At 42.8% G+C, this 72,089-nt stretch overlaps 1 protein-coding gene across 1 annotated transcript; it reads left to right on the forward strand.

Annotated features, from left to right (window-relative positions):
• The first annotated feature begins 16,055 nt into the window (after nucleotides 1-16,055).
• Nucleotides 16,056-17,894, forward strand: LOC127296211 (serine/threonine-protein kinase WAG2). Its single transcript, XM_051326247.2, has one exon. It carries the CDS (start codon nucleotides 16,099-16,101, stop codon nucleotides 17,662-17,664), a length of 1,566 nt encoding a protein of 521 aa, XP_051182207.1. The 5' UTR covers nucleotides 16,056-16,098; the 3' UTR covers nucleotides 17,665-17,894.
• The last annotated feature ends 54,195 nt before the right edge of the window (nucleotides 17,895-72,089 follow it).

Consider the following 72,089-nt stretch of genomic DNA (forward strand, 5'->3'; position numbering starts at 1 on the left):
CACTCCGGCAACCCCGCAATTGGCAAACGAGTACAAGATGCATTCCCCTAGGCCCATAAAGGTGAAGTGTCATGTAGTCGACGTTCACATGACACCACTAGAAGAATAACACCACAACTTAAATATCATAACATTGAATATTACTCAACCATGTTTCACTACTAACATTTAGACTTCACCCATGTCCTCAAGAACTAAACGAACTACTCACGAGACATCATATGGAACATGATCAGAGGTGATATGATGATGAATAACAATCTGAACATAAACCTTGGTCCAATGGTTTCACTCAATAGCATCAACAACAAGTAGAAATCAATACCGGGAGAGTTTCCCCTATCAAACAATCAAGATCAAACCCAAATTGCTACGGCGGTGACGATGTCCAGCGGTGGAGACGGCGGTGATGATGGTGGAGATGATGATGATGGTGATGGAGATGATGTCCAGCTCGATGACGGTGACGATGGCGTCGATTTCCCCCTCCCGGAGGGAATTTCCCCGGCGGATCTCAGCCCGCCGGAGAGCTCTTTTCTCTCTGGTGTTCTCCGCCCCGCAGAGGCGGCTGTAACTCTTCGTGAGGTACCCTCTGGAGCTTAGGTTTTCGGGACGAAGGGTTTCGCGAAGAAAAGGAGGCGAAAGGGGCTGTGGGGCCCCCACACCACATGGTGGCGCGGCCAGGCCATGGGCCGCGCCGGCCTGTGGTCTGGCCCCACCTTGGGCCTTCTCAGCTCCTCCTTCTGGCTTCCTTTGTCATCTTGAAAAATAGGATTTTTGGTATAATTTCCTTCCATAGTTGATCTTCCGAAATATTGCGTTCTGACGGTGCTTTTTCCAGCAGAATCCTAGCTCCGGTGCTTGATCCTCCAATAATGATGAAACATGCAAAATAGATGAAATAACATAAGTATTGTGTCCCAATATGAAATATATCAATGAATAACAGCAAATTATGATATAAAATAGTGATGCAAATTGGACGTATCAACTCCCCCCAAGCTTAGACTTCGCTTGTCCCCAAGCGAAACTGAACTCAGTAAACAGGACCACATGTTTATGTAGTGAAGAGTCGATAAATAGAATACGGACAAGAAGCATCATATTCATTCACACAAGGCATTCTAGTAAACAACTTCCTCATATAACTCAACTTGAAACAAGTATAAAGTAATCACAAATAAAGGTGCATAAGAAATCATAGTTGGTGATGGCAAACTCCGTCCTTGGTCAGAGAACAATTAACAGATTATACTTATCTCATTGAGCAGCGCTCTCATGTTAAAGTTTATAAGGCACAACTTGCATACTCAATCACAATGGTCTCCTCATGATCATTGATAACTTGCAAAGCTATATTCATTCAGATAAAACTTGTACTAAACAAGGAAGAATAAAAGACATGATAAAGCAAATCACAATATAATGGTTTGATCACAACTACTCAAATGCTTGCTTGAGATGGAGGGAAATAGGTTTACTGACTCAATATAAAGTAAAAGACAGGCCCTTCGCAGAGGGAAGCAGTGATTAAATCATGTGCTAGAGCTTTTTCAGTTTTGAAATCATATAGAGATAATAAAAGTAACATTTTGAGAGGTGTTTGTTGTTGTCAACGACTGGTAGCGGGTACTCTAACCCCCTTGCCAGACAACCTTCAAAGAGCGGCTCCCATTTTATTTTTATTTTGTGTGGCACTCCTTCCAACCTTTCTTTCACAAACCATGGCTAACCGAATCCTTCGGGTGCCTGCCAACAATCTCATACCATGAAGGAATGCCTTTTTATTTTAGTTTTATTATGATGATGACACTCCCCCCAACCTTTGCTTACACAAGCCATGGCTAACCGAATCCTTCGGGTGCCGTCCATCAATCACATAACATGGAGGAGTGTCTAATTAGTTTAATTAGTTTGGGACTGGGAATCCCATTGCCAGCTCTTTTTGCAAAATTATTGGATAAGCGGATGAAGCCACTAGTCCATTGGTGAAAGTTGCCCAACAAGATTGAAAGATAAAACACCACATACTTCCTCATGAGCTATAAAACATTGACACAAATAAGAGATACTAAGTTTTGAATTGTTTAAAGGTAGCACATGAAGTATTTACTTGGAATGGCAGAGAATACCATGTAGTAGGTAGGTATGGTGGACACAAATGACATAGGTTTGGGCTAAGGTTTGGACGCACGAGAAGTATTCCCTCTCAATACAAGTCTTTGGCTAGCAAGGCTAATTAGCAAGCATAAGAGTTGAAGGAAACAAACAAATATACATGTGATAGAAACAATCATGCATCTTCCTTGTAAGCACAAACAATTTTAACTTCAGAATAATAAGCTATGAGCTAACAAGAAAGAAAGACAATGAAATAACTACATGTATTTCTCTTTTCTACTTAAACCTCAAAGTGTTGTTGCTATTGACCAATGCTAAGTTTGCCAAAACCAAATAGATTTATTCAATGCTCCCAAAGTGATACCAATACTAACAACAAGGTAAATCATATAATAGAGATTGCAAACTAAAATAAGATGTGCAATATGTAAATGATAAGACTTCTCATTAATATTCCATAACGATAACTCACACCAAGGGATACATAGATAACCAACTAAAGGAGAGATACTTCCAAACTGCAACCCATCTTATATGATAACTTCCCTACTCATGATATGACACTACTTGACAATAAAAAGTAAAAGGTAGTGATAATGTGATACCGCGGCACTCCCCCAAGCTTGGAACAAACCAAGGGGATGCCAATACCGATGATGAATTACTCCTTTGGCGATGATGGTGATGAACTCCTCCCGCGCTTCTTACAGATCTCCTTCAGCTTCAGTTTCTCAGCTTGGCAATTCTGCACTAAGACTCGAAGAGATTCATTGTTATCTGAAGTTGGCGATGATGACCTTGTGATGTGAATCGAGTGGTATTCCAGCATTCTTCGGAGACGGCAATTCTCCTCCTGGAGTATCTCCACTTCTCTTCTTAGAGCCCGATATTGATCACAAAACTCATCGGTAGTCCGTAGAGCTTCTTCCAACACAGGGAAGGAGTCGAGGCTAAGAACGGGTGGTAAAGGTCCCTGCAAGTTATGAGAAAAAGAACGTCGAGTGTCAACAGATCCCACCAAGATTTGCTTGCTCCCAACGGCTTGCTGCTCTTGTCTTGATGGCACCCTCTCCACTTCTTCCTCCGAAAGCCCCTTGCCCTTGTTGTTGGAGACCATGGTGCTTCTAAACTGACAACAGATCCTGGCAGAAACAGCTCGAAACAAAACACGTCGAGAAAACGATATACAGACCTCCAGGGGTCCGGGGGATTATATAGCAAAAATTTTCACGACAAAAGGAAAGTACCAGATCGAACCAGAGTCGGAAAGGGGCGACGAGGCGGCCAGACCATAGGTCAGCGCGGGCCTGTGCCAGCCGCGCCGGCCTATGGTGGCACGCCCGTGCGTCTTTTTTCCACTCCGTTTCGGTCTCGTAATTTTTCATATTTTCCAAAAACAGCAAAAATATTGTTCGAAAAGTAAATTGCGAACTTTTCATTACCAAGCATCGTTACCTATTCAAAGTCGAGTTCTGGCGGACTGTCAATTTGTCCTTTGATGAAAGCCTCCGGTGTTTCCACTTGAATAATATCAACATCAACATTATAGGAATCACCCGAGATATAATGCTTGAGTCTTTGTCCATTCACCACTTGCGTAGCATTGCCTTGGAGAGAGCTAATTTTAATTGCTCCTGAACGATACACCTCCTCAACAACATATGGTCCTTCCCATTTCGAGAGTAATTTCCCTGCAAAGAATCTGAGACGAGACCGATACAATAGGACTTTATCCCCAATATTAAATTCTCTTTTGATAATCCTCCTGTCATGCCATTTTTTAACTTTCTCTTTAAAGAGTTTAGCATTTTCATAAGCTTCACTTCTCCATTCATCTAGAGAACTTAATTGCAACAACCTCTTATCACCGGCAAGTTTGGGATCTTTATTTAATTCTCTAACAGCCCAATAAGCTTTGTGCTCTAGTTCTAAAGGTAAATGACAAGCTTTCCCATAAACCATTTTATAAGGTGACATTCCCATGGGATTTTTATAAGCAGTTCTATAAGCCCATAGTGCATCCTTCAATTTACTAGCCCAATTCTTTCTAGTTTTATTAACAGTCTTTTTGCAAGATAGATTTAATCTCTCTATTTGATAATTCTACTTGCCCACTAGTTTGAGGATGATAAGCGGAAGCAATTCTATGATTAATACCATACCTGGCAAGAGTTTTTCTAAAACCTCCATGAATAAAATGAGAACCTCCATCAGTCATAATATATCTAGGCACTCCAAATCTAGGAAAAATAATGTCTAAAAGCATTCTTAAAGAGGTCTCACCATCAGCACTTTTTGTAGGTATGGCTTCCACCCATTTAGTAACATAATCAACAAGAACAAGTATATGAGTGTTACCTTCTGAAGACGGAAAAGGTCCCATGAAGTCAAATCCCCAACAATCAAATGGTTCAATAACAAGAGTATAATTCATAGGCATTTCATTACGTCTGGAGATATTACCAACCCTTTGGCATTCATCACAAGATAAAATAAACTTTCTCGCATCTTTGAAGAGAGTTGGCCAATAAAAATCTGATTGTAGAACCTTTTGCGCGGTTCTTTCTCCGGCGTGATGTCCTCTATAAGCACTACCATGACATTTACTCAATATCTCCTGTTGTTCATATTCGGGAACACATCTTCGCATAATACCATCCACTCCTTCTTTATATAAGTGTGGGTCATCCCAGAAATAATGCCTCAAGTCATAAAAGAATTTCCTCCTTTGCTGAGCTGAAAAGGTTGGAGGCAAGTACTTGGAAACAATAAAGTTAGCATAATCAAGATACCAAGGACCTGCCTCGCGAGCTCACCTTTATTACAGCAAATTGTTCATTTGGAAAACTATCATTAACAGAACAGATCATAAGCAATATTTTCCAATCTAGACAAATTATCAAAGAACAGGATTATCAAAGACCTTTCCTATCTACAATATGTAAATCAAATTCTTGCAAAAGAAGTACCCATCTAATAAGCCTCGGCTTAGCATCTTTCTTTGTCATAAGGTATCTAATTGCAGCATGATCAGTATGAATCGTAACTTTTGAATCAACAATATAAGATCTAAATTTATCACAAGCAAAGACTACAGCTAATAATTCTTTTTCAGTTGTAGCATAATTTCTTTGAGCAGCATCAAGAGTTTTACTAGCATAATGAATAACATTCAGTTTTTTATCTACTCGCTGTCCAAGAACAGCGCCTACAGCAAAATCACTAGCATCACACATAATTTCAAATGGTAAGTTCCAATCAGGAGGTTCAACTACAGGAGTAGTTGTTAAGGCTTTCTTTAGAGTTTCAAAAGCTTCCTTACAATCATCATCAAAAACAAAAGGTACGTCTTTTTGAAGAAGATTAGTAAGAGGCTTTGAAATCTTGGAGAAATCTTTAATAAATCTCCTATAAAACCCAGCATGACCAAGAACACTACGAATACCTTTAACATCCCTCGGATAGGGCATCTTCTCAATTGCTTCAACTTTAGCTCTATCAACTTCAATACCTCTCTCAGAAATTTTATGTCCCAATACAATTCCTTCATTAACCATAAAGTGGCATTTCTCCCAATTAAGAACAAGGTTAGTTTCTTCACATCTCTGCAAAACTTTATCAAGGTTTCGCAAGCAACTATCAAAAGAATTCCCATAGACGGAAAAATCATCCATGAATACTTCCACAATACTCTCACAAAAGCCATGGAAAATAGCAGACATGCATCTTTGAAAAGTAGCAGGAGCATTACATAAACCAAAAGGCATACGCCTATAAGCATAAGTTCCATAGGGACAAGTAAAAGTGATTTTCTCTTGATCTTTAGTTTTAACAGCAATTTGTGAAAACCCAGAATAACCATCAAGAAAGCAAAAATGAGTATTTTTAGACAATCTTTCTAGCATTTGATCAATAAATTGTAAAGGGTAATGATCTTTCTTAGTAACTTTATTAACTTTTCGAAAATCAATGCACATTCTATACCCTACAACTACTCTTTGAGGGATGAGCTCATCATTATCATTAGGCACAACAGTCATTCCTCCTTTCTTGGGAACGCATTGCACAGGACTAACCCATCTACTATCAGCAGTAGGATATATAATACCAGCTTCAAGAAGTTTTAATACCTCATTCCTTACCACCTCCTTCATCTTCGGAATTAGACGACGCTGATGTTCAACAACAGGCTTTGCATCATCTTCCATATTAATAGCATGTTGGCAAATAGAAGGAGAAATCCCCTTCAAATCATCAAGAGTGTAGCCAATAGCTCCTCGGTGTTTCTTCAATATTTCCAATAACCTTTCTTCCTCAATCTCTGAAAGCTTAGAACTAATAATAACAGGATATATTTTATTATCATCAATATGAGCATATTTAAGATTATCAGGCAAAGGCTTTAATTCAAAAACAGGATCTTCCTTTGGTGGCGGTGTTGTACCCAAATCTTCCACCGGTAAATCATGCTTGAGAATAGGTTGGCGGAGAAAAATTTCCTCAAGCTCATCTCTTTCTTTCCTAAAAACTTCACTCTCGCTATTCTCCAAATGTTGCTGCAAAGGATTATTAGGAACAAGAACAATAGATGCACACTGCTCCATTTTAAAATCATCACTAGGCAAATCAGCTTTATAAGGAGTTTTGGTAAATTTAGAGAAGTTAAACTCATAAGATTCACCAGCAAATTTAGTCAAAATTTTCTCTTTCTTGCAATCTATAATAGCTCCACAAGTATTTAGAAAAGGTCTACCAAAAATAATAGGACAATAATCACTAGCAGCAGAACCAAGTACCAAAAAGTCAGCAGGATATTTAATCTTACCGCATAAAACTTCTACATCTCGAACAATTCCAATTGGAGAGATAGTTTCTCTATTAGCCAGCTGAATAACCACATCAATATCTTCAAGTTCACAAGAACCAATTTCGTGCATAATCTCCGTGTAAAGCTCATAAGGAATAGCACTAACACTTGCACCAATATCACATAAACCATAATAGCAATGATCACCAATTCTAACAGATAGCATAGGAACACTAACTTGTTTGGGTTTATTAGGATGTGAAACAATATTAGAAGCATCTTCACAGAAAATAATATGACCATCCTCCACATTTTCAGTCACAAGATCTTTAACTATTGCAACAGCAGGTTCAACTTTTATTTGTTCTTCAGGTTCTACAGGTTTCTTTTCACTTTTATGAACCGCACTATTTATAACAGAGTACTCCTTCATTTTAGCAGGGAAAGGAGTTTTTTCAATATAAGCTTCAGGAATAACATGATCAGCAGTTTCAACTACAACGCATTTATTAATAGATGAATCAATTTTAAATTTATACGGTTCATGATACTTATCAAAATTCTTCTTAGGCAATTCATAATGAGAGGCAAAAGATTTATAAAGATTTGCAGCAACTTGCGAATCAAGACCATATGTAGCACTCATATTACGAAATTTATCAGTATCCATAAAAGCTTCAATGCATTTATAATCATAAATTATACCTGATTCTCTATCCTAGTCGTTCTCCCAACCTTCAGTATTTTCTTGGATCCGATCAAGAAGGTCCCTTTTAAACTCTTCTTTGTTGCGTGTAAATGATCCAGAACAAGAAGTATCCAGCAAGGTCTTGTCTTGAAAAGAAAGTCTTGCATAGAAATTATCAATAATAACATTACCAGGAAGCTCATGAATGGGGCATTTGAGCATTAAAGACTTCAATCTCCCCCAAGCTTGGGCAATACTCTCTCCATCATGAGGCCAAAAATTATATATGCGATTCCGATCCTTGTGAATTTCACTTGGAGGATAGAACTTAGAATAAAACCGGGGCACAATATCATTCCATTCAAGAGAATCCCCATTATCCAGTAATTTATACCAATGCGCCGCCTTACGAGACAGCGATATAGAGAATAGTTTCTTCCTCACTTCATCCATAGCAATACCTGCACATTTGAATAAACCGCATAATTCATGCAAGAACAATAAATGATCTCCAGGGTGGACAGTTCCATCCCCTTCATAGCGGTTATCCATAACACGTTCAATAATTTTCATAGGTATTTTATATGGTATCACTTCCTCACCTGGCGCCTCATCCACTACCGTTGCAGTAGTAGTAGATTTCCCAAATAGAAATTGAAGAGAAGATCTCTCCATAATGACTTATAGCAGCAGGCAGAAATAAAATCAGCACAAACAGTAAAGGTTTTCCTTACTAATTCCACTTACCAATAGCGCTTCACTCCCCGGCAACGGCGCTTTAAAAATAGTCTTGATGACCCACAAGTATAGGGGGTGTATCGTAGTATTTTCGATAAGTAAGAATGTCGATCCCAACGAGGAGCAGAAGGTGTTGACAAGCAGTTTCGATGAAGGATTCCCTGTAAATGCTCACAGACAAGTATTCAGGGGGTTTTGATGTAACAGTTGAATAAAGTACGAGTAAGTAAAGTGCGAGAGTAACAATTGCAGCTAGTGGCCCAATCCTTTTTTGCGCAAAGGACAAGCCGGTTTGTTTACTTATAATGACCAAACGTTCCTGAGGACACACGGGATTTTAGTCTAGTGCTTTCGCTACATACGGCTAAATAATCTTCATTGTTATGATAAGTGTTGTGTGGGTGAACCTATGCTAATGTACCGCCCTTCCTAGGACTAATACATACTTGTGATTATACCCCTTGCAAGCATCCGCAACTACAAGAAAGTATTTAAGAATAAATCTAACCACAGCCTTAAACTCTGAGATCCTGCTATCCCTCCTGCATCGATATACCAACGGGGGTTTAGGTTTCTGTCACTCCGGCAACCCCGCAACTGGCAAACGAGTACAAGATGCATTCCCCTAGGCCCATAAAGGTGAAGTGTCATGTAGTCGACGTTCACATGACACCACTAGAAGAATAACACCACAACTTAAATATCATAGCATTGAATATTACTCAACCATAGTTCACTACTAACATTTAGACTTCACCCATGTCCTCAAGAACTAAACGAACTACTCACGAGACATCATATGGAACATGATCAGAGGTGATATGATGATGAATAACAATCTGAACATAAACTTGGTTCAATGGTTTCACTCAATAGCATCAACAACAAGTAGAGATCGATACCGGGAGAGTTTCCCCTATCAAACAATCAAGATCAAACCCAAATTGCTACGGTGGTGACGGTGTCCAGCAGTGGAGACGGCGGTGACGATGGTGGAGATGATGATGATGGTGATGGAGATGATGTCCAGCTCGATGACGGTGACGATGGCGTCGATTTCCCCCTCCGGGAGGGAATTTCCTCGGCGGATTCCTGCCCGCCGGAGAGCTCTTTTCTCTCTGGTGTTCTCCGCCCCGCAGAGGCGGCTGTAACTCTTCGCGAGGTACCCTCTGTGGCTTAGGTTTTTGGGACGAAGAGTTTCGCGAAGAAAAGGAGGCGAAAGGGGCTGTGGGGCCCCCACACCACAAGGTGGCGCGGCCAGGCCATGGGCTGCGCCGGCCTGTGGTCTGGCCCCACCTTGGGCCTTCTCAGCTCCTCCTTCTGGCTTCCTTCGTCATCTTGAAAAATAGGATTTTTGGTATAATTTCCTTCCACAGTTGATCTTCCGAAATATTGCGTTCTGACGGTGCTTTTTCCAGCAGAATCCTGGCTCCGGTGCTTGATCCTCCAATAATGATGAAACATGCAAAATAGATGAAATAACATAAGTATTGTGTCCAAATATGAAATATATCAATGAATAACAGCAAATTATGATACAAAATAGTGATGCAAATTGGACGTATCAAAGATCTAACATGTTAGCACAATGAGGAGAAGACAACCATCTAGCTATTGCTATGGACCCATAGTCCAAGGATGAACTACTCACACATCAGTCTGGAGGCGATCATGGTGATGTAGAGTCCTCCAGGTGATGATTCCCCTCTCCGGCAGGGTGCCGGAGGCGATCTCCTGAATCCTCCGAGATGGGATTGGCGGCGGCGGCATCTCAGTATGTTTTCTCGTATCGTGGCTCTCGGTAATAGGGTTTTCGCGACGGAGAGTATAAGTAGGCGGAAGGGCAGAGTCGGGAGAGGCACGGGGGCCCCACACCATAGGGCGGCGCGGGCCCCCCTTGGCCGCGCCGCCTTGTGGTGTCGGCGCCTCGTGGCCCCACTTCGTATCCCCTTCGGTCTTCTGGAAGCTCCATGGAAAAATAAGACCCTAGGCTTTCGTTTCGTCCAATTCCGAGAATATTTCCTGTGTAGGATTTCTGAAACCAAAAACAGCAGGATACAGGAACTGGCGCTTCGGCATCTCGTTAATAGGTTAGTGCCGGAAAATGCATATAAATGATATAAAGTGTATATAAAACATGTGAGTATTGTCATAAAACTAACATGGAACATAAGAAATTATAGATACGTTTGAGACGTATCACAACCTACTGGTCTTGATGGGCTGGAGGATGTGGTAAACGACATTGCCTTCCATTTATGGGAATGCTCTCGTTGCCTCAGTATGGGTCATAAATCCACGGATTGTGTTCAATATATTCGCTGCAAGGAGTGCTTTAATTATGGTCATATTGCTAAAAATTGTTTGGCTTTCCGAAATAAAAAATCAATGAGATGGATCCCTAAAAGGCAGTGGTCAGGTGGGCAAGGAAAGGATCATGTACCGGTCAGTGCGAATATTGGCCCTACCGTTCCATCTCCCCAGCTACAGTCCAAAGCCACCGCGCCACCCTCCCCTGCAAAGCAATCTCCTCTGCCTCCGCTACCATTAGCGCAAGCTCCTCCCGCGTCGCCTTCTACATCGTACCACTGCAACCGATGGCCAGCTATGAGCTTGATCCCATGGCTTGGCTGCCGTGGGGTCATCACATTATTGATGGAGGAACGACAAGGTTGCCGCGTACCGTTTTCTTCCCGGCGCAAGATCCATCACCTCAGCATCAAGCTCACTGCATCGCCATCATCGAGCCCTTGCAGCCACCTGAGGATGAAGACTTTTGGAGGGAACAGGTTCGTGCCTTTCTGGAAGGTCCACTGAATCGCCATGTGGTCGAGTACCAACCAAGCCTTTTCGGAGTTGGTTTGTTTCAGCTTAATGGACCTAGTTCTAAGCATGCATTGGTGCAGCATGGACACTTTCAGCTACAACACAATGTTTTTGTGCATTTCATTGATCCTGCAGATGCAGATAACCATAGATCTGTTCAGGGTTTTCGTCATGGTTGGTTAATGTTTCTAGGAGTGCCACCAGATTATCGTAATGATGTAGATATCACCAATGCTGTGTCAACTTTTGGGAAGTTTCACTATTGGAATTCTCTTGATCCAATTAAATCCAGGATATTAGTATATGTGTCTTTCCCTTCAGTTTCTTTGGTTCCTAGGGATGTAGTCTCTGGCAAGTTTGGGACAGTTGGAGGGATTAGAGAATCTTGGACATCTGCAGTTTATATCCTGTTAGTTGAATTTGCAGAACAGTTGCCAGCTGATGAAGATCAGATGCCCCAGGATGGTAACCCTCATCCAATGCCTGGTCATATGCAGCCTAATCTTAATAACTTCGTGTTGCCTCCCTTTCCTGAACTTGGCTGGAATGGTGCATAGCAAAATAATAATGCAGAAGCAGGACAACAGAATGCAGCTGAGCATGACATGGCACGGGACAAGGAGCAGCTTCATGAGCAGGAATGTATGGTACTGCATCCTTCAGCCAGTTCAGTTTCTTCGGTTAACTTCATGAATGAAGTGGTGCAACCTGGGAATGTGGATTTAAATCTTGCTCTGGGGCCTGTTGGTGGATCAGCACTGCAACAGCAAGTACATAATAATGTCATCCAAGTGGGCTTCATGCTGAATGGGCCTGTGCTGCCCCCTGTGATGCAGTGGGACAAGTTATCTGGATTTATTCTGCCTGACTTGCTTGCTACCTATCTGCCATCATCACCAAAGTGTGATCCTTTGGCTTTCTTGAATAGATTTGATATGCAAAAGAGGTCTTGGGATGTAGCTTTTGATGGAGCTGCTAGCTTCCTTTTTGTTGTACCGACTGCCCCAAAGGAGAGAGTTTCTGTTTTGGTCAGGAAAAAGCCAGTGGCAACAGCTCTTAACTTTGATCTGGCTGATGTGGAAGAACATAGTTTTTCTTTTGCTGCTATGACTGATAGTGTGCAGAAAAGAAAGCCAAGGGGAAGGAAACCTAAGGGTGCAGTTCCAGTGGTTCAACCTGAGAACAAAAGGTTTACTAGAAGCTCTTTGAAGTTGGATGGTTATAAGGCACAACATGTGTCTGGGGAGTCCTATACACCAAAGAAAAAGAGGCCACGTGCTAGATGTTGTTGGTGCACCAGGAAGTCCAGGAACACAGGGAGACAAAGAAGCAGCAAGCTCCTATGAATGAAGGGCAAGGAGATCCAGACATTGCTCAAGAGGAAGCTATTCCTGCAACTCCTATTCAGGTGTTGCAGAGGGTGAGGTTGCAACTGGGAATAGATCCTACTCTGTTGTCCAAGGAAAAGCTTGAAGCTGATCCTTCTGTCCAGTCACCAAAGGATGCCAATGATAAGTGATAGCATGTGCATTTGGGGGGTGGGGACTGGTGCTCTTATCTTTTTGTGGCACAACCTCTTGTGCCTTGATCAACTCAGGCTCATAAATCTATGTCTGGTTGTTACTTTTATATTCAGTGTGCGTTGGTGCTTGCTATCTGAACTTGTCAGTGGACTCATTTTTTTGTGCTTGTTGCGTGGTCTTTTGTTACACATTTGGCCATGTTCTGAACCTATCCATATTATTATTTAATGTGTATTATATCAAGAAGAACATGGAGGGTGCTGTGTTGGAATGTGCGTGGGTTGAATGGTGAAAATAGGCAAATGCAGGTCAGGTCAAAAATAGAAGAAAGTGACTGTGATATTGTATGTCTTGAGGAGACTAAGTGTGATGAATTTGACTGGCGATTCATTAAAAAATTCTCTCCCAGGAGCTTTGATAGATTTGCATGTGTACCATCAGTTGGTGCATGAGGTGGGATAATTGTAATATGGAAATCATCTATGTTCCATGGTAATTTAATTGAGTCTCGGAGATATGGTTTAGTGATTAATTTCACTTCAACACATAATAATGCAACATGGACATTGGTGTCAGTATATGGTCCTTGTAGGGGAGTGGAGAGGGATATTTTTGTGTCTTGGTTGTTTAATTTACAAATACCACTGAATGATAATTGGTTGCTTCTGGGAGACTTTAACTTCATCAGATCAAGTGATAATCGTAATAAGCCAGGTGGTGATACTAATGACATGTTTTTATTTAATGAAATTATTGGACATCTTGGTTTATTAGAATTACCACTGAAAGGAAGGAAATATACATGGTCTAATATGGAGGATTCCCCCCTTCTTGAGCAACTTGACTGGTTCTTTACTAGCACTAATTGGATTTCTGATTATCCAAATTCCATGGTCATAGCACTTGCAAAAACAGGGTCAGATCATGTCCCTTGTGTGGTAACAATAGACACATTAATTCCCAAGACCAAGCTATTTCGTTTTGAGAATTATTGGGTGGATATGCCTGGATTTGATGAATGTGTTACCCAATCTTGGGCCAAAGAGTCAAGGAAATTATCCAGTGCTAATATTCTCACTGACAAATTAAAAGCTCTTAGATTTAATCTAAAAAGGTGGTAGACCAGTTTGTCAAGGCTCAAATTTCTGATACAAAACTGCAATAAAGTGATTTTGCAGCTAGACACTCTGGAGGAATATAGGCCTTTGTTTACTGCTGAGTATAACTTTAGAAAAATTGTTAAGCTGCACCCTTGAGGAGTTGTTATTAGCTGAATGTAATTACTGGAAAAAATGATGCACCATTCGATGGATAAAGCAGGGGGAGGATAATACAAAGTTTTTCCATGCAATGGCCACTGAAAGATTTAGAAGCAATAATATTGTTATGTTGAGGAATTCAGAGGGAATAGAAATCACTGATCATCATGAAATGGCAAGAATGTTGTCGGCCAATTATAAAGACATAATGGGGCAGTCAAATGGAATAAATATGCAGTTTGATCTTGCTAATTTGCTTACTAGAGTGCAGGGTTTGGTTGAATTAACTCTGCCTTTTAGTACAAAGGAGATGGATGAGGTTATTAAGGAGATGCCATCAGAAAAAGCTCCAGGACAAGATGGATTTAATGGTTTATATGTCAAGAAGTGTTGGCCTATCATAAAGTCTGAATTTTATAACTTGGCTAGGGATTTCCATCGAGGCAATTTGGATTTACAAAGTATAAATGGGTCCTATATAACATTGGTCCCAAAAAAGGCAGTACCAGAGGAAGTAAATGATTTTAGGCCTATCTCCCTTACTAATGTCTGGTTGTAATTTTTGACTAAACTGGCTGCTAATAGATTGCAAGGAAGAATCTTGGATTGCATACACAAAAACCAATATGGATCCTTGAGAAACAGATCCATCCAAGACTGCTTGGCCTGGTCTTTTGAATATCTTTACTTGTGTCAAATTTTCAAGAAACCAATTTTTATATTAAAATTGGATTTTGCTAAACCTTTTGATACAATAGAGCATGAAGCTTTGATCCAGGTAATGAGACATAAAGGTTTTAATGGGAAATGGCTGCAATGGGCTAAGGATATTTTATCCTATGGTACTTTCTCCATTTTGTTGAATGGTATACCTGGAAAACAATTTGTGTGCAAAAGAGGGGTTAGCCAAGGTGACCCTCTATCACCTCTATATTATTTGTTTGGGTCAGATCTACTTCAGTCAGCAGTAAATTCACTGAATAGGCAAGGGATTATACATAAGTCAATAGAAACATATGATCCTGACTTTCCAATAAAACAGTATGCAGATGATACACTACTGATTATGCCAGCTGATGTGGAGCAAATAATGGCCATGAAAAATCTACTGCATAAATTTTCTATGTCCACATGATTAAAGATAAATTTTGGGAAATCACAGATGGTGCCTATCAATGTTCCTGCTGATTTGACTACTGAATTGGCAAATGTGTTTGGATGTCAGATAGGATCTATGCCCTTTACTTATCTAGGTTTGCCTCTTGGAACTACAAAACCAAGAACTATTGATCGCATGCCTCTAGCTTGTAGACTTGAGAGAAGATTGGCATCAAGTTCTAATTTCCTTTCACAAGGAGCAAGATTGCAACTAATCAATTCTGCTCTAGCCTCAATGACATTGCATTTCCTTACAACACTACAACCGCCAGTAGGATTTACAAATCAACTTGATAGAATTCTGAGGCAATGTCTATGGAGACACAGAGATACACCCAAGCCATCCTTGGCTGCCTGGGAAATGGTATGCAAACCAAAGAAATATGGGGCCCTAGGTATTGTGGACTTCCAGAAGAAAAATGCAGCAGCCGAGGGGCGCGGCACGCGTGACATCGCCATAACTTCGTTGGTAGAGGTAGGCAACGGCCGCTCGGTAGGCGAGACATCGCCATTAACGTGGCGCAGACTGCCGAAGCGACGCCGCTAGTAGTGGCGCGGCTGAAAAGACGCATCGAGTCAGGGTTACTGCTAGGTGGACCCGACGAAACGTCCGCCTAGACGCAAGCGGTCACTTGACGCGTCCGTGCAGTATCTGCGGAGACGTATCCAAGACGCATATTTACATTGCGTTGATGTCTCCGCGGACAGCTCGGTCACTATGCGTCGGACCTAGTCTCAGGCGCCGCATTTTTTGACGGCCGGAGGCAAACGGTCATCCCGTTCGAGATGTCCTAATCAACGAAGTACTTAATTTGAAAAAAGAAAGAAAATCGTACTGTAGTTATTAGCCCATCTACTAGGCACCTTTGATCTCCCGCATCATTCTGCGCTCAACGCCTTTATAAACCCAACCGCGCGTCACACAAACCATTCCCTCCCGTCTTCCGTTCCTCCTCCCACTCTCGTGGTCTCGCCGCCATGCACATGGAAGCACCACACCCTCCTCCGTCAATGGACATCCATGAACCCGCGCCGCCGTCCCCTCTCTCCTCCGACATTTCGCCGCACTTCCCGCCGTCCATCGCAGACGCCGGCGCCGTTGCGCTGGACCTCTCCTTCACCTCCACCGCCTCCGCGTCCACCTCCTCCTTCACCACCGCCACCACCTTCAGCGCGCGGAGCTCGCTCTCCCTGCCGTCCTTCTCCTCCTCCACATCTCTCTCTCCGCGGCCGCACTCGTCATCCGCTTCCCCGCACTGGACGCACCTCGCCGCCGCCCGCGCCACCACCCCTGACGGCGTCCTCCGCCTCGCCCACCTCCACCTCATCCGCGAGCTCGGCCACGGACACCTCGCGCGGGTCTTCCTCTGCCGCCTCAAGTCCTCGCCACCGGCCTCCCCACTCTTCGCGCTCAAGGTGGTCGACCTCCGCGACGACGACCCGTCCCGCGTCTGCCACGTCCTCGCCGAGTCCCGCGTGCTCTCCTCCCTCGACCACCCCTTCGTGCCCACCCTCTACGCGCGCCTCGACGCCGGTCGCTACGCGTGCTTCCTCATGGACTACTGCGCCGGGGGCGACCTGCACTCGGTGCTCCGCCGCCGCCCCGGAGGCCGCCTGCCCGTCGCCGCCGCGAGGTTCTACGCCGCCGAGGTGCTGCTCGCTCTCGAGTACCTGCACGTGCTCGGGTTCGTGTACCGCGACCTCAAGCCGGAGAACGTCCTGCTCCGAGGCGACGGGCACGTCGTGCTCTCTGACTTCGACCTCGCGCTCCCAGCGTCCGTGGAGCCTGCCGTCCGCCGCCGGCAGGTGCGGCAGCCGAGCCGACGCCGCAAGAGGAGCTTCCTACCGTCGTGCTTCGGATCCGCCAAGGGCGGCAGCGACGAGGAGGATGCCAGCGTTGACGCCAAGGAGCGGTTCGAGTTCGTGGCCGAGCCGACGGCCGCGAGCTCCAGGGACTGCGTGGGCACGCACGAGTACCTGGCGCCGGAGCTGGTCAGCGGGAGCGGGCACGGCAACGGCGTCGACTGGTGGGCGTTCGGGGTGTTCCTGTACGAGCTGGTGTACGGGCGCACGCCGTTCAAGGGCGCCGCCAAGGACGTGACGCTGAAGAACATCCTGTCGAAGCAGGTGACGTACCCGAAGCTGGACGGCGACGCGGAGGCCGCGGCGCAGCTGAGGGACCTCGTCGGCAGGCTGCTCGAGAGGGACCCGCGGCGGCGCATGGGCGCCGCTCGCGGTGCCGCCGAGATCAAGAGGCACCCGTTCTTCGCCGGCGTGGACTGGGCGCTCATACGGTGCGTGACGCCGCCGCTGGTGCCGGAGGCCGACGCCGCGTCACCCACCGCCGCCGTCGCAGGCGCGAAGCTCGGGAGCTGGAACAGCTTGGGCGGCAGCAGCTTCAAGAAAGCCAGTAGCTTCAAGAAGAGCAGCAGCTTCGGCAGGAGGTCGAGTGTCGAGGAGCGGCAGGGGGTCTTCTGCAAGCTCATGAGCTGGAATCAGGAGAGCCGATGCAAGAGGACGAGGACGAGCAAGCTGAAACCATGAAATCTGTTCGTGTCTGTCGTTGGTGTGAGTTCGTTTTAGTTTTGTTCGTTTAGGTTTCGTGACATGTGCATAGAAGACTATAGAGTGGTGTGGGTTCTGATCGAGTTGGAGGCTGTGAGGAGGAAGAGGAGCTTTGTAGTTTGTACAAAGATCGAGGCGATGTATATGTCACTGCGTTGACATGTGGTTTCATCCGTGCCCGTATATGGAGAAACTTCATCCCTTGTTCACCCAGATTTGTTTTCTCATAATTATCAGATCATCTGTGCCTATTACAGTACTGTATGTGGATTCAGCTCTGACAGATTGACTAGTTGCCGTCACAAGTTAAATCCAGGTCCGAGCATCAGGTTCCAGTTTGACTGCATGTCCCCTTCTCTGAACATTTTGGTTGCATTGGTTCAGCTGGACCTTCTCCCTCCGCGGATCGATGCGATCACGACTTTGTTGCACACATGCACCATGCGTGTTGATCACTAGTAATACTTAATCTGTCTATTTTTTTTTCTAAAAAAATGAAAGTAGACCCCGATCTTTTCATCAAATTCAAAATGACGCACACAATAGTATTTATTTACATTATTCAAAAGAGCCTTGCAAAGAAAATACAAAAAAATGCCCACATGAGGGATAGCAACGCCGATAGCGCATCTATCATCTGATCTAGCATACCCGGATCTAGGGTTTCCTCTGAAGTAGCACGAGTGAGTGGATGTTAACCGCAACGACGATGCCTTCAACAAGATACCGACGTGTATATGCCGCCATCACCTGCCATGACCAGAGTCGGAGCAAGGGTAACTTACTAGGGACACCCGCTGCAACACCTACAACCTTGATGAAGACGCCGCGGTCGCCTATAATGAATGGAATCAAAGCTCGATTTTCACCGACAACCGCACCTCCCTAACTTGCCGCCAGGGCTAGATGACATGAGATCCGCCACGACTAGTTGGATGACCACCCATAGCAGAGTTAGGCGAGTTAGGCCACCACCGCGATGCTCGGGCCAATACCCCCGGCTTCCTCATGCTGCAGGCCTAGCCCAGGACCACGTCCGGGTGGTCTTGGTGGAGTCTAGGAGGTGCATCACACTATATAAGCCGCGACTTGTCCCAACCCATGTAGACTTAGACTGGGCATGTATGCACCATGCCATCACTACTCACGCCGCATGCCACAAGCTTGTCGGGCCACCCTGGCTATCGTGCCCCGCAACACATCTTTAGACATGCTGGAGCGGCTATGGCCGCTGCGACCCGAACACCGTCTGAGGAGATCCACCGCTGCTGCGACGCCACACCGACTTTGCCAGGTGACGCATCTGGGGTGGCGGCAGCGGTAGGAGGGAAGTGCTCAGAATCCTGATCGTGCTAGCTAGCTAATCTAGTTCTTCACCTACGAAGGTAAGAGACCTTAGAAATTGACGTGGCTAATTCAAGATCGATTGAGATTATCCTTGCCCCTCATTCTTTGAGAATCAGAAGGATCCTTTTTCGAGTTTCCATTTCTTCATTTGAAATCTGGGCTCTTCTATCTTCGACTTATTTCTTATTTCTTTATTCTTTATATTTTGATATTATAAACTAACAAAATGCAATTTGTTTTATTTTGATATCCCTATGATAGGAAATGAAAGAGAAGGTCGAGCTTAAGCAGATTCCATTGCGGAAATGATAACCTCCACTGCAGGGCGTATCCTTATTGGTCTTTGGTGTCATACCATATACCTACTCCCGCATAAAACCCGTTTATTTGGATCCCATCAACAAGAAATATCCTGCTACTAGTTGGCCTTTATCGATGGTCCAATCTTCCAGATGGGAATTTTAATGGCTTTTGTTAGCTTTTACCCTATTGAGATTGGTTAAATTTTAATTCTCGGTCATATGGCATAAGCCAATTTTAGTTTTTTCGATAAAGAGTATATATTAATATCAAGAAGAGACCAATTAGACATAGCCTCTACAACAACGCAATGTCCTAATGGCAGCACAGATGCACACAACCAAAAAAAAATTACATAAAAAAAGTCCTGCTACATAGATCTATTCTTTGTGGCAGCGAATCAAACACCACCAATGCAGCACCAGAAATCCCATCTTCTCCAAAAGCGACACCTCCAATAAAAAAACAAAGCATAAGCATCATAGCTAGATCATAGGTTTTTACCCTATGCAGTTCATATGCAACTAGGAAAATTTGATTGCAATTGCAACACCATGTATAATTGGAAGCACATGTGCAGCTCTTCGATGCATAGAAGCACGGCTCGAACTGGTACGGAAACAACAAGGCGTTTTGAGGCGGCTCTAAAACCCATCTAGGGTTTAGTCCCTCTCGCCGACGACGCTGCCGGTCCGCTCCGCCTCCGGTGCCTTTGAGGCTTTGGAGGTGTGGCGTACCGCGGCCTCTTGCCGGCGGGAAGGTTTCAGTTTTCAGTTCTTCGTTTAGTTTGTTTTCGGTGTCTTCTTCTGGATGGTGAGGCGGCGGCTACTTTCTGAAGTCAGAATAAGCTCCTCCCCGTCCTATCCTCTCTTCGGTGGTGCATCTAGCGCCGGTGGAGGACGCGTGGAGTTGTGTGTCCGGCGAATCTCCCGTGATCCGATCGTCTTTCGTGTTCGATTGTGTAGTTTCAGATCAGTCTCTTCCGATCTACGGTTGTCATCATTGGCGATGGTTGATACTCTGGTGCGCTGGTCCTTTGGGGCCTTAGCACGACGATTTTTCGTCTGTCTACTACAACAAGCTCTACTACGACAAGCTTTGTCTGCCTCCGGTGATGGAGGGGCGAGGATGGCGGCGCGCCTTTGGCTCGTGCTAGTGTATGTAGTCGTCGCTAGGTGGTCCAACGATCTATTTGTAATTTTTATTACTTTTAGGCATCTTTGTACTACTGTTGATGATTATTAATGGATCGGTGAAATTTTCGCAAAAAAAAAAAATCCAGTAATCCCCAAGTCGGTCGATTTTTAAGTTAATTCTTAATCGATAGAGAACTAGCAAAAGGAAACCTAAATTCACGCCTAGCAGATCGACCGGCATGAAACTGCCCACGTTACTAGTCCTCTGGGGAGTGTTTCTTTTCAGTTTTGACGAATACAAGTGTAGATTGGAGAAGATGCATTTCCTTTGCAAGTGGTTGGCATTTTCTGTTAGATTTATCCAATGATTGGGTTGTGAAGAGATAGTTCGTTGATGCATGAACTTAGTGGAGTGTGGGGGACTGTACGTACACACATGTATGATATCTAAATAATCTTGCTCGCACACTTATGTATGTATCTTGGCATCCCTTTCATCCTTGTCGAGGTGAAAGCGAGAGTTGCCGGAGCACCGGAGCGACAGCGAAAGCCGAAAGCGAGACATGCGAGCAGCAGAAGGCATTACAGATATACTCCAACGCGCGTATACGTAGCGGGTGTTGAGGTCGCAGAGATCGCGGGATCCCCAACGCGCCACGCCGTCGGGGCATCAGAGGCCAGGCTCGCAGTGTGCACCACACCATGCCATTGCCATGGCGGTCCCTGTGCCATGGCCAGACGATCGTCGAGGACGACGAGACGACGGGTACGATGCATGCGAATAAACCTGTAAAGCGCTCGTCTCCAGTCCCGGGAGAGGCGCCAACGCTTGAAGATAACACACAGCCGAGTGCAGTGCAGGTTAAAGGTGAAAGCTAGGGCTGGCTTGATCAAAAGATACATGGCTGGCCGGAGAATGTGCCTTTTGCGGGGGTGATTACTTTCCCGCACTCCCACGCAGTGCACTGCATCAGTCTATCTATCCATCGTCCTCGCGATGCAAACCTTTGTCTTTGTTTGCCTTCCTTTCTTTCAGGGGAGCACGCGCAGCGCCTGAAATTCATGCGTCCATGTGATGTGAGCGAGCGAGTTCCCCTACTGTTCATAACCGGAGATGTGCGAGGAGAGCCTCAGTTCACCGGTTACACTTCTGTCGATCGTCATGTCAGAGGCCTTCGTTGGACCGTGGGGCTTGCAGGAAGTAAATGTCAGCAGATCGATGCATGGCAGTTGATTAGCTGAACACGTTCAGAGAACCGACCGCTCAGTTCTCGTTGCTGCTGCTGCAGGAAATTTGAAATGTGAACGAGGGGAAGATAAGAGCATACGTATGATCGAGCATTAGCAAATTAGTGCATGCTCATTGGAGTGTACTTAAAGAAATATGCCGTACGCAACACCCTTATAAACATATGCTGATTCATCAAGTCTCTGGGGAATATCGGTGCATGCACACTAGTACCGCATCTCGCTACTTCACACCATATGAATGGAATTCCCAATGTAATGCTACGATTAATCAACGGCTGCACCCAGAACCGCAATAATCGAGAGGGGTAGATTCAACCGCTGGCCGGCTTGGGCTTTGGAGCAGTGGGATCGATCCAGCACGAGGCACGGCCGGCGACGCGTCACCTGCATGGAGAACCTACACACACAGTCCGGTTTTCTTTCTCTAGCAAGCAATATCTCGTCCTAAGTTTGTACTCCTCTGTAAAAAATGTAAGTGTTGCAACTTTATCTGGATACAGATGGATCTAAAACAAAAAATACGTTTAGATTAAATGCCCTACCAGCTACTATGTTCGGAGGATAACAAAGGTCCCTCGTGTCGCTCCTAGGGGCTGCTCTAACCCCCCCCATCCTTAGAGCGTCGCTGGCGGCGGGGGCCTCCTCCTCCTCGCGTGGTTGAAGAGACTTTGTGTAATTTATATATTCGTAATATTAATATATTTTTTCTCGAAAAAAGCATCCGCATGTAAACAGAACTAATGTAGTAGTAAGTGTTAATCATATATGGACCATCATCCTTGTCTTAATGTAGAATTAATCTTTCGTCCATTAATTCTCTGACTTATTATATCTAGAAAGTACGAGTGGACGATCGATCGATGCTTCCTTTCGATCTCGTGGCATCTCAGCTTGGACGAGGCTGCAGGTCGTGTGGCCATGGATCATTAATGTGCGAGCTACGGCAACGTGCTCATGTTGGTGATCTGGGGAATAGCAGATCCCATTGCGTATGGTGCTACGGATACGGAGGAGGAAGAAAAATCGATCGAAAAGGAGAGGAGGAACACGCGGATGCATGCAGTGCAGCTTTATTCCGGTGGAAGAAGAAGCAGCTAGCGGATCGAGCGCGCGTGACATGCGCTTCGTTTCACAACGAACGGAAACGTACCGCACAAAATGAACATTCCCGCTGCGCTTTCTTCCTTTCCCTTCTGCCCCCTTCACTTTGCTCTGAACCCCAAAACGTCTTTGCAGCAGTATATCCCCTTGGCTTTTGGCCTCGCAAAGATGCTATGACGAACATGGTTAAATCTGTTAAGTGACAATGCACGATCATCTTAGCCGCTATGCTATCGCAGTTTGCCGAACTATTGGGTTCTTGCCACTTGAGGTATCCGTCCATTCATTCTCAAGCTGTACATATTCCACTGGAGTATAATATGGTTTCAGAGGCATCACAGAGATTTAACCGATTGTGCCGGCCATGCTGCTTCCTGCCAGTTAGTTCAGCGAAAAGAAAAATCGAAGCAATTCCAGTTAACAATTCTCTACCGTTAGGCACGAGGAGCACCACGATCTAATAATAATGCAGAGGGATCGGGTATTATCATAAGATTTTTTTTTTGTCTCAGCTGGGATCGACTGCAAAGTATTGCTGCTGTCATTAAGCATGAGATGAGACGAGGGCGCACCGTGATCTGAGAGAAGATTCCATCGCCTCCTCCTCCTAATTGACATTCAACTAATCATTTCTCATGGGACTGGAGCAAGTGGGTGTAAAGAAATCGGGCGCTGTCCTTGCTTAGAGCGGCATTAGGGCATGAGCAATGGAGGCAGCTTTCCAACTAGGCTTGGATAAAACTTTTGACATATGCATGCCATGTTATGGTCCCATTAATATGCCTTTCTCTCAAAAGCTGATTTGGTTTTCTCTTTCTCTCTCACATTTTCCACTTTATGGCTGAAGAGGTTGCTTCTTGATGAAGAGGCTGCCTCCTCATCCGAACCTAATTTGGACCACCCGAACCAAGATAAAGCTGCGAGGCAACACCCCTAGGGCTATGCATTGGGCATGCCCTTAGGACGTGATGCCTGTGGGTGTCGATCGGTTGAATGCATGTCCCGGTTGGTTCGACTATTTATTTAATCAGCTCTTAGGATTGCATTGGGTGCGAGATCACATCTGTATTTGCTGGCCAAGTTTCTAAATTTCCTTGCATTGCATCTCTTTTCTGTAATGCTTGTGCATGATGTGAGTTGCCTCAACACTTGTGCAGAATCGTGCTGGAGACATTTCAGTTATTAGTCCGTACCCACTGATAGGGATTACTGATGCCACATTCCAACCTAGATTGCTCGAAAGGCCATGCCTTGTGCATGACGACGTGCCTCAACATCTGTGCAGAAACGTGATGGAGACATTTCTGACATTCGTCAGTGGCCACTGATGCTGCATTCCCACATGAACTGCTTGAAAGGCCATGCACTACCACCTTCTTTGGCTACCAAGTAATAACTACTTTTATTACAAATAATTGGTAATGCCATTGCAGGTTGTCTCTTCTATGAGCCTTTGGTTCAGTTGAAGCGTTCTTTCGGCTAGTTCTCTTGACTCACCTAACAAAAATATTGGTCGTGACTTAACAACAAAAGGAAAGATTAGTTGTCAACTGCTAACCGACCACCAAAATGATTAGCTTACATTGAACCTTTGCGTTGAGCGAGAAATACAAAAAATGATTAGCTTGGATGCATCCAACTCCAACTATAAGAATTATGCTCCCTATGTATATAGAATTGGTGTTGACGTCCATCGCTCTCATTGAAAAGATGATTAATTTGCAATATCGCTACTCTCGGCTGGGACAAGAACTAGTTCTATAATAAATGAAGCATATAATAAAAAAAACATGAGGAAGTGTACATGTCAGGCGAATGCTTTCGGGGTCCTCTGTATATCGCTTCTAGTGATTCCTATCTCTGTCTACCTCGTAGAAGTTTCTTCCAACCGAAGGCCCAGTAGACATTGATCTCTCAAGCTGGTGGCACGGGAACGTTTCACCAAAAAAACTACCACGCCCATGTTTCCTCCAACAGGAAGTAGTCCTATTTTAGACAATTTTTCAATGAATTTTGGAAAGTGTATTTAGATAGTAAATTTGTAGTAAGATTTTAATAATTACAAAATTGTAACAATGCAAAAAATATGCATATATAACAAAAAAAACGGATCATATAGTCTAAAAAATGTTCATCAATGTTCACAAGGTTCATGATATCGAAAAAATTTGTGTCTTGAAAATTTGTTCACGATTCATCTTATGGAAGAAAATTTTCATGCAATGGAACAAAGTGTTAACAGGTTAAAATGTTCATGAATCCGCAAAATTATTCAAGATTGGAAAAGTATGGTTACGGATAAATGTTAATGTGTTCAAAATATAATCCTCATGAGTTCGTAAAATGTTCATAAGTTTAAAAAGTTTTCATGTATTAATAAAAAAACCAAAAATATAAACATGAAACAAAATCGAGAAGTTTTGAAGATGGTGCTTCTATTACGTTACTTCGAATTAAATCCTAAATATAAACAATAGAAAACAAAAAATAAAATAGGGAAAATAAAAAATATTAAATAAAATAAGAAAAATAAAAATAATGAGAAAATAATAAAAATGGAAATATAATATAATAAATAGAAACTACAAAAAATATAAAAAAAATGTTCACATGTTCACAAATTGTTCATGGGTTCGAAAAAGTTATTCACGAGACAAAAAGGTAAAATGTGCATGTGTTCAAATTAAATAAAACATTCACAAGTTCCTAAAAAGAAAAAGTAAACCTATAAGAAGTTTCAAGAAATCAAAAATCATGGGTGTGGATGTTTCCATCACCGTCCGTTGTGTTTTCAAAAAGTTTCAAGAAAATAAAAACTCAACAAAATAAAGGAAAAGGTAAAGAAGGAAATACTTTTGTACTTACATGCATGGGTGTGGATGTTTCCATCACCGTCCGTTGTGTTTTGTGATCCAGATAAAAAGAGGAGAGAGAAAGTAATATTTCCATCTACCATGGTGAGCATGAATCTCGAGGAATAAATGGATGGTGAAGGAAACATCCACACCCATGCGTGTAAGTACAAAATCCACTCTCGGTAAGAAACATGAAAAACATGAAAGAAGAGAAAGAAAAAAACACAAAAATGAAAATAGAACGATAGAAAGAGAAAAACAAAACCAAAAAAGAAAACATGAGAAAATAAAAAAGAATACCAACAAAGCCATGGAAGTTGCTAAGGGGAAGAACAAGAAGACCATGGAAGTGTGAGTGCACCGCTAGTTTGCTCAATTACCCGGTTCGATTCTACATCTGCCTCCCCGAGAGGTCTCCAATGTGGTCATCTCACGTAAACTTCGCCACGATATTGTGTCTGGTGTCATCTCTCGGGAAGGTGTTCGTCGTGGAGGATGCCTGATGTTGGAGCACCCCAACCCTGACCTCATCCTCAGCACCAGTGCCCGCTTCTACGACATTGTTTGCCCAATCCACAATGAGCTCTGCTCCAACTCATGGGCATGGGTGAGGCAAAGCTCTCCCCCACTCCTCACATTTGTGTGCCACTGCAGATTGATTTGCAACAAAAAATCACCAACGATTTCAATAAAAATCACCAGTGACGACAACAAAAGTTTATGTGTTTCTATGGTTAAGCAACAAACCATCTGTTATAGATTCATTTGCAACAAAATAGCAACAATTTCAACGAAAATAAAAATCAATTACAACAAAAAAAATTATATATTTGCATCATTTTGAAGGCCCGTATGCAACATAAAAAATATAGATTAAAATATTAACTCGTAGCAAACGTCCAAAAACCATTATATTACAACAATCTCCAGAATTCTGATGAAAAAAATTATACTACAACAACTCTCTAGAATCATACAATTTTGTTACATTTTCAAGAACTTATGAACATGAAAAAATGGAAGAAAACACAACTTCTAGAAAATGCCTGGAAAACATTGCAACATCTCGCATGTGCTTTCACAATGTTTGACATGTATGCCCGCAACTTATCTGTAGGGATTCGTTGCATAGAAAATAAAAAAATTCCTACCGCGAGAACGCAATCCAAGCCAAGATGCAATCTAGAAGATGGGAGCAACGAGGGGATGATCGAGACTCACCCTTGAAGATTTCCAAAGCCTACAAGATGAGGCTCTTGTTGCTGCGGTAGACGATCACTTGCCGCTTTCAAAAGCGCGTAGAAGATCTTGACGGTGCCACAATCGGGTAGCACCTCCGTACTCGATCACACGTTCGGTGTTGATGAAGACGACGTCCTTCTCCCCGTTCCAGCGGGCAGCGGAAGTAGTAGCTCCTCCTTGAATCTGGCAGCACGACGGCGTGGTGGTGGTGGCGATGGAGATCTCCGGCGGAGCTTCGCTAAGCGTTGCGGGAGAGGGGGAGGAGTGGGGCGGCTAGGGTTTGGGGAGAGGGGGTGGCCGGCCACTATGGGGTGCGGCCAAGGCTGTGGTCTTGTGGTGGCCGGCCCCCTCCCCTTGGCCCCTCTTTATATAGGTGGAACCCCCAAGTGTTGGACTACAAGTCTTCGAATAAGACCCCAACCCAAAACCTTCCATCTGTAGGGAAACCTACCCAAGGTGGGATTCCCACCTCAAGTGGGACTCCCACCTTTCCATGAGGGGGGTGGCCGGCCACCCTTGGTGGAGTCCACCTGGGACTCCACCCCTCTAGGGTTGGCCGGCCATGGGAGGTGGAGTCCCTTCGGGACTCCGCCTTCCAAAGTGATTTCTTCCGGACTTTTATAGAAGCTTCTAGAACCTTTCCATAAATGCACCGGATCATTTTCAAACTTATAAAATGACTTCCTATATATGAATCTTATTCTCCGGACCATTCCGGAACTCCTCGTGATGTCTGGGATCCCATCCGAGACTTCGAACAATACTTCGAACTCCATTCCATATTCAAGTTCTACTAATACAACATCAAACCTTAAGTGTGTCACCCTACGGTTCGCGAACTATGTAGACATGGTTGAGAACTCTCTCCGACCAATAACCAATAGCGGGATCTGGAGATCCATAATGGCTCCCACATATTCAACGATGACTTAGTGATCTAATGAACCATTCACATACGATACCAATTCCCTTTGTCACGCGATATTTTACTTGTCCGAGGTTTGATCATCGGTATCTCTCTATACCTTGTTCAACCTCGTCTCCTGACAAGTACTCTTTACTCGTACCGTGGTATGTAGTCTCTTATGAACTCATTCATATGCTTGCAAGCTAATTAGACGACATTCCACCGAGAGGGCCCAGAGTATATCTATCCGTCATCGGGATGGACAAATCCCACTGTTGATCCATATGCCTCAACTCATACTTTCCGGATACTTAATCCCACCTTTATAACCACCCATTTATGCAGTGGCGTTTGATGTAATCAAAGTACCTTTCCGGTATAAGTGATTTACATGATCTCATGGTCGAAAGGACTAGGTAACTATGTAACGAAAGCTTATAGCAAATAACTTAATGACGTGATCTTATGCTACGCTTAATTGGGTGTGTCCATTACATCATTCATATAATGATATAACCTTGTTATTAATAACATCCAATGTTCATGATTATGAAACTAATCATCTATTAATCAACAAGCTAGTTAAGAGGCTTTACTAGGGACTCATTGTTGTTTACATAACATACATGTATCAATGTTTCGGTTAATACAATTATAGCATGGTATATAAACATTTATCATAAACATAAAGATATATAATAACCACTTTTATTATTGCCTCTTGGGCATATCTCCAACAGTCTCCCACTTGCACTAGAGTCAATAATCTAGATTACATTGTAAGGTACCTAACACCCATGGCATTCTGGTGTTGGTCATGCTTTGCCCTAGGGAGAGCTTTAGTCAACGGATCTGCTACATTAAGATCAGTGTGTACTTTGCAAATCTTTACTTCTCCATCTTCGATGTACTCGCGAATCGAATGATAATGCAGCTTGATATGCTTCAGCCTCTTGTGTGACCTTGGTTCTTGCGCATTGGCGATGGCACCCATGTTGTCACAGTAGATGACTAGTGGGTCCAATGCACTAGGAACCACACCGAGCTCTACAATGAACCTCTTCATCCATACCGCTTATGATGAAGCCTCTGAAGCCGCTATGTACTCCGATTCTGTTGAAGACTTCACAACCGTGCACTGCTTCGAGCTTGCCCAGCTTACTGCAGCACCATTCAATATAAACACGTACCCAGACTGTGACTTAGAGTCATCAGGATCAGTGTTCCAACTTGCATCGGTGTAACTTGTTACAACGAGCTCTTGGTCACCTCCATAACAAAGAAACATATCCTTAGTTCTTTTCAAGTACTTCAGGATATTCTTGACCGCTGTCCAGTGTTCCATTCCTGGATCACTTTGATATCTGCTAGTCAAACTAACAGCATGTGCTATATCCGGTCTAGTACATAGCATGGCATACATGATAGAGCCTACTGCCGAGGCATAGGGGATCTGACTCATCCTTTCTCTTTCTTCTGCCGTAGCTGGACCTTGAGTCTTATTCAAGACCTTGCCTGGTAACATAGGTAAGAATCCTTTCTTACTTTCGTCCATTCTAAACTTCTTTAGAATCTTGTCCAGGTATGTACTCTGTGATAGCCCTATTAGACGTCTTGATCTATCTCTATAAATCTTGATGCCTAATATATACGATGCTTCACCAAGGTCTTTCATTGAAAAACTATTATTCAAATAACCTTTTACACTGCTTAATAGTTCTATATCATTCCCAATCAATAATATGTCATCTACATATAATATCAGGAATGCTACAGAGCTCCCACTCACTTTCTTGTAAATACAGGCCTCTCCATGACACTGTATAAACCCGAAGTCTTTGATCACCTTATCAAAGCGTCGGTTCCAACTTCTCGATGCTTGCTTCAGTCCATAAATTGAACGCTGAAGTTTGCATACTTTGTCAGCATTTTTAGGATCGACAAAACCTTTGGGTTGTACCATATACAACTCTTCCTCAATGTCTCCATTAAGGAACGCCATTTTGACATCCATCTGCCAAATCTCATAATCGAAAAATGCAGCTATTGCTAACAAAATCCTCACAGATTTTAGCTTCGCTACAGGTGAGAAAGTCTCATCGTAGTCAACACCTTGAATTTGTCGAAAACCCTTTGCGACAAGTCGAGCTTTATAGACAGTAATATTACCATCAGCATCTGTTTTTCTCTTGAAGATCCATTTATTCTTGACAGCCTTGCGGCTATCAGGTAAGTCTACCAACGTCCATACTTTGTTATCATACATGGATCCCATTTCGGATTTCATGGCTTCTTGCCATTTGTTGGAATCTGGGCTCATCATCGCTTCTTCATACATCGCAGGGTCTTCATCATTGTTGTCCACAATCATGACATTTAGACAAGGATCATACCAATCAGGAGTGGCACGTTCCCTTGTCGATCTGCGAGGTTCAGTAGCTATCTCGTTTGAAGTTTCATGATCATTATCATTAGCTTCCTCTGTTGTCGGTGTAGGCGGCACAGGAACATCTTCCGGTACTGCTATACTCTGATCAATGAGTGAAGATTCATCAATCTCATCGAGTTCTACTTTTCTTCCAGTCACTTCTTTAGTGAGAAATTCTTTCTCAAGAAAGGTTTCGTTCTTAGCAACAAAGATCTTGCCTTCGGATCTGTGATAGAAAGTGTACCCTATAGTTTCCTTAGGGTATCCTATGAAGACGCATTTCTCCGCTTTGGGTTCTAGCTTGTCCGGTTGTAACTTTTTTACATAGGCTTCGCAACCCCAAATTTTTAGGAACGACAGCTTAGGTTTCTTATTAAACCATAATTCATACGGTGTCGTTTCAACGGATTTTGATGGTGCTCTATTTAAAGTGAATGCGGCTGTCTCTAATGCATAACTCCAAAATGATAACGGTAAATCAGTAAGAGACATCATAGAACGAACCATATCTAAGAGAGTTCGATTACGACGTTCGGACACACCGTTTCGTTGTGGTGTTCCCGGCGGTGTCAATTGTGAAAGTATACCGCATTTCTTTAAATGCATGCCAAACTCATAACTCAGATATTCACCTCCACGATCAGATCGTAGAAATTTAATCTTCTTGTTACGTTGATTTTCTACTTCACTTTGGAATTCCTTAAACTTCTCGAAAGTTTCGGATTTATGTTTCATGAAATAGATATACCCATATCTACTCAAATCATCTGTGAAGGTTAGAACATAATGATAACCACTGCGCGAGGCTACACTCATTGGTCCGCACACATCGGTATGTATGATTTCCAATAAGTCTGTAGCTCGCTCCATAATACCAGAGAATGGAGTCTTAGTCATTTTTCCCATTAGACATGCTTCGCATCTATCAAGTGACTCAAAGTCAAGTGATTCAAGTAATCCATCGGTATGGAGTTTCTTCATGCGTTTCACTCTAATATGACCAAGACGACAGTGCCACATATAAGTAGAATTATCATTCAATCTAATTCGCTTAGCATCAATATTATGAATATGTGTATCACTACTATCGAGATCTAACAGAAATAAACCATTCTTTTCAGGTGCTCGACCATAAAAGATATTATTCATAAAAATAGAACAATCATTATTCTCTGACTTGAATGAATAACCGTCTTGCATTAAACAAGATCTAGATATAATGTTCATGCTCAACGCGGGTACAAAATAACAATTATTGAGGTTTAAAACTAATCCCGAAGGTAGATGTAGAGGAAGTGTGCCGACAGCGATCACATCGACTTTGGATCCATTTCCAACGCGCATCGTCACTTCATCCTTCAATAGTCTTCGTTTATTCTTTAGTTCCTGTTTCGAGTTACAAATATGAGCAACCGAACCAGTATCAAATACCCAGGTACTAGTACGAGAACCAGTAAGATAAACATCTATAACATGTATATCAGATATACCTTCTTTCTTCTTCTTGACAAGGCCGCTCTTCAGATCCGCCAAATACTTGGAGCAATTACGCTTCCAGTGTCCCTTCTCCTTGCAGTAATAACACTCAGCATCAGGCTTAGGGCCAGTCTTAGGTTTCATAGGAGGCGTGGCAGCTTTCTTGCCACCCTTCTTGAATTTTCCCTTAGACTTGCCCTGTTTCTTGAAACTGGTGGTCTTGTTGACCATCAACACTTGGTGCTCTTTCTTGATCTCAATCTCAGCAGATTTCAGCATGGAGAAGAGTTCAGGTAACTCTTTGTTCATGTTCTACATATTGTAGTTCATCACAAAGTTCTTGTAACTAGGTGGCAGTGATTGAAGGACACGATTAATCCCCAGTCGGTTAGGAATCACTATTCCCAAGTCACTGAGTTTCTTTGCATGCCCGGTCATGGTGAGCATGTGCTCACTAACGGAGCTGCCTTCTTCCATCATGCAACTGAAGAAGTGTTTCGATGCTTCATAGCATTCCACGGCCGCATGAGTTTCAAAGATAGTTTTCAACTCATTGACCAACTCATGAGGATCGTGGTGCTCAAAACGTTTTTGAAGATCGGCTTCCAGACTGCATAGGATGGCACACTGAACTTGAGAGTACCGAGTTTTCCGAGTCGCGTAAACATTCTTTACTTCACCGGTTTCAGTTTCTGCAGGAGGGTCACCTAGCAGTGCATCAAGCACATATTGCAGGTTTCCACCATTGAGGAAGATCCTCACATGACGGAACCAGTCAGTGAAGTTGCTACCGTTGCTCTTAAGCTTTTCTTTCTCTAGGAACTGGTTAAAATTGATAGGGGACGCCATATCTACAACATATATTTGCAATAGTTTAGACTAGGTTTATGAAAAATTGAGTTCAAATTTTAATTCAACAAAATTAAAAAACTAGGTGAACTACCACTCAAAACAATATCCCTCGAATTGTCTTAGTGATCACATGAACCAAATCCACCACACCAAGTCCGATCATCACGAGACAAGATGTAACTTCAATGGCGAACACTCAAAGTGTTCATCATATCAATCATATGATTCATGCTCTACCTTTCGGTATCACGTGTTCCGAGACCATGTCTGTACATGCTAGGCTCGTCAAGGCCACCTTAGTATCCGCATGTGCAAAATTGGCTTGCACCCGTTGTATGCACTTGTTGAGTCTATCACACCCGATCATCACGAGATGCTTCGAAACGACAAGTCTTGGCAACGGTGCTACTAAGGATGAACACTTTATTATCTTGATATTTTAGTGAGAGGGGTCATCTTATAATGCTACCATCGCGATCTAAGCAAAATAAGATGCATAAAAGGATTAACATCACATGCAGTTCATATGTGATATGATATGGCCCCTTTGTCTTTGCGCCTTTGATCTTCATCTCCAAAGCACGGACATGATCTCCATCATCAACGGGCATGATCTCCATCATCGTCGGTATAGCGTCAAGGTCAATGGAGCCGTCTTCATGATTGTTCTCCCATGTAGCAACTATTACAACTTCTTTGAAATACTACTCAACATGAAATTTAAAGACAACCATTAGGCTCCTGCCGGTTGCCACAATACAATAATGATCATCTAATACATATTCATCATCACATTATGGCCATATCACATCACCAAACCCAGCAAAAACAAGTTAGACGTTCTCTAATTTGGTTTGCATATTTTACGTGGTTTAGGGTTTTCGAGTGAGATCTAATCTACCTACGAACATGACCACAACGGTGATACTAGTGTTGTCAATAGAAGAGTAAATTGAATCTTCACTATAGTAGGAGAGACAGACACCCGCAAAGCCACTTATGCAATACAAGTTGCATGTCGAGCGTGGAGCAAATCTCATGAACGCGGTCATGTAAAGTTAGCCCGAGCCGCTTCGTCCCACTATGCCACAAAGATGCAAAGTACTCAAACTAAAGACAACATAAGCATCAACGCCCACAAAACCATTGTGTTCTACTCGTGCAACCATCTATGCATAGACACGGCTCTGATACCACTGTAGGGATTCGTTGCATAGAAAACAAAAAATTTCCTACCGCGAGAACGCAATCCAAGCCAAGATGCAATCTAGAAGATGGGAGCAACGAGGGGATGATCGAGACTCACCCTTGAAGATTTCCAAAGCCTACAAGATGAGGCTCTTGTTGCTGCGGTAGACGATCACTTGCCGCTTTCAAAAGCGCGTAGAAGATCTTGACGGTGCCACAATCGGGCAGCACCTCCGTACTCGGTCACACGTTCGGTGTTGATGAAGACGACGTCCTTCTCTCCGTTCCAGCGGGCAGCGGAAGTAGTAGCTCCTCCTTGAATCCGGCAGCACGACGGCGTGGTGGTGGTGGCGATGGAGATCTCCGGCGGAGCTTCGCTAAGCGTTGCGGGAGAGGGGGAGGAGTGGGGCGGCTAGGGTTTGGGGAGAGGGAGTGGCCGGCCACTATGGGGTGCGGCCAAGGCTGTGGTCTTGTGGTGGCCGGCCCCCTTCCCTTGGCCCCTCTTTATATAGGTGGAACCCCCAAGTGTTGGACTACAAGTCTTCGAATAAGACCCCAACCCAAAACCTTCCATGTGTAGGGAAACCTACCCAAGGTGGGATTCCCACCTCAAGTGGGACTCCCACCTTTCCATGAGGGGGGTGGCCGGCCACCCTTGGTGGAGTCCACCTGGGACTCCACCCCTCTAGGGTTGGCCGGCCATGGGAGGTGGAGTCCCTTCGGGACTCCGCCATCCAAAGTGATTTCTTCCGGACTTTTCTAGATGCTTCTAGAACCTTTCCATAAATGCACCGGATCATTTTCAAACTTATAAAATGACTTCCTATATATGAATCTTATTCTCCGGACCATTCCGGAACTCCTCGTGATGTCCGGGATCCCATCCGAGACTTCGAACAATACTTCGAACTCCATTCCATATTCAAGTTCTACTAATACAACATCAAACCTTAAGTGTGTCACCCTACGGTTCGCGAACTATGTAGACATGGTTGAGAACTCTCTCCGACCAATAACCAATAGCGGGATCTGGAGATCAATAATGGCTCCCACATATTCAACGATGACTTAGTGATCGAATGAACCATTCACATACGATACCAATTCCCTTTGTCACGCGATATTTTACTTGTCCGAGGTTTGATCATCGGTATCTCTCTATACCTTGTTCAACCTCGTCTCCTGACAAGTACTCTTTACTCGTACCGTGGTATGTAGTCTCTTATGAACTCATTCATATGCGTGCAAGCTAATTAGAAGACATTCCACCGAGAGGGCCTAGAGTATATCTATCCGTCATCGGGATGGACAAATCCCACTGTTGATCCATATGCCTCAACTCATACTTTCCGGATACTTAATCCCACCTTTATAACCACCCATTTACGCAGTGGCGTTTGATGTAATCAAAGTACCTTTCCGGTATAAGTGATTTACATGATCTCATGGTCGAAAGGACTAGGTAACTATGTAACGAAAGCTTATAGCAAATAATTTAATGACGTGATCTTATGCTACACTTAATTGGGTGTGTCCATTACATCATTCATATAATGATATAACCTTGTTATTAATAACATCCAATGTTCATGATTATGAAACTAATCATCTATTAATCAACAAGCTAGTTAAGAGGCTTTACTAGGGACTCATTGTTGTTTACATAACACACATGTATCAATGTTTCGGTTAATACAATTATAGCATGGTATATAAACATTTATCATAAACATAAAGATATATAATAACCACTTTTATTATTGCCTCTTGGGCATATCTCCAACAATATCAGGTGGACGTGTACAACATTGTATATCACTAACCTCAAACCATTGTCCATGGCGCGGCCCGGACTCGCCAATGTGGCACTGTTGGCCATGAACCCGGCTCATCGGAGGCCCTTCGATGCTAGATTGAATGATTCCGTGCATGTTCTCGTTGGTAAATCGTGTCCATCATTGTCGTGGACGTCACAGGGATTGAATGACATCGCAGGAGTATACATGGTGGGCTCTCGGGTAGGATAAATGTCGAATTGATTTGGAGGTCACCGACATGTCAGGACAACGGCGAGATGAATCAGCGAACACCATGTCGTGTGGTACTATGGTAGCGGTGCACACATTTAGCTAGCATGGAGAAGCCAGACTAGATTACATGCAGATATATGCTAGTAGGAAATCCACCGGCGCTGCAGCTAGCTAGCTATGCGGTGAATGTCTAGCAAGCTAGTTATGCGGTGCATGCATACCTGTTTGTTTTTTAGAGAAACGATCAAGCTATAGCTTAGAGGCATATGGGCCCCCGATCACATCGGTGCTAATTGATGGGATTCGTAGCATAGAAAACAAAAAAATTCCTACCGCAAGAACGAAAACACAAGCCAAGATCTAATCTAGTAGACGGTAGCAACGAGAAGATCATGAGACTAACCCTCGAAGATTTCCAAAGCCTACGAGATTAGATCTCGTTGTTGCAGAAGATGATCACTTGCCGCTTGCAAAAGCGCGTAGAAGATCTTGACGGTGCCACAATCGGGCAGCACCTCCGTACTCGGTCACACGTACGGTGTTGATGAAGACGACGTCCTCCTCCCCGTTCCAGCGGGCAGCGGAAGTAGTAGATCCTCCTCGGAATCCCGACAGCACGACGGTGTGGTGGCGGTGGTGGTGGAGAACTCCGGCAGGGCTTCGCCTATGCGCTGCGGGAGTAGTATGTGGAGGAGGGGCGCTAGGGTTTGGGGAGAGAGAGGGGGGTAGGGCGCCGGCCATGGGGGGTCCTAGGTGGTGCGGCCAAGAGTGGGCAGCCCCCTCCCTCTCCTCCTCATTATATAGGTAGAAATCCCCAAGTGTTGGTATCCAAGTCTTCGAATAAGACCCGAAACCAAAACCTTCCATAGGAACAAAACCTACCCAAGGGGGGGAATCCTACTCAAGGTGGGACTCCCACCACTTCCTTGGGGGGGTTGGCCGGCCACCATTGGGGAGTCCACCTGGGACTCCTCCCCCTTAGGTTTGGCCGGCCATGCAAGGTGGAGTCCCTCCGGGACTCCACTTTCCATGGTGATTTCTTCCGGACTTTTCTAGAACCTTCTAGAACCTTCCATAAATGCACCGGATCATTTTCAAACTTGGAAAGTGACTTCCTATATATGAATCTTATTCTCCGGACCATTCCGGAACTCCTCGTGATGTCCTGGATCCAATCCGAGACTCCGAACAAAACTTCGAACTCCATTCCATATTCCATATCTACTTAAACGACATCAAACCTTAAGTGTGTCACCCTACGGTTCGCGAACTATGCAGACATAGTTGAGACTTCTCTCCGACCAATAACCAATAGCGGGATCTGGAGATCCATAATGGCTCCCACATATTCAACGATGACTTAGTGATTGAATGAACCATTTACATACGATACCGATTCCCTTTGTCACGCGATATTTTACTTGTCCGAGGTTTGATCATCGGTATCTCTATACCTCGTTCAACCTCGTCTCCGACAAGTACTCTTTACTCGTACCGTGGTATGTGGTCTCTTGTGAACCATTCATATGCTTGCAAGCTAATTAGACGACATTCCACCGAGAGGGCCCAGAGTATATCTATCCGTCATCGGGATGGACAAATCCCACTGTTGATCCATATGCCTCAACTCATACTTTCCGGATAACTAATCTCACCTTTATAACCACCCATTTACGCAGTGGCGTTTGATGTAATCAAAGCACCCTTCCGGCATAAGTGATTTATATGATCTCATGGTCGAAAGGACTAGGTAACTATGTATCGAAAGCTTATAGCAAATAAACTTAATGACGCGATCTTATGCTACGCTTAATTGGGTGTGTCCATTACATCATTCACATAATGACATAACCTTGTTATTAATAACATCCAATGTTCATGATCACGAAACCATGATCATCTATTAATCAACAAGCTAGTTATACAAGAGGCTTACTAGGGACTCCTTGTTATTCACATAACACACATGTATCAATGTTTCGGTTAATACAATTATAGCATGGTATGCTTCCAGTGCAGGCCCAGACAGTTCTCAAAAAAGAGTATGACCCAGCCCATAAGTTCCCTTTTTTTTCTTCAAGAAAAAAATTCGCACAATCAAACGGTGTGGTCTGTCATCTGTGGTGTGATCGTGCTGAGCCCACGTTCGTGGTTCGTGGAGGCTGCTCGCTGTGCTGCCGCCCGTAAACGAGATCCAGCCCGGGATCGACACGTTCCGGCGACCGTGCTAGCTTGCGACACCGCACGCACGTAAACACCACAACGCCACGAGGCCTGAGCTGCGGCGCCGCCCCAGCCCCCAGTCCACGGTCCAGCCAGCCGCCGCTCATCCTCGGTTCCTCCGCCGCACCCAGAAGTGTGCTGTTCCGCGCGCGCGCAAGGCCTCCCCGCCGGGTCGGACACTGCCGCATCGCGTTCCACAGGCTTCAGTCGCGGCGAAGGGGGAGGAGACCATGGAAGTGTGAGTGTCCGCACCGCCGAGTTCTGCTCAATTACTCTGTTCGATTCCGCATCTGCCTCACCGGGTTTATTTCTTTTTTTTAATTTAAAGTTCATATAGGGTTTTCTTTTGTGTAAATTTGCCTAAAATAGGGCATAAGTTTAATAAACTTAATTTAAATTTAATTGTATTTGTTTTTTGTTTTTTTTGTTTTGCGCTGCGCATGTTGGACGCACTGCGTGACCCAAACGAACTGTCGATCATGACTGCGTGTCTGTATGTCCCCGCGGCCACCCAAACGGCTACAACAGCTCTTAACCCTGCAAAATATTCACAACTCCACACACTTGCGCACGTAGCCGTCGACCACGAAGCGGTAATTTGTAACCGTCTAATTCCCAATGGAACAGCAGATCACACAAAACTTTCAGGGGCTCAACACCAAATCAATGCAATATGGTGTAGAGATTCAATAGAGTTGCATACAACTATGAACTAGGGTTTATCTTAAACGTGGTCTAAAACTACTTTGGGGGCGTCTTGGAACTTATATAGGGGTTCATGACGACCTCAAGTCGAAAAAGTACGAAAATAACCGACCCAGAATAGATCTGGTCGAGACAAACTCGGACTCGGCCGGCTGGGGCCGACCGGCCCCCAGGCCGGCCGAGTCCGAGTTTGTCTCGACCAGATCTATTCTGGGTCGGTCTGGGACCGGCCGGTCCGGTTCAAACCGGGCCTGGCGCCGGGTGGTGGCCGGACGATGGTTCCGGGCATACTGGATAGTGCCCGGTTGGCACAAGCGCCACGTCCGGTTTGGACCGGACGGATCCGGCCTGGCAGCCGGTCGGACCGGGCCTGGGACCGGGTGGTCCGGCGGAACGGCCGGTCAGACCGGGCCTGGTGCCGGCCTGGACTGAAGTTCCTCCTCTCGCGCATGCCTCCCGCTCCTCCCTCGCGCGTCCATGGGATGTCTTCATGTCCAGCTCCATGTCCAGCTTCACGTCCATCTTGTTGTCCAGCTGCTCCTCTCCTCCTCGTGCGATGCTTGGCTCCTCTTCATATCTGATCATACATAAGTAATACGACTTAGGCAGTATAAAGTTCTCATCGATCAAAGTATCATTTAGGAACAAGCTCACCTGTTGTTTAAGTAGCTTCGCACGAGCTCGTGTCATTGGTCCAATCCTGACTTCATTGGACTTGAACTTCACAGCAGGATCATCTTCAACTTGTAATGACGGAGGTAGTAGTGTAGTAGCAGGGATGTCCTCATCATCACCCCCCCTTCAAAAGGCGTCGACCTCGACGCTCCAAGGTCGTCTCCGTCATATGGTGTCAAATCAGCCACATTGAAAGAATTGCTGACACCAAACTCATCAACTGGAAGATCTATAGATTATGCATTATCATTGATCTTGGCAAGCACTTTGTAAGGACCAGCACCACGAGGAAGCAACTTGGACTTCCGCAGCTTCGGGAACGTATCCTTGCGAAAATGTACCTAGACCATATCACCAGGCTTGAACAATATTTCCTCGCGCTTCTTGTTCATTCTTGTAGCATTGCTCTTGCCTTTCTTTTCTATCAACTCCTTAGTCTTCACATGAATCTTTCGCACAAAATCTGCCCTCTTGGATGCCTCCATATTAACTCTCTCATGTATGGGTAGAGGCAACAAATCAAGCGGAGTAATGGGTTTGAAACCATACACCACCTCAAAAGAACACAACTCTGTGGTAGAATGTACCGCCCTATTGTAAGGAAACTCCACATGCGGCAAACAATCTTCCCACTCCTTCGGGTTCTTCTTGATCATGGATCTCAATAGTTGTGACAATGTTCTATTCACCACTTCAGTTTGACCATCAGTTTGGGGATGACAAGTAATGCTGAAAAGCAGCTTCGTCCCCAGCTTTCTCCAAAGTTTCTTCCAGAAGTAGCTCATAAACTTCACGTCACAATCAGAAACAATAGTCTTCGGGACTCCATGCAGACATACAATCTCCCTGAAAACAGGTTAGCAATATGCGACGCATCGTCGCTCTTGTGGCAGGCAATAAAGTGTGACATCTTAGAGAATCTATCCACTACCACAAATATAGAATCATGGACTCTTTTAGTACGCGGCAAACCCAACACAAAATCCATACTAATGTCTTCCCAAGGTGTAGTAGGTGTCGTAAAGGAGTATACAAACCGTGAGGCTTCAGCTTGGACTTGAACTTGTTGCAAGTAATGCATCTCTTCACATACCTGTCCACATCCCGCCTCATCTTTGGCCAATAAAAGTGGTCAGCTAGCATGAGTAGCGTCTTCTCACGCCCAAAGTGACCCATCAAACCTCCAGCATGAGATTCCTACAGTAAGAGCAAACGCACAGACAATTCTGGAACACATAGTTTGTTAGCTCTAAACAAGAACCCATCATGTATGTGATATTTTTCCCATGCTGTACCAATAGCACACAAGCGATATGGTTCAGAAAATTCATGATCAGTAGCATACAAATCACATAGGACCTCTAAACTAGGAATTTTAACATCAAGTTGAGTTAATAGCATATTCTTCCTAGATAGAGCATCAGCAACAATATTATCTTTTCCCTTCTTATGCTTAATAATGTATGGAAAAGACTCAATAAACTCAACCCACTTAGCAAGACGCTTATGCAAAGTAGATTGGGTTTTCAGATATTTCAAAGCTTCATGATCAGAATGTATGACAATTTTTTTTGGCCACAAGTAATGTTGCCAAACCTCAAGAACTCTAATTAAAGCATACAATTCTTTATCATAAATAGGATAGTTCAACTTAGCACCAGAAAGTTTCTCAGAAAAATATGCAATTGGGCGACCCTCTTGCATCAACACACCGTCAATTCCAATACCACTAGCATTACATTCAATCTCAAATTGCTTATTGAAATCAGGAAGTGCAAGCAACGGTGCAGAAGTTAACAATCTTTTCAGTTCGTCAAAAGCATGATCTTGGGCTGCGCCCCACTCAAAGATAACACCCTTTTTAGTCAAATCATTTAAAGGTGCAGAAATAGTACTAAAGTTGGGCACAAATCTTGTATAAAACCCAGCTAGACCATGAAAACTTCGTACTTGACTCACATTCATGGGAGTAGGCCAATTTTGAATAGCTTTAATTTTAGACACATCTACTTCTACTCCATGCTTAGAGACAACATAACCCAGAAATATGACCTTATCTTTGCAAAATGTGCACTTCTCAATATTACCATAGAGTTTATTATCACGCAACACTTGCAAAACATGTCGAATATGTATAGTATGATCAGATTCATTGCGGCTGTAGATTAATATGTCATCAAAGTACACAACCACAAACTTGCCAATAAAATCACGCAAAACATGGTTCATCAGTCTCATGAAAGTGCTAGGTGCATTAGTCAAACCAAAAGGCATTACTAACCACTCATATAAAGCAATTTTTTAAAGGCTGTTTTCCATTCATCCCCCTCTTTCATCCTAATTTGATGATAACCACTACGCAAATAAATTTTAGAGAAAACAGCAGCACCACTCAATTCATCTAGCATATCCTCTAAACGGGGAATAGGATGACGATATCGAATAGTAATGTTGTTTATCGCTCTACAATCTACGCACATACGCTATGTACCATCGTTCTTAGGAACTAAAATAACAGGAACAACACAAGGACTAAGGCTTATGCGGATGTAACCTTTGTCGAGTAGCGCTTGTACTTGCTTCTGTATCTCCTTCGTCTCTTCGGGGTTCGTTCTATATGGTGCCCTATTGGGCAGCGAAGCTCCGGGGATCAAGTCAATTTGATGCTCAATACCACATAGTGGTGGTAGTCCTGCGGGTACCACCTCCGGAAACACGTCGCCGAATTCCTGCAAAACATTAGAAACACCAAGAGGAATAGGGGTCATGTTGTTACAAACCAAAACCGTACCCCTGTATATGAGCACAAGAGGCATGGTTGTAGGATCCTCACTAAATTCTGTCATGTCTTCTTTGGTGGCTAATAAGACTAAGGAATTCACTCTCTCACTTTTCGTTATACCACTCACGGTATTACAATTCTCTCGCCTATCTATAGGTGCATCCTCCAAGTGTACTTCAACTTTCTGACGAGATTCATTGACAATTTGTTGTGGTGACATAGGTTGTAAGTTGATTTTCTTGCCCTTGAACTCCAAGTGATATGTATTGGCACGGCCATTGTGTTGCACAGAACGGTCATATAGCCAAGATCGACCCAATAGTAGGTGACACACCGTCATAGGAACCACATCAAAATCAATGAAATTCTTATACGGTCCAATCTCAAACTCAACACGCACCATGTGGTTTACCTTCATCTCACCATTGTCGCTCAACCACTGAATATAGTATTGATGCGGGTGCGGTAGATACTTCAACTTCAGCTTGGTACACAACTCCTTGCTTGCCAAATTGCGGCAACTCCCGCCATCAATAATAACCTTGCAAGCCTTGTCAGGACTAACTAAAGCCTTTGTTTTAAACAAATTGCAGCGCTGAGTAGATGCACTAGGCAACACATTGAGAGCACGTTGAGACACAACAATAGTGCGAGCATTAGACGGATATGCATCTTCACCATCAGTGTCATAGTCATCATCTTCTGGAGCATATGGATAAACATCATCTCCAGTCTCATACTCATTGTCCTCATTAACTATCATAACTTTGCGGTTAGGACAATCTCTCTTGAAGTGACCTGATGACGCGTAAAGCACACGCCCGTTGGTAACCCCAAGAGGAAGGTGTGATGCATACAGCAGCAAGTTTTCCCTCAGTAAGAAACCAAGGTTATCGAACCAGTAGGAGATGAAGGCCACGTGAAGGTTGTTGGTGGAGGAGTGTAGTGCGGCGCAACACCAGGGATTCCGGCGCCAACGTGGAACCTGCACAACACAATCAAAATACTTTGCCCCAACTTAACAGTGAGGTTGTCAATCTCACCGGCTTGCTGTAAACAAAGGATTAAACGTATGGTGTGGAGAATGATGTTTGTTTGCAAAGAACAGCAGAGAACAATGATTGCAGTAGATTGTATTCAGCTGTAAAAGAATGGACCGGGGTCACAGTTCACTAGTGGTGTCTCTCTAATAAGATAAATAGCATGTTGGGTTAACAAATTACAGTTGGGCAATTGACAAATAGAGAGGGCATAACAATGCACATACATATCATGATGACTAATATGAGATTTACTTAGGGCATTACGACACATAACATAAACCGCTATCCAGCATGCATCTATGCCTAAAAAGTCCACCTTCGGGTTAGCATCCGCACCCCTTCCAGTATTAAGTTGCAAACAACAGACAATTGCATTAAGTATGGTACGTAATGTAATCAACACAAATATCCTTAGACAAAGCATTGATGTTTTATCCCTAGTGGCAAAAGCACATCCACAACCTTAGAACTTTCTGTCACTGTCCCAGATTCAATGGAGGCATGAACCCACTATCGAGCATAAATACTCCCTCTTGGAGTCACAAGTATCAACTTGGCCAGAGCCTCTACTAGCAACGGAGAGCATGCAAGATCATAAACAACACATATATGATAGATCAATACTCAACTTGACATAGTATTCCATATTCATCGGATCCCAACAAACACAACATGTAGCATTACAAATAGACGATCTTGATCATGATAGGCAGCTCACAAGATCTAACATGATAGCACAAGAGGAGAAGACAGCCATCTAGCTACTGCTATGGACCCATAGTCCAAGGATGAACTACTCACACATCAGTCCGGAGGCGATCATGGTGATGTAGAGTCCTCCGGGTGATGATTCCCCTCTCCGGCAGGGTGCCGGAGGCGATCTCCTGAATCCCCCGAGATGGGATTGGCGGCGGCGGCGTCTCTGGAATTTTTCTCGTATCGTGGCTCTCGGTAATAGGGTTTTCGCGACGGAGAGTTTAAGTAGGCGGAAGGGCAGAGTCGGGGGCGCACGAGGGGCCCACACCATAGGGCGGCGCGGGCCCCTCCTTGGCCGCGCCGCCAGGTGGTGTCGCCACCTCGTGGCCCCACTTCGTATCTCCTTCGGTCTTCTGGAAAGCTCTGTGGAAAATAAGACCCTGGGCTTTTGTCTCGTCCAATTCCGAGAATATTTCCTGTGTAGGATTTCTGAAACCAAAAACAACAGAAAACAGGAACTAGCGCTTCGGCATCTTGTTAATAGGTTAGTGCCGGAAAATGCATATAAATGATATAAAGTGTGTATAAAACATGAGTATTGTCATAAAACTAGCATGGAATATAAGAAATTATAGATACGTTTGAGACGAATCAAGCATCCCCAAGCTTAGTTTCTACTCGCCCTCGAATAGGTAAACGATAATAAGGATAATTTCTGAAGTGACATGCTACTATCATAATCTTGATCAATACTATTGTAAAGCATATGAGATGAATGAAGTGATTCGAAGCAATGGTAAAGACAATGAGTAAACAACTGAATCATATAGCAAAGACTTTTCATGAATAGTACTTTCAAGACAAGCATCAATAAGACTTGCATAGGAGTTAACACATAAAGCAATAAATTCTTAGTAGAAGGTTTTGAAGCAACATAAAGGAAGATATAAGTTTCAGCAGTTGCTTTCAACTTCAACATGTATATATTATGGATAATTGTCAACACAAAGTAATATGATGAATGCAAATAAGCAAGTATGTAGGAATCAATGCACATAGTTGACACAAGTGTTTGCTTCTAAGATAGAGAGAAGTAGGTAAACTGACTCAACATAAAGTAAAAGAAAGGCCCTTCGCAGAGGGAAGCAGGGATTACTATTTTTGTGCTAGAGCTTTTATTTTGAAATCATAGAAACAATTTTGTCAACGGTAGTAATAATTCATATGTGTTATGCATAAGACATCCTATAAGTTGCAAGCCTCATGCATCGAATACCAATAGTGCTCGCACCTTGTCCTAATTAGCTCGGATTTCCATGGATTATCATTGCATTACATATGTTTCAACCAAGTGTCACAAAGGGGTACCTCTATGCCACCTGTACAAAGGTCCAAGGAGATAGATCGCATTTGATTTCTCGTTTTTGATAGATCTCAACTTAAGGACATCCATACCGGGACAACATAGAAAACAGATAATGGACTCCTCTTTAATGCATAAGCATTCAACAACAGATAATATTCTCATAAGAGATTGAGGATTAATGTCCAAACTGAAACTTCCACCATGATACATGGCTTCGGTTGGCGGCCCGAAGTTCTTCTCTAACAATATGCATACTCAAACCATTTGATCATGATAAATCACCCTTACTCCAGACAAGACGAACATGCATAGCAACTCACATGATATTCAACAAAAGTGTAATAGTTGATGGAGTCCCTAGAAACATGGTTATCGCTCAACAAGCAACTTATAAGAAATAAGATACATAAGCTACATATTCTTTACCATAATAGTTTTTAAGGCTATTTTCCCATGAGCTATATATTGCAAAGACAAGGAATGAAATTTTAAAGGTAGCACGCAAGCAATTTACTTTGGAATGGCAGAGAAATACCACATAGTAGGTAGGTATGGTGGACACAAATGGCATAGGTTTTGGCTCAAGGTTTTGGATGCACGAGAAGCATTCCCTCTTAGTACAAGGCTTTGGCTAGCAAGGTTGTTTGAAGCAAACACAAGTATGAACCGGTACAGCAAAACTTATATAAGAACATATTGCAAGCATTATAAGACTCTACACTATCTTCCTTGTTGTTCAAACACTTCACTAGAAAATATCTAGACTTTAGAGAGACCGATCATGCAAACCAAATTTCAACAAGCTCTATGGTAGTTCTTCATTAATAGGTGCAAAGTACATGATGCAAGAGCTTAAACATGATCTATTTGAGCAAAACAATTGCCAAGTATAAAATTATTCAAGACCATATACCAATTACCACATGAAGCATTTTCTGTTTCCAACCAAATAACAATGAACGAAGCAGTTTTCAACCTTCGCCATGAACATTAAAAGTAAAGCTAAGAACACCAGTGTTCATTTGCAACAGTGGAGCGTGTGTTTCTCTCACACAAAGAATGCTAGGATCCGGGTTTATTGAAACACAAACAAAAATAAAAACATACAGACGCTCCAAGTAAAGCACATAAGATGTGACGGAATAAAAATATAGTTTCACTAGAGGTGACCTGATAAGTTGTCGATGAAGAAGGGGATGCCTTGGGCATCCCCAAGCTTAGATGCTTGAGTCTTCTTGAAATATGCAGGGATGAACCACGGGGGCATCCCCAAGCTTAGACTTTTCACTCTTCTTGATCATATTGTATCATCCTCCTCTCTTGACCCTTGAAAACTTCCTCCACACCAAACTCAAAACAAACTCATTAGAGGGTTAGTGCATAATCAAAAATTCACATATTCAGAGGTGACACAATCATTCTTAACACTTCTGGACATTGCTCAAAGCTACTGAAAGTAAATGGAACAAATAAATCCATTCAACATAGCAAAAGAGGCAATGTGAAATAAAAAGCAGAATCTGTCAAAACAGAACATTCCGTAAAGACGAATTTTTTAGAGGCACTTAACATGCTCAGATGAAGAAGATCAAATTGAATGAAAGTTGTGTACATATCTGAGGATCACTCATGAATTTTCTCTGATTTTTCTGAGTTACCTACAGAGAGACCTACTCAAATTCGTGACAGAAAGAAATCTGTTTCTGCGCAGTAATCCAAATCTAGTATCAACCTTACTATCAAAGACTTTACTTGGCACAAAAATGCAATAAAATAAAGATAAGGAGAGGTTGCTACAGTAGTAACAACTTCCAAGACACAAATATAAAACAAAAATTTCTGTAGTAAAATAATGGGTTGTCTCCCATAAGCGCTTTTCTTTAACGCCTTTCAGCTAGGCGCAGAAAGTGTGAATCAAGTATTATCAAGAGATGAAGCATAAACATTATAATTTGTTCTAATAATAGAATAAAAAGGTAACTTCATTCTCTTTCTAGGGAAGTGTTCCATACCTTTCTTAAAAGGAAATTGATACTTAATATTCCCTTCCTTCATATCAATAATAGCACCAACAGTTCGAAGAAAAGGTCTTCCCAAAATAATGGGACAAGATGCATTGCATTCAATATCCAAGACAACAAAATCAACGGGGACAAGTTTATTGTTAACCGTAATATGAACATTATCAATTGTAATGTCCCGGGTTTAGAGACGATCGAGGGTTAGATTTTAGAAAGGGATGTGCACTGCATCGTAAATTCTGGGGAAATTTCGCGTTTTTAAAACAAAACTGCATCTAAGGGGGACAAGTTTCTCTCTCGACACCTTACAGGGTTAGGGTTTCGAGAGTGCGGCAAACTTTTTTCTCATTCAATTAAGTTAGGGTTTTAAGAAGAGAGGAGAGATATTGCATCACAACTTAAGTTGCATGATTGAATTCAAACTTAAGTTGCATGATTGAATTCAAACCTAAGTTGCATTTGAAATTCAAATTCAAACATGAATATCTCATAATTCAAATGTGAGGTAATTCATTAAGAAAATTGTAAATAATAAAGAATATGAACAATACAAATATAAAGTAAAGCTCATTAGAGAAAATTTGAGCTTTATTAATAATCACACAAGATACATTGTCTTTACAATATTCAGATATGAAATATAGAATATTACAACACATTACAAGAATTGGAAAAATAGAAAAAGAAGAAGAAAGAAGATTACAATTAATGAAATTCCTAAACTACAAGTTGATCTTCAAGAATCCCTTGATCAAGATGATCTTGAGTCTCATCTTGATCATCTTTAAGTCCCTGCACACTGATGACCCACAAGTATAGGGGGTGTATCGTAGTATTTTCGATAAGTAAGAATGTCGATCCCAACGAGGAGCAGAAGGTGTTGACAAGCAGTTTCGATGAAGGATTCCCTGTTAATGCTCACAGACAAGTATTCAGGGGGTTTTGATGTAACAGTTGAATAAAGTACGAATAAGTAAAGTGCGAGAGTAACAATTGCAGCGAGTGGCCCAATCCTTTTTAGCACAAAGGACAAGCTGGGTTGTTTACTTATAATGACCAAACGTTCTCGAGGACACACGGGATTTTAGTCTAGTGCTTTCGCTACATACGGCTAAATAATCTTCATTGTTATGATAATTGTTGTGTGGGTGAACCTATGCTAATGTACCGCCCTTCCTAGGACTAATACATACTTGTGATTATACCCCTTGCAAGCATCCGCAACTACAAGAAAGTAATTAAGAATAAATCTAACCATAGCCTTAAACTCTGAGATCCTGCTATCCCTCCTGCATCGATATACCAACGGGGGTTTAGGTTTTTGTCACTCCGGCAACCCCGCAATTGGCAAACGAGTACAAGATGCATTCCCCTAGGCCCATAAAGGTGAAGTGTCATGTAGTCGACGTTCACATGACACCACTAGAAGAATAACACCACAACTTAAATATCATAGCATTGAATATTACTCAACCATAGTTCACTACTAACATTTTGACTTCACCCATGTCCTCAAGAACTAAACGAACTACTCACGAGACATCATATGGAACATGATCAGAGGTGATATGATGATGAATAACAATCTGAACATAAACTTGGTTCAATGGTTTCACTCAATAACATCAACAACAAGTAGAAATCGATACCGGGAGAGTTTCCCCTATCAAACAATCAAGATCAAACCCAAATTGCTACGGCGGTGACGGTGTCCAGCGGTGGAGACGGCGGTGATGATGGTGGAGATGATGATGATGGTGATGGAGATGATGTCCAGCTCGATGACGGTGACGATGGCGTCGATTTCCCCCTCCGGGAGGGAATTTCCCCGGTGGATTCCTGCCCGCCGGAGAGCTCTTTTCTCTCTGGTGTTCTCCGCCCCGCAGAGGCGGCTGTAACTCTTCGCGAGGTACTCTCTGTGGCTTAGGTTTTCGGGACGAAGGGTTTCGCGAAGAAAAGGAGGCGAAAGGGGCTGTGGGGCCCCCACACCACATGGTGGCGCGGCCAGGCCATGGGCCGCGCCGCCCTATGGTCTGGGCCCACCTTGGGTCCAGCTGGCTCCTCCTTCTGGCTTCCTTCGTCATCTTGAAAAATAGGATTTTTGGTATAATTTCCTTCCACAGTTGATCTTCCGAAATATTGCGTTCTGACGGTGCTTTTTCCAGCAGAATCCTGGCTCCGGTGCTTGATCCTCCAATAATGATGAAACATGCAAAATAGATGAAATAACATAAGTATTGTATCCAAATATGAAATATATCAATGAATAACAGCAAATTATGATATAAAATAGTGATGCAAATTGGACGTATCAACTCCCCCCAAGCTTAGACTTCGCTTGTCCCCAAGCGAAACTGAACTCAGTAAACAGGACCACATGTTTATGGAGTGAAGAGTCGATAAATAAAATACGGACAAGAAGCATCATATTCATTCACACAAGACATTATAGTAAACAACTTCCTCATATAACTCAACTTGAAACAAGTATAAGGTAATCACAAATAAAGGTGCATAAGAAATCATAGTTGGTGATGGCAAACTTCGTTCTTGGTCAAAGAACAATTAACAGGTTATATTTATCTCATTGAGCAGCGCTCTCATGTTAAAGTTTATAAGGCACAACTTGCATACTCAATCATAATTGTCTCCTTATGATCATTGATAACTTGCAAAGCTATATTCATTCAGATAAAACTTGAATTAAACAAGGAAGAATAAAAGACATGATGAAGCAAATCACAATATAATGGTTTGATCACAACTACTCAAATGCTTGCTTGAGATGGAGGGAAATAGGTTTACTGACTCAACATAATAGTAAAAGACAGGCCCTTCGCAGAGGGAAGCAGGGATTAAATCATGTGCTAGAGCTTTTTCAGTTTTGAAATCATATAAAGAGAATAAAAGTAAAGTTTTGAGAGGTGTTTGTTGTTGTCAACGACTGGTAGCGGGTACTCTAACCCCCTTGCCAGACAACCTCCAAAGAGCGGCTCCCATATTATTTTTATTTTGTGTGGCACTCCTTCCAACCTTTCTTTCACAAACCATGGCTAACCGAATCCTCGGGTGCCTGCCAACAATCTCATACCATGAAGGAGTGCCTTTTTATTTTGGTTTTATTATGATGATGACACTCCCCCCAACCTTTGCTTACACAAGCCATGGCTAACTGAATCCTTCGGGTGCCGTCCATCAATCACATACCACGGAGGAGTGTCTATTTAGTTTAATTAATTTGGGACTGGGAATCCCATTGCCAGCTCTTTTTGCAAAATTATTGGATAAGCGGATGAAGCCACTAGTCCATGGGTGAAAGTTGCCCAACAAGATTGAAAGATAAAACACCACATACTTCCTCATGAGCTATGAAACATTGACACAAATAAGAGATAACAAGTTTTGAATTGTTTAAAGGTAGCACACGAAGTATTTACTTGGAATGGCAGAAAATACCATGTAGTAGGTAGGTATGGTGGACACAAATGACATAGGTTTGGGCTAAGGTTTGGATGCACGAGAAGTATTCCCTCTCAGTACAGGTTTTTGGCTAGCAAGGTTAATTAGCAAGCATAAGAGTTGAGGGAAACAAACAAATATACATGTGATAGAAATAATCACGCATCTTCCTTGTAAGCACAAACAATTTTAACTTCAGAATAATAAGCTATGAGCTAGCAAGAAAGAAAGACAATGAAACAACTACATGTATTTCTCCTTTCTACTTAAACCTCAAAGTGTTGTTGCTATTGACCAATGCTAAGTTTGCCAAAACCAAATAGATTTATTCAATGCTCCCAAAGTGACACCAATACTAACCTCAAGGTAAATCATATAATAGAGATTGCAAACTAAAATAAGATGTGCAATATGTAAATGATAAGACTTCTCATTAATATTCCATAACGATAACTCACACCAAGGGATACATAGATAACCAACTAAAGGAGAGATACTTCCAAACTGCAACCCATCTTATATGATAACTTCCCTACTCATGATATGACACTACTTGACAGTAAAAAGTAAAAGATAGTGATGATGTGATACCGCGGCACTCCCCCAAGCTTGGAACAAACCAAGGGGATGCCAATACCGATGATGAATTACTCCTTCGGCGATGGTGGTGATGAATTCCTGACAAGCTTCTCAATAAGCTCCTGAAGCTCATCAATCTTGTATGTGAGATTGCGAATCATCTCCAAATTGTGCTCGACGCGGTTAAGAAGTCTGTCCGACGGCGAGTCCCAACTCTTGGAGTTATTTCCCCACTCTTCACCCTCAGGCTTCCTCCCTCCTGCAGTGTTAGAGCGATCTATATCCCAATGGCTAGGCAATGCTGCCTTGGGAGTCCCTTCAATTTGATTATTGAAAATTAGATTGTGGAAGGGATGGTGAATGCCTGATAAAGATGTTTTCGGAGCTAGGTAATGACGTGGAACCGCTCCTCCAGTGCGAATTCTTGCGCTCTTGTTTGCACTAAAAGGGTTGTCCACCACCTTGATGCTTGCGATGGTAGCACGCGGGTGTGCGCACGAATCTTCCTCCACCTCTTCTTCATCCTCTTCCTTGATGTCCTTGTCCTCCTCTTTCCACCCAAGATCTCGATTATCTTCATCCGGAAACTCCTTGCCCTTGTTCTTGGAGACCATGGTGCTTCTAAACTGAAAACAGATCCTGGCAGAAACAGCTCAAAACAAAACACGTCGAGAAAACGATATACGGGCCTCCAGGGGTCCGGGGGATTATATAGCAAAAAATTTCACGACAAAAGGAAAGTACCAGATCGAACTAGAGTCGGAAAGGGGCGACGAGGCGGCCAGACCATAGGTCGGCGCGGGCCCAGGCCAGGCCGCGCCGGCCTATGGTGGCACGCCCTCGTGCGTCTTTTCCACTCCGTTTCGATCTCGTAATTTTTCATATTTTCCAAAAACAGCAAAAATATTGTTCGGAAGGTAAATTGCGTACTTTTCATTACCAGTACTGTTACCTATTCAAAGTCGAGTTCTGGCGGACTGTCAATTTGCCCTTTGATGAAAGCCTCCGGTGTTTCCACTCGAATAATATCAACATCAACATTATAGGAATCACCTGAGATATAATGCTTGAGTCTTTGTCCATTCACCACTTGCGTAGCATTGCCTTGGAGAGAGCTAATTTTAATTGCTCCTGAACGATACACCTCCTCGACAACATACGGTCCTTCCCATTTCGAGAGTAATTTCCCTGCAAAGAATCTGAGACGAGACCGATACAATAGGACTTTATCCCCAATATTAAATTCTCTTTTGATAATCCTTCTATCATGCCATTTTTTAACTTTCTCTTTAAAGAGTTTAGCATTTTCATAAGCTTCACTTCTCCATTCATCTAGAGAACTCAATTGCAACAACCTCTTATTACCGGCAAGTTTAGGATCTTTATTTAATTCTCTAACTGCCCAATAAGCTTTGTGCTCTAGTTCTAAAGGTAAATGACAAGCTTTTCCGTAAACCATTTTATAAGGTGACATTCCCATGGGATTTTTATAAGCAGTTCTATAAGCCCATAGTGCATCCTTCAATTTACTAGTCCAATTCTTTCTAGTTTTATTAACAGTCTTTTGCAAGATAGATTTAATCTCTCTATTTGATAATTCTACTTGCCCACTAGTTTGAGGATGATAAGCGGAAGCAATTCTATGATTAATACCATATCTAGCAAGAGTTTTTCTAAAACCTCCATGAATAAAATGAGAACCTCCATGATGCGTGTGGCTGACACGTCCGTTGGGAACCCCAAGAGGAAGGTGTGATGCGCACAGCGGCAAGTTTCCCTCAGTAAGAAACCAAGGTTTAATCGAACCAGTAGGAGTCAAGAAGCACGTTGAACGTTGATGGCGGTGGGATGTAGTGCGGCGCAACACCAAAGATTCCGGCGCCAACGTGGAACCTGCACAACACAACCAAAGTACTTTGCCCCAACGAAACAGTGAGGTTGTCAATCTCACCGGCTTGCTGTAACAAAGGATTAACCGTATTGTGTGGAAGATGATTGTTTGCAGAAAACAGTAGAACAAGTATTGCAGTAGATTGTATTTCAGTATAGAGAATTGGACCGGGGTCCACGGTTCACTAGAGGTGTCTCTCCCATAAGATAAACAGCATGTTGGGTGAACAAATTACAGTTGGGCAATTGACAAATAAAGAGGGCATGACCATGCACATACATATTATGATGAGTATAGTGAGATTTAATTGGGCATTACGACAAAGTACATAGACCGCCATCCAGCATGCATCTATGCCTAAAAAGTCCACCTTCAGGTTATCATCCGAACCCCTCCAAAGATTAAGTTGCTAACAACAGACAATTGCATTAAGTATTGCGCGTAATGTAACTAGTAACTACATCCTTGAACATAGCACTAATGTTTTATCCCTAGTGGCAACAGCACATCCACAACCTTAGAACTTTCTGTCACTGTCCCAGATATCAATGGAGGCATGAACCCACTATCGAGCATAAATACTCCCTCTTGGAGTTACAAGCATCTACTTGGCCAGAGCATCTACTAGTAATGGAGAGCATGCAAGATCATAAACAACACATAGACATAACTTTGATAATCAACATAACAAGTATTCTCTATTCATCGGATCCCAACAAACGCAACATATAGAATTACAGATAGATGATCTTGATCATGTTAGGCAGCTCACAAGATCCGACAATGATAGCACAATGGGGAGAAGACAACCATCTAGCTACTGCTATGGACCCATAGTCCAGGGGTAGACTACTCACACATCACTCCGGAGGCGACCATGGCGGCGTAGAGTCCTCCGGGAGATGATTCCCCTCTCCGGCAGGTGCCGGAGGCGATCTCCGGATCCCCCGAGATGGGATCGGCGGCGGCGGCGTCTCTGGAAGGTTTTCCGTATCGTGGCTCTCGGTACTGGGGGTTTCGCAACGGAGGCTTTAAGTAGGCGGAAGGGCAGGTCAGGAGGCGGCACGAGGGACCCACACCACAGGGCCGCGCGGCCAAGGGGGGGCCGCGCCGCCCTAGGGTCTGGGCACCTCGTGGCCCCACTTCGTCTCCTCTTCAGACTTCTGGAAGCTTCGTGGCAAAATAGGACCCTGGGCGTTGATTTCGTCCAATTCCGAGAATATTTCGTTACTAGGATTTCTGAAACCAAAAACAGCAGAAAACAGAATCGGCACTTCGGCATCTTGTTAATAGGTTAGTTCTAAAATGCACGAATATGACATAAAGTGTGCATAAAACATGTAGATAACATCAATAATGTGGCATGGAACATAAGAAATTATCGATACGTCGGAGACGTATCAGCATCCCCAAGCTTAGTTCTGCTCGTCCCGAGCAGGTAAAACGATAACACAGATAATTTCTGGAGTGACATGCCATCATAACCTTGATCATACTATTTGTAAAGCATATGTAGTGAATGCAGCGATCAAAACAATGTATATGACATGAGTAAACAAGTGAATCATAAAGCAAAGACTTTTCATGAATAGCACTTCAAGACAAGCATCAATAAGTCTCGCATAAGAGTTAACTCATAAAGCAATAATTCAAAGTAAAAGCATTGAAGCAACACAAAGGAAGATTAAGTTTCAGCGGTTGCTTTCAACTTGTAACATGTATATCTCATGGATATTTGTCAATCATAGAGTAATATAATAAGTGCAATAAGCAAGTATGTAGGAATCAATGCACAGTTCACACAAGTGTTTGCTTCTTGAGGTGGAGAGAAATAGGTGAACTGACTCAACAATGAAAGTAAAAAAAATGGTCCTCCATAGAGGAAAAGCATCGATTGCTATATTTGTGCTAGAGCTTTGATTTTGAAAACATGAAACAATTTTGTCAACGATAGTAATAAAGCATATGTATCATGTAAATTATATCTTACAAGTTGCAAGCCTCATGCATAGTGTACTAATAGTGCCCGCACCTTGTCCTAATTAGCTTGGACTACCGGATCATCACAATGCACATGTTTTAACCAAGTGTCACAAAGGGGTACCTCTATGCCGCCTGTACAAAGGTCTAAGGAGAAAGCTCGCATTGGATTTCTCGCTATTGATTATTCTCAACTTAGACATCCATACCGGGACAACATAGACAACAGATAATGGACTCCTCTTTTATGCATAAGCATGTAACAACAATTAATAATTTTCTCATATGAGATTGAGGATATATGTCCAAAACTGAAACTTCCACCATGGATCATGGCTTTAGTTAGCGGCCCAATGTTCTTCTCTAACAATATGCATGCTTAACCATAAGGTGGTAGATCGCTCTTACTTCAGACAAGACGAACATGCATAGCAACTCACATGAAATTCAACAAAGAGTAGTTGATGGCGTCCCCAGTGAACATGGTTATCGCACAACAAGCAACTTAATAAGAGATAAAGTGCATAATTACATATTCAATACCTCAATAGTTTTTAAGCTATTTGTCCCATGAGCTATATATTGCAAAGGTGAATGATGGAATTTTAAAGGTAGCACTCAAGCAATTTACTTTGGAATGGCGGAAAATACCATGTAGTAGGTAGGTATGGTGGACACAAATGGCATAGTGGTTGGCTCAAGTATTTTGGATGCATGAGAAGTATTCCCTCTCGATAGAAGGTTTAGGCTAGCAAGGCTTATTTGAAACAAACACAAGGATGAACCGGTGCAGCAAAACTCACATAAAAGACATATTGAAAACATTATAAGACTCTACACCGTCTTCCTCGTTGTTCAAACTCAATACTAGAAATTATCTAGACCTTAGAGAAACCAAATATGCAAACCAAATTTTAGCATGCTCTATGTATTTCTTCATTAATGGGTGCAAAGTATATGATGCAAGAGCTTAAACATGAGCACAACAATTGTCAAGTATCACATTACCCAAGACATTAATAGCAATTACTACATGTATCATTTTCCAATTCCAACCATATAACAATTTAACGAAGAAGAAACTTCGCCATGAATTCTATGAGTAGAAACTAAGGACATACTTGTCCATATGCTACAGCGGAGCGTGTCTCTCTCCCATAAAGTGAATGCTAGGATCCATTTTATTCAAACAAAACAAAAAAACAAAAACAAACCGACGCTCCAAGAAAAGCACATAAGATGTGATGGAATAAAAATATAGTTTCAGGGGAGGAACCTGATAATGTTGTCGATGAAGAAGGGGATGCCTTGGGCATCCCCAAGCTTAGACGCTTGAGTCTTCTTGATATATGCAGGGGTGAACCACCGGGGCATCCCCAAGCTTAGAGCTTTCACTCTCCTTGATCATGTTGCATCATACTCCTCTCTTGATCCTTGAAAACTTCCTCCACACCAAACTTAGAACAACTCATTAGAGGGTTAGCGACAATAAAAATTAACATATTCAGAGGTGACACAATCATTCTTAACACTTCTGGACATTGCATAAAGCTACTGGACATTAATGGATCAAAGAAATTCATCCAACATAGCAAAAGAGGCAATGCGAAATAAAAGGCAGAATCTGTCAAAACCGAACAGTTCATATTGACGAATTTTATCGAGGCACCAGACTTGCTCAAATGAAAATTCTCAAATTGAATGAAAGTTGCGTACATATCTGAGGATTACTCACGTAAATTGGCATAATTTTCTGAGTTACCTACAGGGAAAACAGCCCAGATTCGTGACAGCAAAGAAATCTGTTTCTGCGCAGTAATCCAAATCTAGTATGAACTTTTCTATCAACGACTTTACTTGGCACAATAAAACACTAAACTAAGATAAGGAGAGGTTGCTACAGTAGTAAACAACTTCCAAGACACAAAATAAAAACAAAGTGCTGTAGGTAAAAACCATGGGTTGTCTCCCATAAGCGCTTTTCTTTAACGCCTTTCAGCTAGGCGCAGAAAGTGTGTATCAAGTATTATCAAGAGATGGTGTGTCAACCTTACCTTGGGCTTTACCCTTACCTTTCTTATTGTTTTTCTTTCCCTTTGATTTAGGAAATATATGATTTCCTTCCGGTGTAGAGGTGAATTCCAGGGTGCCTTCTCCCACATCAATGACTGCTCCCAATAATTTTAGCAGGGATCTTCCGAGTGTGATTTTTCCTGTCCCTACGCATTCAATAACAAGATAATCAATGGATATTGTTCTTCCAAGAATGGTTGTATGCACACCTGCAGCTATTCCCTTAGGAATTATAACAGAGTTATTAATGAGAGTTATTTCTTCTCCTCCTTCATCGATTCCCCAAAGTTTCAAAGATTTATAAATGCTCTCAGGTATAAGGCAAAATTCAGACATAATATCACAATTGGCACGAAGAGTTCGATCACCGATAACAATTTTAACAGTAGGATCCCACAATGAAAGTTTAGAGTTCACTAGAACTTGTTCAAGACGATTACGAACATGGCAATAGTTATCATCCAAGCGAGATGTACTTATCTCGAGATTGTTTAATCTATTATAAATGCTAGTGAGGGCTGAATCAAAGTTATTAGCTGAATCATGTGATGCAACCAACTTTTTTATGGAATTAAAAGCTTGATCCCCATTGCAATGAAGGAAATCTCCTCCCACTAAAGTATCCAAAGCATATCTATAGCGAACCATAAGACCAAAATAAAAATTACTAAGGAGCAAACTTAGAGTCATTTGAGGTTCAGTTTTACGATAAGAAGTAAAAATTCTAGACCAAGCATCCTTAAAACTCTCCTCGTCCCCTTGTTTAAAAGTAAAGACTAATTCTTCAGGCGAAGAAGTAACAGGTTCAGAGCTAGACATGGTAACAAAAGTAACTAATTTTTTTTGTATTTTTAATGTAGAGTGCAAGACAGTAAATAAAGCAAACTAGATAAAGTAAATGCAAGTAACTAATTTTTTTGTGTTTTTGATATAGCAAACAAGATAGCAAATAAAGTAAAACTAGCAACTAATTTTTTTTGTATTTTGATTTAGTGCAGCAAACAAAGTAGTAAATAAAACTAAGCAAGACAAAAACAAAGTAAAGAGATTGAGAAGTGGAGACTCCCCTTGCAGCGTGTCTTGATCTCCCCGGCAACGGCGCCAGAAATTTGCTTGATGCGTGTGGCTGACACGTCCGTTGGGAACCCCAAGAGGAAGGTGTGATGCGCACAGCGGCAAGTTTCCCTCAGTAAGAAACCAAGGTTTAATCGAACCAGTAGGAGTCAAGAAGCACGTTGAAGGTTAATGGCGGCGGGATGTAGTGCGGCGCAACACCAGAGATTCCGGCGCCAACGTGGAACCTGCACAACACAACCAAAGTACTTTGCCCCAACGAAACAGTGAGGTTGTCAATCTCACCGGCTTGCTGTAACAAAGGATTAACCGTATTGTGTGGAAGATGATTGTTTGCAGAAAACAGTAGAACAAGTATTGCAGTAGATTGTATTTCAGTATAGAGAATTGGACCGGGGTCCACAGTTCACTAGAGGTGTCTCTCCCATAAGATAAACAGCATGTTGGGTGAACAAATTACAGTTGGGCAATTGACAAATAAAGAGGGCATGACCATGCACATACATATTATGATGAGTATAGTGAGATTTAATTGGGCATTACGACAAAGTACATAGACCGCCATCCAGCATGCATCTATGCCTAAAAAGTCCACCTTCAGGTTATCATCCAAACCCCCTCCAGTATTAAGTTGCTAACAACAGACAATTGCATTAAGTATTGCGCGTAATGTAACTAGTAACTACATCCTTGAACATAGCACTAATGTTTTATCCCTAGTGGCAACAGCACATCCACAACCTTAGAACTTTCTGTCACTGTCCCAGATATCAATGGAGGCATGAACCCACTATCGAGCATAAATACTCCCTCTTGGAGTTACAAGCATCTACTTGGCCAGAGCATCTACTAGTAACGGAGAGCATGCAAGGTCATAAACAACACATAGACATAACTTTGATAATCAACATAACAAGTATTCTCTATTCATCGGATCCCAACAAACGCAACATATAGAATTACAGATAGATGATCTTGATCATGTTAGGCAGCTCACAAGATCCGACAATGATAGCACAATGGGGAGAAGACAACCATCTAGCTACTGCTATGGACCCATAGTCCAGGGGTAGACTACTCACACATCACTCCGGAGGCGACCATGGCGGCGTAGAGTCCTCCGGGAGATGATTCCCCTCTCCGGCAGGGTGCCGGAGGCGATCTCCTGGATCCCCCGAGATGGGATCGGCGGCGGCGGCGTCTCTGGAAGGTTTTCCGTATCGTGGCTCTCGGTACTGGGGGTTTCGCAACGGAGGCTTTAAGTAGGCGGAAGGGCAGGTCAGGAGGCGGCACGAGGGCCCCACACCACAGGGCCGCGCGGCCAAGGGGGGGCCGCGCCGCCCTAGGGTCTGGGCACCTCGTGGCCCCACTTCGTCTCCTCTTCGGACTTCTGGAAGCTTCGTGGCAAAATAGGACCCTGGGCGTTGATTTCGTCCAATTCCGAGAATATTTCGTTACTAGGATTTCTGAAACCAAAAACAGCAGAAAACAGCAACTGGCACTTCGGCATCTTGTTAATAGGTTAGTTCCAGAAAATGCACGAATATGACATAAAGTGTGCATAAAACATGTAGATAACATCAATAATGTGGCATGGAACATAAGAAATTATTGATACGTCGGAGACGTATCACTCCATCAGTCATAATATATCTAGGCACTCCAAATCTAGGAAAAATAATGTCTAAAAGCATTCTTAAAGAGGTCTCACCATCAGCACTTTTTGTAGGTATTGCTTCCACCCATTTAGTAACATAATCAACAGCAACAAGTATATGAGTGTTACCTTCTGAAGAGGGAAAAGGTCCCATGAAGTCAAATCCCCAACAATCAAACGGTTCAATAACAAGAGTATAATTCATAGGCATTTCATTACGTCTGGAGATATTACCAACCCTTTGGCATTCATCACAAGATAAAATAAACTTTCTCGCATCCTTGAAGAGAGTTGGCCAATAAAAACCTGATTGTAGAACCTTTTGCGCGGTTCTTTCTCCGACGTGATGTCCTCCATAAGCACTACCATGACATTTACTCAATATCTCTTGTTGTTCATATTCGGGAACACATCTTCGCATAATACCATCCACTCCTTCTTTATATAAGTGTGGGTCATCCCAGAAATAATGCCTCAAGTCATAAAAGAATTTCCTCCTTTGCTGCGCTAAAAAGGTTGGAGGCAAGTACTTGGAAACAATAAAGTTAGCATAATCAGCATACCAAGGACTGTCTCGCGAGCTCACCTTTATTACAGCCAATTGTTCATTTGGAAAACTATCATTAATAGGAACATGATCATAAGCAATATTTTCTAATCTAGACAAATTATCAGCGACAGGATTATCAGCACCTTTCCTATCTACAATATGTAAATCAAATTCTTGCAAAAGAAGTACCCATCTAATAAGCCTCGGCTTAGCATCTTTCTTTGTCATAAGGTATCTAATTGCAGCATGATCAGTATGAATCGTAACTTTTGAATCAACAATATAAGATCTAAATTTATCACAAGCAAAGACTACAGCTAATAATTCTTTTTCAGTTGTAGCATAATTTCTTTGAGCAGCATCAAGAGTTTTACTAGCATAATGAATAACATTCAGTTTTTTATCTACTCGCTGTCCAAGAACAGCGCCTACAGCAAAATCACTAGCATCACACATAATTTCAAAAGGCAAATTCCAATCAGGAGGTTCAACTACAGGAGCAGTTGTTAAGGCTTTCTTTAGAGTTTCAAAAGCTTCCTTACAATCATCATCAAAAACAAAAGGTACATCTTTTTGAAGAAGATTAGTAAGAGGCTTTGAAATCTTGGAGAAATCTTTAATAAATCTCCTATAAAACCCAGCATGACCAAGAACACTACGAATACCTTTAACATCCCTCGGATAGGGCATCTTCTCAATTGCTTCAACTTTAGCTCTATCAACTTCAATACCTCTCTCAGAAATTTTATGTCCCAATACAATTCCTTCATTAACCATAAAGTGGCATTTCTCCCAATTAAGAACAAGGTTAGTTTCTTCACATCTCTGCAAAACTTTATCAAGGTTTCGCAAGCAACTATCAAAAGAATTCCCATAGACGGAAAAATCATCCATGAATACCTCTACAATACTCTCGCAAAAACCATGAAAAATAGCAGACATGCATCTTTGAAAAGTAGCAGGAGCATTACATAAACCAAAAGGCATACGCCTATAAGCATAAGTTCCATAGGGACAAGTAAAAGTGGTCTTCTCTTGATCTTTAGTTTTAACAGCAATTTGTGAAAACCCAGAATAACCATCAAGAAAGCAAAAATGAGTATTTTTAGACAATCTTTCTAGCATTTGATCAATAAATGGTAAAGGGTAATGATCTTTCTTAGTAACTTTATTAACTTTTCGAAAATCAATGCACATTCTATACCCTACAACTACTCTTTGAGGGATGAGCTCATCATTATCATTAGGCACAACAGTCATTCCTCCTTTCTTGGGAACGCAATGCACAGGACTAACCCATCTACTATCAGCAATAGGATATATAATACCAGCTTCAAGAAGTTTTAATACCTCATTCCTTACCACTTCCTTCATCTTCGGAATTAGACGACGCTGAGGTTCAACAACAGGCTTCGCATCATCTTCCATATTAATGGCGTGTTGGCAAATAGAGGGAGAAATCCCCTTCAAATCATCAAGAGTGTAGCCAATAGCTCCTCGGTGTTTCTTCAATATTTCCAATAGCCTTTCTTCTTCAAACTCTGTAAGCTTAGAACTAATAATAACAGGATATATTTTCTTATCATCAATATGAGCATATTTAAGATTATCAGGCAAAGGCTTTAAATCAAAGACAGGATCTTCCTTTGGTGGCGGTGTTGTACCCAGATCTTCCACCGGTAAATCATGCTTAAGAATAGGTTGGCGAAGAAAAATTTCCTCAAGCTCATCTCTTTCTTTCCTAAAAACTTCACTCTCGCTATCCTCCAAATGTTGCTGCAAAGGATTATTAGGAACAAGAACAATAGATGCACACTGTTCCATTTTAAAATCATCACTAGGCAAATCAGCTTTATAAGGAGTTTTGGTAAATTTAGAGAAGTTAAACTCATAAGATTCACCAGCAAATTTAGTCAAAATTTTCTCTTTCTTGCAATCTATAATAGCTCCACAAGTATTTAGAAAAGGTCTACCAAAAATGATAGGACAATAATCACTAGCAGCAGAACCAAGTACCAAAAAGTCAGCAGGATATTTAATCTTACCACATAGAACTTCTACATCTCGAACAATACCAATTGGAGAAATAGTTTCTCTATTAGCCAGCTGAATAACCACATCAATATCTTCAAGTTAACAAGAATCAATTTCGTGCATAATCTCCGTGTAAAGCTCATAAGGAATAGCACTAACACTTGCACCAATATCACATAATCCATAATAGCAATGATCACCAATTCTAACAGATAGCATAGGAACACTAACTTGTTTGGGTTTATTAGGATGTGAAACAATATTAGAAGCATCTTCACAGAAAATAATATGATCATCCTCCACATTTTCAGTCACAAGATCTTTAACTATTGCAACAAAGAGGTTCAACTTTTATTTGTTCTTCAGGTTCTACAGGTTTCTTTTCACTTTTATGAACCGCACTATTTATAATAGAGTACTCCTTCATTTTAGCAGGGAAAGGAGTTTTTTCAATATAAGCTTCAGGAATAACATGATCAGCAGTTTCAACTACAACGCATTTATTAATAGATGAATCAATTTTATCTTTATACGGTTCATGATACTTATCAAAATTCTTCTTTGGAAATTCATAATGAGAGGCAAAAGCTTTATAAAGATTTGCAGCAACTTGAGAATCAAGACCATATGTAGCACTCATATTACGAAATTTATCAGTATCCATAAAAGCTTCAATGCATTTATAATCATAAATTATACCTGATTCTCTATCCTTTTCGTTCTCCCAACCTTATGTTTTTTCTTGGATCCGATCATGAAGGTCCCTTTTAAACTCTTCTTTGTTGCATGTAAATGATCCAGAACAAGAAGTATCCAGCAAGGTCTTGTCTTGAAAAGAAAGTCTTGCATAGAAATTATCAATAATAACATTACCAGGAAGCTCATAAATGGGGCATTTGAGCATTAAAGACTTCAATCTCCCCCAAGCTTGGGCAATACTCTCTCCATCATGAGGCCAAAAATTATATATGCGATTCCGATCCTTGTGAATTTCACTTGGAGGATAGAACTTAGAATAAAACCGGGGCACAATATCATTCCATTCAAGAGAATCCCCATTATCCAGTAATTTATACCAATGCGCCGCCTTACCAGACAGCGATATAGAGAATAGTTTCTTCCTCACTTCATCCACAGCAATACCTGCCCACTTGAATAAACCGCATAATTCATGTAAGAACAATAAATGATCTCCAGGGTGGACAGTTCCATCCCCTTCATAGCGGTTATCCATAACACGTTCAATAATTTTCATAGGTATTTTATATGGTATCACTTCCTCACCTGGCGCCTCATCCACTACCGTTGCAGTAGTAGTAGATTTCCCAAATAGAAATTGAAGAGAATATCTCTCCATAATGACTTATAGCAGAAAGTGAAATAAAATCAGCACAAACAGTAAAGATTTTCCTTACCAATTCCACTTACCAATAGCGCTTCACTCCCCGGCAACGGCGCCAGAAAATAGTCTTGATGACCCACAAGTATAGGGGGTGTATCGTAGTATTTTCGATAAGTAAGAATGTCGATCCCAACGAGGAGCAGAAGGTGTTGACAAGCAGTTTCGATGAAGGATTCCCTGTTAATGCTCACAGACAAGTATTCAGGGGGTTTTGATGTAACAGTTGAATAAAGTACGAATAAGTAAAGTGCGAGAGTAACAATTGCAGCGAGTGGCCCAATCCTTTTTAGCACAAAGGACAAGCCGGGTTATTTACTTATAATGACCAAACGTTCTCGAGGACACACTGGATTTTAGTCTAGTGCTTTCGCTACATACGGCTAAATAATCTTCATTGTTATGATAAGTGTTGTGTGGGTGAACCTATGCTAATGTACCGCCCTTCCTAGGACTAATACATACTTGTGATTATACCCCTTGCAAGCATCCACAACTACAAGAAAGTAATTAAGAATAAATCTAACCACAGCCTTAAACTCTGAGATCCTGCTATCCCTCCTGCATCGATATACCAACGGGGGTTTAGGTTTCTGTCACTCCGGCAACCCCGCAATTGGCAAACGAGTACAAGATGCATTCCCCTAGGCCCATAAAGGTGAAGTGTCATGTAGTCGACGTTCACATGACACCACTAGAAGAATAACACCACAACTTAAATATCATAGCATTGAATATTACTCAACCATAGTTCACTACTAACATTTAGACTTCACCCATGTCCTCAAGAACTAAACGAACTACTCACGAGACATCATATGGAACATGATCAGAGGTGATATGATGATGAATAACAATCTGAACATAAACTTGGTTCAATGGTTTCACTCAATAACATCAACAACAAGTAGAAATCGATACCGGGAGAGTTTCCCCTATCAAACAATCAAGATCAAACCCAAATTGCTACGGCGGTGACGGTGTCCAGCGGTGGAGACGGCGGTGATGATGGTGGAGATGATGATGATGGTGATGGAGATGATGTCCAGCTCGATGACGGTGACGATGGCGTCGATTTCCCCCTCCGGGAGGGAATTTCCCCGGCGGATTCCTGCCCGCCGGAGAGCTCTTTTCTCTCTGGTGTTCTCCGCCCCGCAGAGGCGGCTGTAACTCTTCGCGAGGTACCCTCTGTGGCTTAGGTTTTTGGGACGAAGGGTTTCGCGAAGAAAAGGAGGCGAAAGGGGCTGTGGGGCCCCCACACCACATGGTGGCGCGGCCAGGCCATGGGCCGCGCCGCCCTATGGTCTGGGCCCACCTTGGGTCCAGCTGGCTCCTCCTTCTGGCTTCCTTCGTCATCTTGAAAAATAGGATTTTTGGTATAATTTCCTTCCACAGTTGATCTTCCGAAATATTGCGTTCTGACGGTGCTTTTTCCAGCAGAATCCTGGCTCCGGTGCTTGATTCTCCAATAATGATGAAACATGCAAAATGGATGAAATAACATAAGTATTGTATCCAAATATGAAATATATCAATGAATAACAGCAAATTATGATATAAAATAGTGATGCAAATTGGACGTATCACACACAAGCAAAGCAAAACAAGTGTTATGCCAAGTGGCAAAGCCACTTGGCAGATTAGCAAAAGAAAGTGAAAATGGTGGATAATATCACAGCTCTGCCAAGCTGATCCTTTCACCAGCCCAGGTACCAAGCACTTGGTACACACACACACACACTAGCTGCTCACACAGCTAGTGTGCATGCCCAACAGCAGGTCACTAAGTGTGCATGCAGCACAGCACACACACACAAGCCAGGGGAGTCACCAAGTGTGGACAGGCACTGCTGTCGACCAAGAGAGCCATGAGAGGTTCATATAAAACCTTTTCCACCGCCAGAACCCAGCAGTTCATCCGCAGCAACTCACCAGGGTAAGTTCACCAAGAACACAAGAACAGGAAGAACAGCCACTGTTGTTCAACCTGCTCAAACAGCCACTGAATTGAATCAAGCACCACCAGCTTGCAAGGAGGAGCAGGGCAAGCAAATCAAATAGCACAGAAGCAATCCTCTACACCAACAAATAATCTAGGAGCTGGAGTGAGGTATAAACAAGATCATCCTGAGCAAAACCATGTTTTGCTCATAAATAAGCATACTATGCATCACAGGAGCCCAGAAGGGTAGAATACCCTATTTGTGTCATCATCTGGCTACAAAGCCATTTGGTGCAAGCAAATATGGGTAAGGCCAATAGGTAATCATCCTAGGGGAACATTAGTTATGCAAATCAGTGGCACAACTAAGGAAATCCAGCAAAGAATGAATTCACAGCTAGCCTAGCCCAACACACTTAGCACCTATAGCTAGCTAGGCCATCAGACAATAGACAAATCCTTGTCTATATAATTTATCAGCATCAAAAGCCACTGGAAGTCCAGTATTGGATCAACCAGTGAGCAATTATCCAATTCCAGCAAGCAATCACCAACCACAGCAAGCCACAGAGAGGGGGAGCTACCCATGACAGCATCATAGAGCTGCCAGGGCCACCTCAACCCACAGCCAACACTTGAAACCACCATATCATCACCCAGTAGGGTTCAGTAGTGGGCTAGGGTACCAACCAGTGGTTGGCATCCAACTAGCCCTAACAAATTCATTGAAATGATCATCACTGAATCACAGTTCACATCATTCATCCATTTAATAAAGCAAGATAAACAGATAAATGAAGTACACAAGCAATTGGTGCACCAGAGCCTTGCAGATGATCCAATGGATCATTGCAAGCATCAACTGATGCTTGAGCAAGCACCATTACACACAGGCCAAGCCTGTGTGATGCACACACAGCATAGGGTGAGCACCAGATAGGCACAGACAGAAGCACAACAATTAATCATCAAGCAATTGATGATCATGTGATCACCAGAGCTTGCTAGCACTTGTTACAGATGGCTATAGCCAAGCATAGCATCAGAAATGAGCCAGCTACTGAAGAATTACACCCAAGCCATAACTGAATAAACAGATACTAAATTAATGACTTTATAATTGTATCCAGAAGCACATCAAAGGCATGATGAACCACTGGATCAAGCTACACAAGTAAAGCACACAACACTCATCACTGGATAATACTGTTAAGCCAACAACAATGCTCAATTGAGAATGCTCATTAATTTAAGCACAAGATATAGCACATCAGGGCACGGGCACTTGCAAATTTGCAAGGAATATACGCAGTAATCAAGCCAGGGCAACATAATTGAATACACTTGAGTGTCTGGCAAGAATAGTAACAAGAACAGAGGCACAGGGAAGGATTCTAGCAAGAAATGCAAGCTTAAACAAGCACATAGTTTAGGAACTTTGCACAGAACCATGCACAACAAAGATAGACACAATTAAGCAAAGCCCATAGGCAGAGTAGGGCAGCACAGCAGCACAAGTAGCACAGCAGCACAAGCAGCACAGCAGCATATGCACATACACAACTAGCTAGGCGTGGCAGCAGCGCATCAGCACGGCAGGCATCTCCAAGAGGAGGAGCAGCCGTGGCCAGAGCTAGAGGATGAGGAAGAAGAACAGTCAAGAGAGAGAGAGGGTGGAGCACATACCAGGGCGAGCAGACAGCAGTCGCGGTCATGGCGGCCACGGCGGCGCACGCCGAGTACACGGCAGCGCCAGGCTAGGCCAAGCCACGCCTCGACCAGCGCCGCTGCGCCCCGCACCACAACGGCGAGGCTCACGGCGGCGCCATAGCGCCAGGAACCCCTGGGAGCAGCGAGATCGCCGCGGATCCCGTAACCCTAGCCACAGAGAAGGGGTCGGGGACGAGCGGGAGCAACGCCAGCTCCAGATCTACGCGGAGGAGCATGACCGGTGTCTTGGGGTGGTTCGATTGCGCCCCATGGCGAGGGCCATGACCGTCGGAGTTCGCCGGAATCGACCAGCGACGGCGAGGGCGACGCGAGACGCCAGAGCGAGGGGGATTAGGGTTCATCGAGTCGACGCGGTGGGGGAGAAGTGTGAGTGACCGCACGGGTCGGTTGGACCCGAGCTGGTCTAACCCAACCCACTGGGCTCCACTGACAGGTGGGCCCAGGGGCAATTGTCACATTTCACAATTACATAAAATACCGAAACTTTGAAAATACATAGTAAATGTTAAATAGCTCTAAAAAAATAATTAAAAATATGAAAACCACTCAGTATAAAAAATCTCTATCATAATAATATATGAAATAGAATTTTTGAAGTTAAACAAGAACAAGTTCAAATTTGATGATTTAAATAATCATTTAAATCACACCTTATATTTTCAATAATGAAAATAAGTCCATAAATTCTTTTGGACTTTAAAAACACCTTGACAACATTTCAAGGTTGTATTTTACCCTAAACAGAGTATCCCTAAGTCATTCTTAGTGTTAACCTCTCACGTAAAATGATAAAGACATCGGAAGGGGGAACAAACCCTAAAACTGGAATCATGCATAAATGCTTCTTTAACCATTGTCCTTATCGGACAATGATGCTATTTTTCAGCAACAGAGGACAAGGGTCAGTCCACACCATCCAACTGCAACACTTTGCAGAGTTCAGGCAAGTTCATCACTTGCTCATGTCATTTGAGTATTTTTACCAAATTACTTGCAAAGTACTACGTTTATCACTATTGCATAAAAAGCAAAACCACTATTTTCATAACTATGAATATGACTAAGTGGTGGGCAATGGAACCATGGATTGTCTTGATATGGTGGAGGTTCCATTGCAAGGGTTTATATCCATCTAGGATTAAACAACAAATGTCGTCCAGTGATTCTTGTGTCGTAATACCCGTGTTAACCATAAGATCTGGAGTGGGACGGAATAGTCAATCGTATTTCCACCTCTTGTACATCAACGGATGCGCTTGCCATAGACACTTGTATCCTGAGGGACAAGCGGTGGGCTGGGGAAGCCTAAAGTCCCCACGGTAATGCGGTCTATGATGGATTGTAAGGTGTCCGGAACGGTCTATCTATGGTTGATAGGGCAGGGCATACAAATTGTTCGGAACGGTCTACCTTATCGGTATAGGGGAGAACATATGCCTGGGTCGGTCTCACCATAGATACAGGGGAAGACAATCTTACAAAAGGGTGGGTGTGCGAGGTAGCGGAGGAATATGATTGGCTATGACCTTATACCGGGCCTCACACCGAAGGAAGTGTGGACGGGAAAGCTGCCGGGTTGGCACCAAGGTTAAGATCTCTTATGGGTAAAGCAACACACCTCTGTAGAGTGTAATGAATCGTGACCTGCCACTCCCTGTTCCGGGATTTGGAACTGCGAACGCTGCCGGAAAGGAACTCCATGAAGTTCTAGTGAACCGGTGAAGGCTGACGGACATAGTTCTTTGAAATAAGAGCAACCTCTTGAAGAAATGTTTATCAAAACTTGCATTGGTATTAGACTTTCTGGTCTAATATCGTAGCTAGTGCATTAAACACCTCTTTTCTATAATGAACTTGTTGAGTACGCTCGTACTCATACCACTCTTAAATCCCCTGCTTAGATTGTCTGAACCATCTGGAGGAGGACAACGACAACCCTGAAGGAGCCGACATCATCGGCTATGAAGAACTGATACATCTCCGACGTATCGATAATTTCTTATGTTCCATGCCACATTATTGATGATATCTACATGTTTTATGCATACTTTATGTCATTATTATGCGTTTTCCGGAACTAACCTATTGACGAGATGCCGAAGGGCCAGTTCCTGTTTTCTGCTGTTTTTGGTTTCAGAAATCCTAGTAAGGAAATATTCTCGGAATCGGACGAAATCAACGCCCAGCATCCTATTTTTCCACGAAGCTTCCAGAACACCCGAGAGTCGCCAGAGGGGAGCCCTGGTGGGCCCAGGAGGTAGGCCGGCGTGGCCTAGGCCCTGGCCGCGCCGCCTTACCTTCTCACCGCCTCTTCGACCCTCTGACGCCGCCTCTTCGCCTATTTAAGCCCCCTCGACCTAAAACCTCGATACGGAAAAGCCACGGTACGAGAAACCATCCAGAGCCGCCGCCATCGCGAAGCCAAGATCTGGGGGACAGGAGTCTCTGTTCCGGCACGCCGCCGGGACGGGGAAGTGCCCCTGGAAGGCATCTCCATCGACACCACCACCATCTTCATCACCGCTGCTGTCTCCCATGAGGAGGGAGTAGTTCTCCATCGAGGCTAAGGGGCTGTACCGGTAGCTATGTGGTTCATCTCTCTCCTATGTACTTCAATACAATAATCTCATGAGCTGCCTTACATGATTGAGATTCATATGATGATGCTTGTAATCTAGATGTCATTATGCTAGTCAAGTGGATTTTACTTATGTGATCTCTGGAGACTCCTTGTCCCACGTGTGTAAATGTGACAGTGTGTGCACCGTGTGGGTCTCTTAGGCTATATTTCACAGAATACTTATTCACTGTTATGAAGAGCATAGTGAAGTGCTTATTTATATCTCTTTATGATTGCAATGTGTTTTGTATCACAATTTATCTGTGTGCTACTCTAGTGATGTTATTAAAGTAGTTTATTCCTCCTGCACGGTGTAATGGTGACAGTGTGTGCATCGTGTTAGTACTTGGCGTAGATTATGATTGTGATCTCTTGTAGATTATGAAGTTAACTATTGCTATGATAGTATTGATGTGATCTATGCCTCCTTTCGTAGTGTGAAGGTGACAGTGTGCATGCTATGTTAGTACTTGGTGTAGTTGTGTTGATCTGTCATGCACTCTAAGGTTATTTAAACATGAACATCGAATATTGTGGAGCTTGTTAACTCCGGCATTGAGGGTTCGTGTAATCCTACACAGTTAGTGGTGTTCATCATCCAACAAGAGGGTGTAGAGTCTAGCATTTATCTATTTATTCTGTTATGTGATCAATGTTGAGAGTGTCCACTAGTGAAAGTATGATCCCTAGGCCTTGTTCCTAAATATTGATGTCGCTGCTTGTTTACTGTTTTACTGCATCTCTACTGCCCGCAATATTACCACCATCAACCACACGCCAGCAAGCACTTTTCTGGCGCCGTTACTACTGCTCATACTTATTCATACCACCTGTATTTCACTATCTCTTCGCCGAACTAGTGCACCTATTAGGTGTGTTGGGGACACAAGAGACTTCTTGCTTTGTGGTTGCAGGGTTGCATGAGAGGGATATCTTTGACCTCTTCCTCCCTGAGATCGATAAACCTTGGGTGATCCACTTAAGGGAAACTTGCTGCTGTTCTACAAACCTCTGCTCTTGGAGGCCCAACACTGTCTACAAGAATAGAAGCACCCGTAGACATCAAGCACTTTTCTGGTGCCGTTGCCGGGGAGGAAAGGTAAAAGGCACTCATACTCCGATTCCAGGTAACAGTACTTTTCTGGCGCCATTGTGTTTGTGCTCGAAGCTATTTCCTTTAGATCCTGCAATTGCATCTTTTTGTTTCTTGTTTACACTAGTTAGGCATAATGGAAAACAACAAAAATATGAGAGATCTTTATGAACTTTATCTTGAATTAGGACATGATGTGTTTGAAGAGAGAATTAAAAAACCCATGGAACTTTATATGCATGCTAATGGGAATGTTATTAATATGAATGCTTTGAACACTATTGTTGCTAATGCTATGGAAAATTCTAAGCTTGGGGAAGCTGGCTTTGATGAGCATGATCTTTTTAGTCCCCCGGGCATTGAGGAGAAAATTTACTTTGATGATACTTTACCTCCTATTTATGATGATTATAATGATAGTAGTCTTTTGTTGCCACCTGTTATGGAGGATAAATTTGATTATGATTACAATATGCCTCCTATATTTGATGATGAGAATAATAATGATAGCTACTTTGTTGAATTTGCTCCCACTATTACTAATAAAATTGATTATGCTTATGTGGAGAGTAATAATTTTATGCATGAGACTCATGATAAGAATGCTTTATGTGATAGTTATATTGTTGAGTTTGCTCATGATGCTACTGAAAGTTATTATGAGAGAGGAAAATATGGTTGTAGAAATTTTGATGTTA

Source organism: Lolium perenne, chromosome 4 (assembly GCF_019359855.2).
Source record: "Lolium perenne isolate Kyuss_39 chromosome 4, Kyuss_2.0, whole genome shotgun sequence".
NCBI lineage: Eukaryota > Viridiplantae > Streptophyta > Magnoliopsida > Poales > Poaceae > Lolium > Lolium perenne.

Bases quoted from the DNA above. Each gene is read 5' to 3' on its own strand.
- LOC127296211 (XM_051326247.2), top strand. From the start codon at position 16,099: ATGCACATGGAAGCACCACACCCTCCTCCGTCAATGGACATCCATGAA.